A 62,334-nucleotide genomic window follows, 5' to 3' on the forward strand; every position below is an offset into this window, starting at 1 on the left:
CTCGGCAGAGGGAGGTCCCGGGCTCTCAGCTGGGCTGGGCTGCCTTTCCTCCAGCACCCATGCTCGGGGGCAGATGGCCAGAGAATAGGCCCAGGACAAGGAACAAAAGGTTGGACAAGCACGGGGCCTGTGACCGCAGGGGGCTGGCTGGCTCTGAGGTCCTGGCACAGAGGCTGCCACCCCAGGTTGCCAGGGAGGCTCCCAGCCAGGCCATCCCCACCTCCCCGGGTCTTCAGAAGCTCTGGGCAGGGCTGGAGGGAACAGTGGGGTGAGGACGGCCCTCGAGGGGCAGAGGGAGCCTGGAGGCGTATTCAGGAGAAGACACAGGTGTGGATGCCCAGGGAAGGATGGGGAAGCCATGCCTCTCTCATCCCAGTATCCCTGTCCCACCTCGCCTCAGCCCCTTCCCCTCAGGAGCCTTCCACAGGGACAGGAGCCCTCCACGGGGACAGAAGTCCTGCAGTGGGGAAGGCCCCAGGAAAGGGGGAGGGCTGGGGGCCTCAAGGCAGCCCAGCGGGGGTGGGCCGCTGCAGCAGTGCTGGGGGCTAGGGGCAGGGAGGGGCCTGTCTGGAGGATCCCAGCCTTGGAACTGAGGAGTGGCCTCACAGGCCTCTGGCATAGGAAGGGAGCTGTCCCAGGGTACCAGGCACAACCCCGGCCCTCCCACCACGTCTGCCCAGCCCAGTGGATCCTGCAGGGGCTGACCTGAGGTGGGTACCCAAAGCAGGTCCCAGGGACCCAGGGGCTGCGCTGTGCTGCAAGACCCCCATGCCCTCCATCCACCTGTCTGCGGCTCTGGGGTCCCCCCGCAGAGGGCCCTGGGACCCCCGCCTGTGGCCAGTCGAGGAAGGACCAAGTCCAGGCCCACCGTGGGTGACACAGCTGAGCAGCCCCCACCCCACCAGCACTTCCTGCAGCTTCAGCAGCAGCCTCTCTCCATCCCCAAGGGGCCAAGCATCTACCCGAGGCAGGAGGCCAACCCCCCAGGCTGCCCCCGGCCTCAGGCAGGTGACCCCACAGGGCCAACCAAGGGTCTCAAATGCCCCTGGTAAGGGTCCTGGCCCCCCATCCCAGGAGACACACAGACATGCCCAGGGGAAAATACAGCCCTGGGGACAAGCCACTCCCACACACACGCCACCCTGTGCCAGGCAGACAGGCGACCCATGGGTGCCCTGAACCTTCCGTCTCATCCCACCCGCAGAGGACACAGCAGGTCGGCACTGCAGAAGAACCGGCTGCCCTGCCCCGCTGAGGGCCCCACCCACCAGACACCCTACGTCAAGGGCACCGAGGGGAATGGCCACGGGGCCTCAACCCCACTAACCCACAGGAGGCGCCTCCAGCCCCACTAACCAGCCAGCGGGGAGGGTTCTGCCCAGGAGAGCCAGAGGTTTGGGGAAGGAGATGAGGTAAGGCAGGAGGTGAGAGAGGTGGGGAAGCCCTGGGGGAAGGTGGCAAATCCAAGGGTTGCAGGCAGGACCAGAGGCTCCATCAAGGGAAGGGGAGCGTCGGAGGGGTGGGAGGGGGGCTGGTGACTCCACACGTAAACCCCAGCTCACCCCACATCCCCTCGCTCCCATACACCCAGGCCAGGCTCAGAGCTGCTGAGGGGCCCGAGGGCCCTGGGCTGGGGTAGGAGCAGAGTCACTGGTCTCCCTCCTCCTGCCTGTCCTTGAAGGGGACTCAGGTAGGGGGACTTGGCTGGGACCTGTTCCAGACTCCAGGTGACACACTGGACAGATCTCCCAAACTTGGGTCACCATCCAGCGGGAGGGGGCACTGGGTGGACTCAGCCGTGCCCTGGAGAGTGCGTGCAGGGAGGGGGTGAGGCCCCACCTGTCCCCAGGGCATCCAGGCCTGGGTGGGGACCTCGGGGTCCTCTGCAGCCACAGCCACAAGCCCTGCCTCATCTCTGACACCCTCCTCGGCCTGTAGCCGAGGGCCCAGCGGGACCCTGGCAGGCCTGACACCACCACCATGCCAGCCCCACAGCCCCGTCTCCCATTGCTGTCCAGACTGCCGTGTCCTGCAGGCCAGTGGCCGGTGCCCTGGAGGCCACTCCGGCCCCACAGCCAGCCTCTGACCTGAGGGACCCTGCCCTGTACTAAGTCATCTCAGAGCACCACCCACCCCACCCCAAATCCCAACACCTGGATGGTGACCCGACCACGCAGGTGACTGTGGCTTTTGCTAAACTACCCGGAGCTGATCTCCACAAATTTAACCCAAAACACAACTTTCCTGTGCAGTCTGGCAACTGTGTCAAAGCCCAATGCCAGAGGCCCTCCCTTCCCTCCACACGAGGCCAGCGGTGGCTCTGGGGAGCAGGTGACACTCTCTTGAGCCCCTGTTCCATCAGTGCCAGCACAGGAGCCACCCAGGGCCTGCCAAGGACAGGGCGGCTCCTGACCCCGGGCCAGCACAGCAGGACAGTAGGCACTGCCTCAACGGAGGAGGGCAGGGCTTGGCCAGGGACGGGGCTCCCACTTGCTAAGGCCCCAAACTCCCCAGCCCCATGCCCCGTCTTGCAGGGCAAAGGCAGGAGGGTCACCTGAGAGCTGGAACCCCACTTTCACCCAAGCAGCTCGGCCTCAGGAAAGTTGATCCAAAAAAACCACATCACTCACATCACTCGCCACCTTCGCCCACCTTTGATCTGTGGCCCATGTCAGTTAAGAAAGTGGCATTGATTAACTTCAATGATCTTTCATGAATTTTACTGGGGAAAAAAAAATCAAGAAAATTTCAAAAAATTATTAATGATTTCTTTTGCTATCACAAACTCGAAACCTCTACAATTTCATTAAAAGTGCAGGCATGAAAAACAGGAAATCCCTTGCCCTGTCTGGTTCTGAGCCAGAGACCAGAGGCCCGAGGTGCAGCCAGGCCCACTTCAGGTGGTGGAAACGAAAATTAATCAGAAGTCATACACTCAAATAAAACGCCTCGTACTAAACTCACAGAGTGGGTGCTGACGGGAGCTGCCGGCAGGACGGCCTTCCCAGAGGCCTGGCACCGCTCCCTACCTGAAGGCACAAGGGCCCTCCCAGGCCACGGGAAGCATGGACTCACGGCAGCTCGGCCTGCCCCAAAGGCCATCACCGCCACCGGTGGAAAACAGGCAACCACAAGCTGGTGGTTCACTGGCACGTGGGTGACAAGGTTCATGGCCACAGATGCCCATGCACAAGCCCCAAGCACCATGACCCCTCGGGAAGGAGGGGACACACAGGGCCAGTGGGGCCCTGACCACCAGCGCCTGGGGTTTCCTAGCAACTAAAGCACTCAAGGCGCCCTGCACGGCAGACTTTTCATGAGGAACACAGACCCGTGCTAACCTGTTTGCAGATTCATGTTTAATAAAATGCCCTTCTGAAATGCATCCAAAATAGAGAAGCTTTCTCCCGAACTGCAAAAGCCATAAAAATGCAAAATACTTCTTTAGGAAAAACTGAATCAAAATTATGCCTCAATGTTCCAAGTCACATGAAACCTACTCTGTGCCCCAGGGCAGGTGCAGGCGGCAGCAGTGGCCCAAACCAGCCCCCGCCAGCCTCAGTTGTTCTCGATCTGCTCCAGGTCCAGCTCCCCGCGGGCCCGGAGGAAGATACCCTCCTCCCCGGCGCTGTCCCCATCACTGGGGTCCCCGTTGCTCCTGCTCGAGCCATCACCGGTCACCGACTCCCTTGAGGCCCACAGGCTGGGGTGGGCAGGGCTGGTCCTGAGGCCCCTCTGGCTGCAGCCAGGCATGGTGATGCCAGGGAGGCCCCGGGATTCACACGGGGAGGACACAACCATCTTCACTGGGGCGTCATCCTCATCGTCATCTTCGTAATTGAGGGAGCAAAGGCTTTTTGAATTTTTTAAAGTCTGCAATAGAAAAGATATGGGCTTAAAGCATTTCTAGCAGATGACTTGGGAGGCAGCGTCCCACCAACCCATCAAGGGCTCGGTGTGCTGGAGCTCTGGCCATCCCCAAGACCACACAAAGCAGGGGCTTGTCCCCTGTACATCAGTCACAGCTCGCAGAGCCCCTTCCTCAGACCCTGCCCACACGTGCCCTGGCCCCTTAGCTCTCCTCGGCCCCTGCCCAGCTGGTGTGGGCAGAGACGCACAGCCTGGCCCTGCCCAGACCAAATGGACCAGGCTGGTGGGCACCTGACACCTAAGCAAGCCTCAAGACGCCCAGGGGCTCACAGAGGACAGCCTTGTCCCAGTCTTGTCCTCGGCAGGTGGCCTGGCCAGGGAGGGTGCCTCGTGCCTCCACTTCTGACAACAGCCCCACCCAGGGCTGCTCTCAGCAAGCACCTCACAGCCACCTCTGAGGCCCTGCGGTGGCTCCGTCTCTCCTCCACCTGCCCCCATAAGGCCCCTGGAACCCCACCTCGTCGATGTCCTCACGGGCCCGCCAGACGCAGCTCCTACCTTCTCTGTCCTTGCACCTCCTCTCCTAATAGAAACGCATGCAAACCCTTCTCATCTCAAAACACATGCAACAGACAGGTGCACACACAGGGGTCTCCCCTGGGCAAGGCCCACCCTCGTCCCAGGCGGGCAGCTTCCAGTACCTCCATGCCACGCCCAGGCCTGTCCACAGCAGGTCCCTAAGTGCCAGGCTCCGGCCCTCCCTCTGCTCTCCGGAGGTGCCGCCACCAGCCCCTTCTCACTCTGACCCCCAGTCAAATCTCACTCAGTAGCCCCCCTTCCCAAGGCCTGTTAGGGATAAGGGGTTCCCCCAGGCTTCACCCCCGAACCGGAACGCTGAGTGGCAGGCAGTCTCCATCCACCCTGGCGTGCTCTCTTGGGTGTCTCCAGGGCCCTGAGACCCAGCAGGTGTGTCCAGCTGGGGCATGAGTCCACGGCCATGGCCGGGGCATGAGTCCACGGCCATGGCCGGGGCAGCAGCCCCTCAGCACGCCTGGGCCCCCACCCCCTGCCACCTCCCAGTCCTTGCCTCAAGTCCCCTGTCTGTGGTGCCCAGCACCGTCCACGCCACTCGTCCACTGCCACTGGGAGCAGCCTTCCTACCCAGCCCCACCTCCCTGGTCACCTCCAGGCCTCCTCAGGGTCAAGGTTCCCCTCCTGGACCACACCCACACTGGCCTCAGACACCTCACCTCATGGCTCTGGCTTGTGAGGACACGTGGGTGAGGGCACGTGGGTGCCATCAACCACAACTGCAGGGCACAGGGGCACTGTGATGCCGATGATGAGACCGCAATGACACAGCAACCTCGGCCACCTAAAGTTATGACCTAGAGCACAAGCTCACCAATTCCACAGGACCCAAGAAACTCCCCAAACCACCTTCGTCCAGAGCAAGGAAACGCCCCACAGACAGGAACCTCAAATACTTCCTGGAAACACTTCCAGCGACTGATTTTTATAAAAGCACATGGCCCTCGGGGACAGAGCTCCTTTTTTCTAAGGATATTATTGGGCTCTAAAACACAAATGGACGCCGGGCGCGGTGGCTCACGCCTGTAATCCCAGCACTTTGGGAGGCCGACGCAGGTGGATCAGGAGGTCAGGGGATTGAGACCATCCTGGCGAACACGGTGAAACCCCGTCTCTCCTAAAAATACAAAAAATTAGCCGGGCGAGGTGGCAGCGCCTGTAGTCCCAGCTACTCAGGAGGCTGAGGTAGGAGAATGGTGTGAACCCGGGAGGCGGAGGTTGTAGTGAGCTGAGATCGGGTCACTGCACTCCAGCCTGGGCGACAGCCAGACTCCGTCTCAAAAACAAACAAATAAATAAATAAAAGACAAATTGACATATTTTCTGTCTTTGTGGTTCTACTATAAAAAGTGAATCACTGAGAAGTAAAATTCTAAAGAATAATTTTTTTTTTTTGAGACAGAGTCTTGCTCTGTTCCCAGGCTGGAGTGCAGTGGTGCAATCATAGCTCACTGCAGCCTCAACCTCCCAGGCTCAAGCAATTCTCCCACCTCAGCCTCTCAAGTGGCTGAGACAATAGGTACACACCATCATGTCGGTCTAATTTTTGTATTTTTTGTAGCGATGGGGTCTCACTTTGTTGCCCAGGCTGGTCTCAAACTCCTGGGCTCAAACAATCCTCCTGCCTCGGTCTCCCAAAGTGCTTGGATTACAAGCATAAGCCGCCACGCCCAGCCCCACTCAAATGTTTAAAGATACAACTGGCCACATGTTTTGGTCAGAAAATAAGGATGCATAATTTCTTTTTCATTCAAATCAAAGTGAATTTGCCCATCGACATCACTTGTACATACAAGCCCCAGGGCCAGCATGAGGATGTGGCTGGTTTCCTGGGCCCCTGCTGGATGGCATGGAGGTCCAGGTCTCACTGGCTAGGTCTGGTGCCACCCATGACCTTGCAGACTCTGGCTGCCGTGCTGCCCACTCAGGATGGCCTCCAACCCACGGCACCGCCAGGCTGCACTACGCATGCACCAGAGGTGGCTGGGACGCTACACACCTTCGGGGGCCAGGTTTCCTTCCATTTCAAACCACAACATTTTGTTTTGATTCAGGGTCAACCCTCTGGACCGAATGCTCTGACCTGACAGATGGCGCAAGAGCCACGCGAAGCCTCGGACACGGGACTCGCACTCGCGGGCGCAGCTGTGCGGCTAGTGCGTGAAAACAGCAGGCTCTGAACGCCTCTGGATGACAGTCGGTGGAGGAGAAACAACTGCTGCCCACAGACGCGGCAGCTGCAGAACTAAGCGCCCAGCACCGCTAGCGAAGGCCACACGGAGCTGAAGGGGCCACCCACACTGTAGAGACCATGGAAACCGAGGCCCGTGGGGCCGGTGCTGGCCTGGACTGCGCTGCCCGTCCGCCTCACGCCCCCTGTCCCTTGGTACCAGCCCCGGGGCTCCGTCCCAGCTCCTGCTACCATCACGCTGGTTTGATGGTCACCTCCATCTGAGGTTAAACACAAAACAGTTGTCCAAAACATAAAGGTCAAGCCTTCAAGTTCTAAATCAGGCTCCAAAGCGCAGAGGCCTTTCAAACTGTGTGCGAAGCCCTTCAGTCAGTCTGGGGAGTGCAGGGGCCCCAGCTGACAGCTGGAGGGCCTCCAGCATCTGAAGTGGGTTAACTCAGCTACCAGAAGCCGGTGAGACCCTGGAAGGTCAGGGAAGCCTCCTATGAGCTGACCTGATGTCACTCAGTAAACGTCCAGGCCCTGTCTCAGCCACATCTGTACCTACCCCTTGCCAAAGCCTCTGGCTTTTGCCAAACTGAAACACTGGTTTACTCTCGTGAAAGCGCAAGCTCCCTCCACCGTGTGCCGTGTGGGTGGGGCTCACGTGGTCCCCTCACGGCCAAGGCGGCCCTGGCCGCTGGGCCACTCTGCAGCAGGGCCAGGCAGCAGTCAAGGGTGGGGAGGGCTCCCCATGGCCCCGGCAGTGCCTGGAGCACAGCACAGTGCGTGTTGAAACAGGCAGCCAAGCAGAGCCAAGCACCTCCCGCCTGCCAAAGGGAGGAACGGGCCAGCCAAGCCAAGCAACAGAGGCCCACAGGGCGCGGGAATGTCCACGGCAGGGGCAGGGACAGAGATGGCCACAGCAAGCTCCGTGCACGTGTCAGGCGAGGAGGCCAGTGTGAGAAGAACTGACACCCTAGACCCCTTGTTGCCTCTGGTGAGCCCCCTCCCAACCCTGCAGAAGAGAGGTTCATTAGGAAAGTACGGACTGGAGCATTCTAGACAGGGGAGCTGGCCGACGGCACAGGAGAAAACGGGCTGAGTGAGCCCTGCTCAGACATCTTGCTTGGGCTGTGAGGGGTGCACAGCCTTACAAAGCCGGGAAGCTGGAGGCCAAAGATCCTCCCTGTCTCCCCAGCCCTCCACACAGAGGCAGGAGGAGGGGACTCTCCGCCCCGACCGTGCAGCCACTGATGGTGTCGGCTCCTCACCCCAAGGGGGATGGGGCAGCCGGTGCCCGTCAGGAGGTGTGGAGTGAGTGCCCAGCAGTATGTCCCCTGCCCAGCACTCGCTTCCACCACCTCACTCACCACCTCTGACCACCCTGGGCGTGGCTCCTGGAGAGAAGGTCTGAGAAAACGAGCAAGAAAAATCAGCAGCTGCAAATTCCAGATTTTCAGTCTGTGCCGTCTCAGACATTCCGTGTTCTTGATGGTCCCTGCTATAGTTTGAACGTGTCCCTCCAAATCTCTACCATGGTGTTGGGAGGTGATCAGGTCCTGCGGGCCTACACAGGACACGAGTGCCTCATAAAGGGCTGGAGGGAACCAGCCTCAGTCCTCCGCGTCCTCCACCTCCTCCGCCAGGTGAGGACACAGACACAAGGGGCCATTTTGGAAGCAGAGGCCAGGCTCTCACCAGACGCCAGACATGCTGGGGCCTGGCTCTTGGGTTCCCAGCCTCCAGAACTCGGAGAAATACATTTCTCTTATTTATAAGTGACCTCGTCAGTGGTATTTTGTTACAGCAGCACAAACGAACTAAGTCAGTCCTTTTCTTGGTACCAGGAGCTACTCTAAGCTTTTGGTTTTTCAGTTTTCATCCAGGAGGCACAAAAAAAACAGCTCAGCAGGTGCAGGAGAGGCCCCCATGGAGGACAAGCCTCGTGCCCTTGTGACTGAGGCTGTGGAAGGCACCGTCTGCTCACTAAACCCAAGACCTCCAAAAACGCAGCGGGCCTGAAGGTATAAACACGGCCACACGCACCTCCAGCTTGTCCTTAGGTTCTAGCCTGCGAGGTAACCGCTGGCCCCGAAGCTGCCTGCCTGTCTGAAGAACTCCTCAGGCTCCAGGTGACCCGGCTGCAGGGCACACAGGGAGCTCCTTCTTTCTCTGCAGCAGCCTCGGTCTCTCTAGAGGCGGCTGAGCGCCTTCGCTACGTGGCAAAAGCTTTGCAAAGCCCTAAAAGCACACGTTTTACAGAAACCAGCAGCTGCTCCCACATTCTGCTGGAACGATAACTGATGTACATATTGTCAGTCATCATATTTTAATTTCAGCTTTGAAACATAGCTTTGCCAATAAAAACAGAAAACGTAGCTTCTCCAGTAAAAGCCAGGCGTGGTGGCTCACACCTGTAATCCCAGCACTCTGGGAGGCCGAGGTGGGTGGATCACCTGAGGTCTGGAGTTCGAGACCAGCCTGGCCAACATGGTGAAACCCTATCCCTACTAAAAATACAAGAAATTAGCCAGGCATGGTGGCAGGCGCCTGTAATCCCAGCTACTCGGAAGGCTGAGGCAGGAGAATCGCTTGAACCTGGGAGGCAGAGGTTGCAGTGAGCCGAGATGGCGCCATTGCACTCCAGTCTGGGTGAGAGAGCGAGACTCCATCTCGGGCGGAAAAAAAAAGCAGAAAATCCTAAATGTTTTCTGTGAAAACACGCACTGTCTCCAAGGGAAAGGCAGGGAAGGCAGTGCCCCTGCACCCTGCTCAGGAAGAGAGCAGCCCTCTGACACCTGGGGAAGCTGGTGTGAGCCTAGACTCAGAGCAGACGGCAGGGGGTAGTGGGGGGTTGAGGATGACCGCCAGACCGTCCCAGCAGTGCACGCAGACTGCACAACACACGCCAGGGACGCCGGACCAGAGCTGGGCTACACACACCCAGTCCACCAGGTGCAAGCACAGCACAACCGGGGTGCAGGTGTGAGTGAGCACGAGCGTGCAGGGGTGCGCATGAGTGGGGGTGCACACCTGAGTGTGTACATAAGCATGGGGGTGAGTGTGCATGGTGTGTGTGGGTGTGCCACCCAGAGTCAGGACTAATTGTCCGGTAACACACAATTATAAAAGTTGTAGAGAAAAATCAGAGCATTTCTTTTTGGCCCTGAGGTAGATAGGAGCTTGACACAAACAGGAAATGGCAAAGCCTGGGCCTGGTGGCGCACGCCTGTAATCCCAGCACTTTGGGAGGTGAGGCAGGAGGATGGCTTGAGCCCGGGACTTTGAGACTAACTTGGACAACACAGTAAGGCTCTGTCTCTAAAAAATTAAGAATATTAGCTGGGCACAGGAGTGTGCACCTGTGGTCCCAGCTACTCAGGAGGCTGAGGTGGGAGGATCGCCTGGGCCCAGGAGATGGAGCCTGCAGTGAGCTGTGGTTATGCTACTCCACTCCAGCCAGAGCAACAGAGAGAAAGAGACCCTGTCTCCAAAACACCAAAACCAAACCAAGAACTGACAGGTAACCCAGGCTGGGAGCCACCTGTTCACCAAAGGTACCACCTGTTCAGGTGTTATGATGCAGGCAGGGGCAGGTGGGTGGGGGTGAAGACTGGCTGGCTGACAGGGAGGGGGTGCAAGATGGCAGATGTGGGACAAGGAGAAAGGTGGGAGCCAGTTTTTGAATGGGATGAGCAAAGAGCTGGAAAGAGGGAGAGCAGGCAGCGCTGGCCTCGGGAGTCTTGGCGCCGTCCTCCGCAGCCGCGGTCAACAGGGCTCTGGGTTTGCAGACGTGGCCCCTGAAGACACTGCCTGTCTCCTCAGGGGCTTTGCTGACATTTGATGAGGCCTCTCCCCATAAACCTTCTTTTTACCAGAAAGTGATGACTACTGTCACACTGACGACACCGGTGAGCAAGCAGACCGAAGCGGCTGAATTTAAGGCAGCGCACACTCCAGGGCAGGCAGGTATCACCTGGCCCCCACAAGAAGCAAATAAACAAAAAGCTTTTGTTTCACATGGGGTTGAGTCCCAGGAGCAGAATGGGGTGTGCAGCACCCACATTACTGTTCTGGCTCATTAACAAAGTCACTGAAGAAAACGGGGCAAGCCGGGTGTGGTGGCTCACGCCTGTAATCCCAGCACTTTGGGAGACCAAGGCAGGCAGATCACCTGAGGCCAAGAGTTCGAGATCAGCCCGGCCAATATGGTGAAACCCCATCTCTACTAAAAATACAAAAATTAGCCAGGTGTGGTGGTGGGCGCCTATAATCCCAGCCACTTGGGGAGCTGACGCAGGAGAATCTCTGGAACCTGGGAGACAAAGGTTGCACTGAGCTGAGATCATGCCACTGCCCTCCAGCCTGGGCAACAAGAGCAAAACTGAAAGGGAAAGGGAAGGGGAAAGGGAAGGGGAAGAGGAAGGGGAAGGGGAAGGGGAAGAGGAAGGGCAAAGGGAAGGGGAGGGAAGGAAAGAAAAGGAAAGAGAAAGAAAGGAGGAAACAAGGAAAGAAAGAAAGCTCTGCACCTGCGTATCCTCTCTGTAAGCCCCGACCTGTCTGTGGCCAACCAAGCTCCAGCACAAGGAGGGTGGGGGCACCAGAACCAGCACCAGCGCCAACACCATTCCACAAGCACCGTTCCTGACCGGCACTCCTTACGGAGAAGAGAGGTTCTGAAATCACTCCCTTCAAAAAGTGGAGCCCGATCTTCCTCCCACTGAGTAAGGGCTAGACAGAGTCAAGAAGCAGACAAAACCTCAGCTGGTGAGGACCAGGCACACAGGGCTCTTTGGGGCCCACTCACGCTCACTGGGGTCACTCGCTATGGGAAACCAAGTGGCCATATCGTGAACATACTCAGGCTGCCCCTCAGAGAGGCCCATGTGACAAAGCAATGAGGCCTCCTGCCAAAAGCCATGTGGTGAACCTAGAAGCAGGTCCTGTAGCCTTGGTCGAGCCTCCAGGCAACCACAGCCTCCTGACTGAGCTCCAAGGAGGCCTGAGCAGAGCCTCCCCACCGGCCTCCTGGACCCCTGAGGTGGCACAGGCGTGGTGTCTGTGAGGTGGCACAGGCGTGGTGTCTGTGAGGTGGCACAGGCGTGATGTCTGTGAGGTGGCACAGGCGTGGTGTTTGACTGTGAGGTGGCGCAGGCGTGGTGTCTGTGAGGTGGCGCAGGCGTGGTGTGTCTGAGGTAGCACGGGCGTGGTGTCTGTGAGGTGGCGCAGGCGTGGTGTCTGTGAGGTGGCGCGGGCGTGGTGTGTCTGAGGTGGCGCGGGCGTGGTGTCTGTGAGGTGGCGCGGGCGTGGTGTTTGAGGTGACACAGTGTAGTGTTTGAGGTGGCACAGGCGTGGTGTCTGTGAGGTGGCACGGGCGTGGTGTCTGTGAGGTGGCGCGGGCGTGGTGTCTGTGAGGTGGCGCGGGCGTGGTGTGTCTGAGGTGGCACGGGCGTGGTGTCTGTGAGGTGGCGCGGGCGTGGTGTGTCTGAGGTGGCACAGGAGTGGTGTGTCTGAGGTGGCACGGGCGTGGTGTCTGTGAGGTGGCGCGGGCGTGGTGTTTGAGGTGGCACAGTGTAGTGTTTGAGGTGGCACAGGCGTGGTGTCTGTGAGGTGGCGCGGGTGTCGTGGTTTTTGGTTTTGGGTTTTTTTGTTGTTTCTGTTTTTGTTTTGAGACAGAGTCTCACTCTGTCACCCAGACTGGAGTGCAGTGGCGCGATCTCAGTTCACTGCAACCTCCGCCTCCTGGGTTCAAGCGATTCTCCTGCCTCAGCCTCCCAAGTATCTGGGACTATAGGCGCCCACCACCATGCCCAGCTAATTTTTGTATTTTTAGTAGAGATGGGGTTTCACCATGTTGGCCAGGCTGGTCTCAAACACCTGACCTCAAATGAGACCAAGGCAGGTGGATCACAAGGTCAGGAGTTCGAGACCAGCCTGGCCAACATGGTGAAACCCTGTCTCTACTAAAAATACAAAAATTAGCTGGAGTGGTGGCAGGCACCTGTAATCCCAGCTACTTGGGAAGCTGAGGCAGAAGAATCCCTTGGACCCGGGAGGCAGAGGTTGCAGTGAGCCGAGATCATACCATTGCACTCCAGCCTGGGACACAGCGAGACTCCGTCTCTTAAAAAAAAGATTAAGGGAGGGCTGGGCATGGTGGCTCATGCCTGTAATCCCCCCACTTTGGGAGGCCAAGGCAGGCAGATCACCTGAGGTCAGAAGTTCAAGACCAACCTGGACAACATGGTAAAATCTTATCTACTAAAAATACAAAAATTAGCCAAGTGTGGCAGTGTATGCCTGCAACCCCAGTTACTCGGGAGGCTGAGGCAGGAGAATTGCTTGAGCCCGTGAGGTGGAGGTTGCAGTGACCCAAGATCGTGCCACTGTATTCCAGCCTGGGCAAAAAGAGCAAAACTCTGTCTTTAAAAAAAAAAAAAAAGATGGAGATTAGAGGCAACAAAGCCAACTAGGATGAAGTCTCAGTAGCTGAAAAGGGTATCAAGGCCTGAGGCAGAACAACTGGGGTCAAGAGGAAGGAAGATTGAATTGGAGAAACATCCAGAGGACGGGACACCAGCCTGGGCCACCAGCGCTTGCATGGACAGGGACAGGCAGGCTCAGAAAGGGGCCCAAAGCCGGGGCTACATGGATCTGAGGGATGGGACACCCCGTGCAGCCCCAGTCCTGGGGGTCACGGCTCCAGTTCCCAAACAACGGGGGTTTCTCCTCCCAGAGAGAAATCAGGCACCCACTTATGCATCAGACACACACACACACCACACCCACCACACCCACCACACACGTCACACACGCACCATGCACCCACACACACCACACACAGGCCACACATCACACACACCACACCCACCACACACAACACACACAACACACACATCACACACATCACACACACCACACACAGGCCACACATCACACACACCACACACGTCACACACGCATCATGCACTCACACACACCACACACACCAGACACACCACACACACCACGTACACACCACACATGTCACACACACCACACATAGGCCACACATCACACACACCACACACCACACACACACACCACACACACCACACACACACAATACATACCACACATGCCACACAGTCACACACACACCACACGTCACACACATCACACACACCACAGGCCACACATCACACACACCACACACGTCACACACATCACACACACCACAGGCCACACAGTCACACACACACCACACGTCACACACATCACACACACCACAGGCCACACATCACACACACCACATACGTCACACATGCACCATGCACTCACACACACCACACACACCACACACACACCACACACACCACGCACACCACACCACACACACCATGCACACCACACCACACACATCACGCATGAACCACACATCACGCATGAACCATACATCACACATGCCACACATGCCACACACACCACACACACACTGCACACACCACACACACCAGTCACACCATGCACACCACACATGCCACACACACACCAGACACACAACCACACACCACACATGCCACACACACCAGACACCACAGACGTTACATACACACCACAGTCACACACACACCACACACACCATACACACCACACATGCCACACACGCCACAGTGACACACACACCACAGTCACACACACATCACACACACCATACACACCAAACACACACGCCACACACACCACACACATCACACACCACACATACCACACATGCCACACACATCACACACACCACACACACCTCAGTCACACGTACACCACACACACCATACACACCAGACACACACGCCTCATACACCACATACACCACACGCCACACACGTCACACACACACACTACACACGTCACCCACCATACACACACACCAGACACACACACATCACACGCACACCACACACATCACACACACTACACATATCACACACACCACACATCACACGCACACCACACACACCACACACCACACGTCACACACAACACACATCACACACACCACACGTCACAAACACACCACACGTTCCACACACCACTCTACCACACATACAGGACACACCACACACTACCACACACACACCACACACAGGCCACACATCACGCACACCACACAACACATCACACATACCACAGACCACACACCACACACACGCCATACACACTACCAGAGACCACACACTGCATACACACACTACACACAGACTACACACCACAGAGCACACACCAAACATACCACACACGTCACACACACACTACATACTACCCACCACACACCACACATGCTACACACCACACAGCACACACACACCAAACACCACACACATCACAGACGCCACACACTACACACACCACACAGCACTCACCATACACACCCCACATCACACACATACCACACACACCACACAGACCACACATACACTACACCACATACACACAACCCATATCCCACACACACAGCACACACCACACATACCACACACATCACACACCACAGACCACACACAGTACACACACACAACACATAGATCACACACCACACATAGACGTCACACACACCACACACCACATACACCACACATACCACACAGCACACAGCACATGTGACACACACACACACACACACACTCTTCAGCATTTGACGGCAGCCCTGCCCTCCTCCCACCAGTCTCCCCAACACACCACACACCCTGGGTGCCCATAAGCCCTGGTCCTGGGTCTGGCAAGTCCTTGCTGCTACCCACACCTCACACTCTGCCGGGGGTACCCCATCTCCAGACTGAGCCCCATGCAGCCTCTACCAAGGGTCCTTGATCACCAACTCAGCCGACCACCTGGTCTGTCTCCCAAGGCATCTGAGAAACCCAGGGCCACCTCTACAGCAGGACTGTTGTCTGGTCATCAGTAGGTCCCTGGCACCATCATTCCCCACCCCACAACGTGCTGAGCCGGCAGCTCCCTCCTCCACTCCCGTCCCTCCCGGTCCCCGCGGGGACTGACACCCACGCTGTGCACACCGCAAGCCCTGGCAAGCAGGGATGGCCTGCTTATGCTATATCCAAAGCTCACCACCAGCTTTCCAGCATTTACTGGCTTCCCCAGGTCAGCCCATCTCATAGCAAAAGACTAGAGCCTTCTTCTCTAAACCCTGCTCTCTGCAGAAAAGTTTCATAGCAGGGAAGTCCGGGTTTTCAACTCACCTCAAGGCCCCCGGAAGAATCAACTGGAGAACCCACTGATGAGAAGAGGCAAAGCTCACAGTGCCCTCGGTGTGGCCTAGCACCAGCGTCCCGGAGGACCCTAGGGGATCCCACCCAGCACGCCAGTCACACTGCTCTCCAGCCCTGAGCTGTGGCCAGGTCGAGCAGGACATGGGCCATCTGTGCCCCTTCTCCAGTTACTGTCCCCACAGGGTGCCCAGGTCCAGCCCACCCGAGCAAGACAGTGCAGCCGCACTGTGCACAGCTCCACCCACATCCACTCTCCCCAGAGGCAGGGCATGGGCAGGCCTGTGGCCCAGAGGATGGGGCTGGGGGCAAGAGCTCGGCGGGTTGCCAAGGCCACAGGTCATTGAGGAGAGAGGTTGACACTGATCCCACCCCACCCCAGCCACAGCCCCACTCAGTCCTGGCTTGCACTCAGAGTTGGCATCGGGAAGTCCTATTAATTTCTGCCACTGCCCAAAGCTCCCAAACACAGACAACCCAGTGAGTATGCACAGAGCCCACCCTACTCTGTCACGGCTCTGCTATCTCCCTCCCCGCGCGCTGCCAGGGCCCCCAGAGGTCTCTGGTGAACGCACCCCCTTAGTAACACAGAGCAAGACCTGGGAAAGCCTCCTCAGTCCTGTTCCCTTCCTTAACTCTGTGCCAACCACAGCCTGTGACGGCAGGTGGAGAGGTGAGCAGGTGGGCAGCACTGAGAATCTTCAAGTGGGTGCAGGCTCTCTCCTACATCCAGACAGTTTCTGCAGGAGGTGCCTGTAGAGTCCCAAGTGCACAGGCCCTGCTGGGCTCTGAGCTGCAGCATGGACACCCACCAGCTCCCACAAGAGAGGACCCCGGGCTCTGCCTCGAATGGGGCTCCCAGGACAGCCTCTTACTTCCTGAGCCATCACCACGCCAGAAAAAGTCAGGGGGCTCCCCAGCAGCTGAGGCGGGTGGCTTAGCTAGGCCAGAAACCCACAGCTCTGTTCTGCTGCTTCCCCCAGGCCACACCGTGCGAGCCTGGCTAGCCACCCTGGGCCGTGTGTGGGGCTCTGCCTCTGTGGGGGCAGGCAGGGTAAGCTGGGTGTTCTGACACTGGGACAGGCCCCGATCACTCCCACCCACTCCGGACGGCTCTCCTCACTCCTTTCCTCCCAGCCCAGAGGAGACCAGCTGGATGATAGCAGCTGCTTCCCAGAGAATCAGCCAGCCTCACCCCAGCACTGCCACGTCCAGATCTATGCCCCTCTGAGCCCTTGGGAACAAGAAAGCCTCACCCGGGTCATTTTTAGGAAGTCCAAGGATGGGCGTGTCCACCTGGCGTCCTCCTCACGCCTCCGTTTGCGCCGGCTCCTCTTCCCACTGAGCACGCAGGGCTGTGAGCGGCACCGGAGCAGCCCACGGTGCCGGCCCAGCTCAGGCGTGGACGTGGGGCTGCTGCTGGCCGAGGGCAGGGGAGTGCCCACACCTGCAAGTTGCTCCTGTGAGAGGGACAGGCGTCGCCTCACGGAGAGCAAGTAGGGCTCTGCGGAACACCAGGGCAGGCCTGAGCCTGCACTGCCCTCGCTGCTGTCCACGAAGCCGCTGCTGGCCGAGGACGGCCGGGGCGTGGCGGGTGAGGTGGGACCGGTCAACCACGCGGCATTCCTCGGCAGGACGGCGCCGGGGCTTCCCTGCAATGTTGCGCTCCCACCGCTGTTGCACCGCCTCTTGGAGACTGGAGTCCAGACCGTGGAGCTGCCAGGGCGCCAGGGGGACCAGCAGCGCACCAGCTCCTCAGGTTCTGACAGGGACCGGCAATGTCGCTTGGTCGGTGGGGCCGTGGACGAGCCTGTACTTTCACTGGGGTCCACAGTGCTGGCTGCGCCCAGGCCCACACCTGGGCCCGGGGACTCTGGCCGCCACTGAAGACCCATGGTGTGAGCAGCAGCAGACAGGCCTGGCAGGAAGCAGAAATCAGGTCTCGTGGCTGCCTGGCTTCCAACGGGCCGTCCTCCACTTAAGACCTTCCAGGGACTCTGGTCTACCAGAAAAGACACAAAGTGGCAGTGGAAGAGACAGGTGAGCCACAGAGCAGGCCTAGCCTCTTCCCACCATGTGGGGTGACATCTGTCCTGGTAAACAGCCTGGCAAAGCCATCAAGGGCACAGCCCCTTGCCATCACCCCTGGACGTGCTTCTCCGAGATGTCCATGGCGCACAGTGGGCACAAGGCCCGCCTGCCCTTGCCAGGTTAGCTGCAGGGCTCGGCTCGCTTCTTTAAGGGGACGCCGTGTCTGAAGGAGGTGTCAGTCTCCCCACCAGTGCCTCCCTGAGAACTGCATGGCTCTGCTCTCCCAACAGCCTTTGCTAAAACATTCTTCCTGCATCCGCAAAACACTCCCCCCCTCTGTGACCAGGCATCTCAAGGATGTGCAGCTTCCCTGGCCAGGACTCTCCAGAGCCCCTTCTTAAAGCAGCTCAGGTCCCTCGGTAACATGGGCAACACAAGGTCACACATGCTGCCAGGGTCTTCAGGGAGAGTCTGAGCCCCAGGAACTCCTCAAAAACCTCAGAGCCACCAGGTCCAGGCCTGGAGCCCCTCCTCAAGTCTCACTTCCTGTGCAACTGTCCCGGGGCCGCCCGCCTGACCTACTCCCCAGTCCCCCTGCCACCTGGTTTGGAGAAGCCTTGAAAGCAAGGCCAGGTGCATGGGCCTGGCATGGAATCCGCCTGGGCGGGGTCATCTGGACCCCCAGGACTCCCCCAGTGGCTTGTGCAGTCACTATCCAGCTGAGAAACTTGGAGTGGAGACTGTGAGACCTGCCTCACAGGGGGAAAGGCCCTGGGGTGACTCTGGGGCGGCCAGGAGAGAGATGGGGGCTGTGGGGAGGAGGTGTGGAGGTGTAGGCAAGGAGAGCGGCCGACCAGGTGGAGCTCTGAGCCAGGATGGAGGTAGCTGGTTTGGCCCCGTGTGCAGGATGAACCCCAGGAGGCTGATGTGAGAACATCACACCACAGGCTAGGCAGAGGGTGGGGCTCAGGCCATCTGGGGCCTCACACTTCCTACTTCCATCTACTTGTAAAAGAATCTGGTAAAACACCTTCACTTTGGTAATCTGGCGCTCAGCAAGGTGATCCTCCTAATGGGCCTACTCTGTGTGACACAGGGCGCTGGGCGCGTCACAGTCGGGTCAGCAGGGCCAACAGAGATGCCCTGGGACCTTCGCTGGGGGAGGACCTGGGACCCCAGGGTTACCTGGTCCATGAACACCGCCAGCCCCCATATTCGGAGCACCTGCTCCCCATCAATGAAGGGCCCACCTGCAGGTGAGCCAGGCACAGCCACGCCCTCCACGGCACAGACAGCAGGTGGGCTGCCCGGTATGCCACGGCACGCTCCAGCTGACACTACAAGCCCTGCCGGCCACACCATCCTGTTCTTTTAGTGGCCACAGGGTGGGCCTTGCACCTTCCAGAAAGGGCGCAGCAGACCCCTGGGCCCACCAGCTGAGGAGGGAGAGACCTGGTTGGGCCTGCACTCTACACGAGCCGTCCTGCTCACAGACCACTCTTGACCACTGGCCCAGCCGTGCGGGGACAGCAGCAGGGACCACTCCATGCCCCAGTGCAGGGCACACGAACACTTTCCTGGCTTCCGCAGATCAGGCTCATGTTCTGCGTCCAGGACCCTCCCAGCCCAGGAGCCTGGTCCCAGCCCTGCTCAGGCCTCCAGCCACGGCTCCTAAAGCACTCACCATTGAGCTCCAAAGGGAACAGACGACCGCTGCTGTTCAGGGTTTCGGCAGAATACTGCAAGTGACAGGAAAGAGAAGTTTCAATACCGTGACTGACACATGAGAATTTGGCAATAACATCCCTGCATTTTCATCACTGCAGCACATTCTGCCTTTCCCCAGTGTTTTCTTTCTCGTGATTAAAATAAGCACAGTTGTATTAAAACCTAACAAAATTCAACTGAGTAAATGCACATTTTTAAATTTTTTAAAAAATGTTTTATCTTTTTAAAAGAGTTGTTAACACTAAACGGACCTTTTTTTTTTTAGACAGAGTCTCGCTCTGTTGCCCGGGCTGGAGTGCAGTGGCACTATCTCAGCTCACTACAAGCTCCACCTCCTGGGTTCACGCCATTCTCCTGCCTCAGCCTCCCGAGTAGCTGGGACTACAGGTGCCCGCCACCACGCCCGGCTAGTTTATTTATTTATTTTTTTTGTATTTTTAGTAGAGACAGGGTTTCACCATATTGGCCAGGATGGTCTCGATCTCCTGACCTCGTGATCTGCCTGCCTTGGCCTCACAAGTACTTGAAGGCTGGCCTCAGACATTTTTATTCCAAGCCACAGGCATGCATCCTGTCCCTGCTCCTGAAGCTCAGGCCCTCCTGCCTTTCGGCAGCCTCGACTGCAGCCATCTTCGCAAACCTCACCACCACTTACTTTTCAGCAAGAACTTCAGCCAAGACCCAGGGGGCCCTTTCCCATTTGCAACAGCTCAGACACAGGACCGGAGCCCCTAAGCCAAGCTCTGGAGTGTGGCGTGGTCCAGGGCTCAGACACAGGACCGGAGCCCCTAAGCCAAGCTCTGGAGTGTGGCGTGGTCCAGGGCTCAGACACAGGACCGGAGCCCCTAAGCCAAGCTCTGGAGTGTGGCGTGGTCCAGGGCTCAGACACAGGACCGGAGCCCCTAAGCCAAGCTCTGGAGTGTGGCGTGGTCCAGGGCTCAGACACAGGACCGGAGCCCCTAAGCCAAGCTCTGGAGTGTGGCGTGGTCCAGGGCTCAGACACAGGACCGGAGCCCCTAAGCCAAGCTCTGGAGTGTGGCGTGGTCCAGGGCTCAGACACAGGACCGGAGCCCCTAAGCCAAGCTCTGGAGTGTGGCGTGGTCCAGGGCTCAGACACAGGACCGGAGCCCCTAAGCCAAGCTCTGGAGTGTGGCGTGGTCCAGGGCTCAGACACAGGACCGGAGCCCCTAAGCCAAGCTCTGGAGTGTGGCGTGGTCCAGGGCTCAGACACAGGACCGGAGCCCCTAAGCCAAGCTCTGGAGTGTGGCGTGGTCCAGGGCTCAGACACACGACCGGAGCCCCTAAGCCAAGCTCTGGAGTGTGGCGTGGTCCAGGGAGACATCCAGAGGGGGGCCTCCCTCCCTGGAAGCAGGAAAGCCACTGGGCATGGTGGCAACTTGAGGGTCTGTATGGAGGGCACTAAGGGAAATGCCACAGGGCTCTCTTCCCTGCCCCATGAAATGTCAGGGAGCTGCTTGGCAGATAGCGGCTTGGAGGCCATTACGTGTCTGCTTCCACACGCTGGCCGTGCAGGTGGGACACAGGGCCCTGCAGAGGATGGGGCACAGGAGGGGTGTCCTGCCAGGTACCCAGCAAGCTCCCTAACCTCCCAGAGACTCCTGGTCTGTGAGAACACAAAAGGCCACCCTGTGACAAGGACATGGCTGTCCCACAGGGTCCAGGCACAGCAGCCCCTCTGCTTTTCTGCCTTAGAGTTCTAGGGCTCCTCTGCCACACCTCAGAACCTCTCAGTTAACACTTAAGTCCACGGCACTGCATCCTGTGATAACATTCCCAAACATGATAAAATTAAAAGGAAATCCTTCGCTGCTTCCCATAAAGGGATTAAGTTAAAAGTTGGGTTTGTGACCCCAAAAAAAGACACCCATCCACAGACAGGCCACGTACACACGGGGTCCCACCTCAGCCAACACAGCAGTGTCGAGCTGTGAGCACCTGGCCACATCATGAGGACGGGGCCTGGTGCAGGCACGGGAACCACATGACCTCCAGGTTCTCCCACCTCGGAACCCAGGCAGCTCTGCTAGAGGACCTGAAGGCTTTCACGCCACAGGGACCCTTGTCGCTATAGATCCTCCCACCTCTGGGCCTCCCCTAGCAAGCACCAGGACCTCACTCTCTTCCTGTTCCACACAGCACCTGTCTCCAGGGTCACATGAACAGCACCCAGCCTGACACGGCCACAGAAAATGTCTAGCAAGGAAAGGACTTTCCCATCCCAGCCGGCATAGATGGCTCTCATGGGCAGCTTGAAGGAGCCACAAGCCTGCACGGCCCCAGATGTGACCACTTCTGTGCAAAGACATGCCAGGGGCAGCAGCTACTCCCAGTGGTGCTGGCCGTGTGGGATGTGCGCACGGCAGACAAACAGAGCCAGGGTCCCCGGGAGCCAGGAGAGGCCGGGCAGCCAGGTCCCACAGGCTTAGGACGGAGGCTTATCAAAAACATTTATTCCTCACAGTCCTGGAGGCAGAAGTCCAAGATCAAGGGATGGCAGATTCAGTGTCTGGTAAGGCCACCTCCTGGTTCACAGATGGCTCTTCTGGTTGTATCTATGCATGGTCGAAGGGGCTGGCTTCCTCTCTGATACCTCTTTCATAAGGGCACTTAATTCCATTCATGAGGCACTGCCGCCATGACCTAATCACCTCCCAAAGGCCCCACCTCCAAATATTCATCCCATCCCCTTGAGGGTGAGGATTTCAACATCCGGATTTCGGGGAACATGAACATGCACCCCTTAAGCCTCAAGAAATCTGGACTTCAGGGCTGGGCACGGAAGCACACACCTGAATCCCAGCACTGTGGGAGGCCAAGGAGGAAGGATTGCTCGAGCCCAGGAGTTTGAGACCAGCCTGACCAACATGGTGAAACCCTGTCTCTGCTAAAAATACAAAAATTAGCTAGGTGTGATGGTGGGTGCCCATAATCCCAGCTACTTGGGAGGCAGAGGCAGGGGAATCGCTTTAACCCGGGAGGCAGAGACTACAGCGAGCTGAGATCACACCACTGCACTCCAGCCTTGGCAACAAGAGCGAGACTCTGTCTCAGAAAAAGAAGAAAAAAAAGAAAGCTGTACTTCAGGGCTGGACACAGGGGAATCCCAGCACTGTGGGAGGCCAACGTGAGATGATCACTTGAGCCCAGGAGTTTGAGACCAGCCCAGGCAACACACGGAAACCTGGTCTCTACAAAAAAAAAAAAAGAGCTGATGTGATGGCATGAGCCTGTGATTCCAACTACTCAAGACGCTGAGGTGGGAGGATTGCTTGGGCTGGGGAGGTCAAAGCTGCAGTGAGTGACTGAGGTGGGAGCATTGCTTGGGCTGGGGAAATCAAGGCTGCAGTGAGCAACTGAGTGCACTGCACTCCAGCCTGGGCAACACAGCAAGACCCTGTCTTTAAAAAACTAAAAGTTTTTAGGCCAGGCGCGGTGGCTCACGCCTGTAATTCCAGCACTTTGGTAGGCTGAGGCGGGCGGATCACGAGGTCAGGAGATCGAGACCATCCTGGCTAACACGGTGAAACCCCATCTCTGCTAAAAATACAAAAAATTAGGTGGGCGTGGTAACGGGCACCTGTAGTCCCAGCTACTCAGAAGGCGGAGGCAGGAGAATGGTGTGAACCCAGGAGGCAGAGCTTGCAGTGAGCAGAGATCACACCTCTGTACTCCAGCCTGGGTGACAGAGCGAGACTCCGTCTCAAAAACAAAAAACAAACAAACAAACAAAACCTAAAAGTTTTTAAAAACCAACTCTCTACCAATCAATCCCAGCCTGTATCTGCACAGTGGCACAGAGCTGGAGGACACCACAGCCCGCCACCCACCCACACCATGCCCGCCAGGCTGGTGGCACAGTGAGCTTCCCTGCGCCCATGGCCCCCAGCACAGCCCCATCACACCGCCTCCTCTCTCCTCCACCCTGACATTCTCAGCTCTCCCTGCTCTCCGCCCCTCAGCCCGGGAACTGCCGCTCTGGTCCTGGCTGTGGCCCTCTACTCTGCCCTCTGGACTCCTGAGAGTCAGATCCCAGGTGCCTGTGCCCCCAGGCTCCCACTCTCACAGCCTCCCACGGTCATGGGAATCTCCGCCTGGCTAACTCTCCCCAGGTGTCCATACGGCTCACCACCCACTTTCCAGCTCCACCCAGGGGTCACATATAAACACCAGGCGCCCTATATAAACTCCCAGCACCCCTTGGGCTCTACTTTTTTCCTGATGTACCATCACAACTCCTCAGTCACCTGCTTCCCACCCGCCTCCCTGCAGGAAGTGAGCACCATGTTGCTAACCCAGCACAGCCAGTGCAGTGGGGACACCCCAACGCACTGAATGACCTTCACACGCGACGTTCAGGCCCTGCCGTCTCCTGGCTGCTGCCCCGGGCTCTCTGGGGAAGCCCCAGCCAGAGCACAGTGTAATGCTGGCCCCACCCACCCACCATGTCCCCTTCCCTGTGGCCCCCGATGGTCTTTGCCCACCCCAACATTAAGACCCTGCCCATCTTCCAGCACTCAGCTGCCATCACACCTCGAACCTTCTTTGCTGCTCGGGCAGCTCAGCAAGGCACCCGTGCCCACTGCCCTCCCACCGCCTCATGCCTGTGGTCACTGGTCGTCTGTGTAGACCCCCCCTGAGGACAGAACCCTAAAAATCACGTTATGATTTGTATTAGGACTGCGGCATTCCTCCACATGGTTACACACAGTGCACCTCCACGCTATGGAGCACCTGTTGGTGGCGTAGAGGAACCGCTGGAAGGACCTCTAGGGAAGCATGCTGACAGAAAGGCAGAACTCAAATGCTTGCGCACTGTGTCACTCCACTTACAGACCATTCTCGAGATGACAGAATGACAGAGCGGGGGAAGAAACTATAAAAAACTCTTACTGGCCAGGTGTCGTGGCTCACACCTGTAATCCCTGCATTTTGGGAGGCTGAGGTGGGAGGACCCATTGAGTCCAGGAGGTCGAAACTAGCCTGGGCAACACAGTGAGACCCCCTTTCTAAAAGATATAAATTTTTAAAAAATAGCTGGGTGTGGGCTGGGCGTGGTGGCTCTAACCTGTAATCCCAGCACTTTGGGAGGCCGAGGCAGATGGATCACAAAGTCAGGAGTTCAAAACCAGACTGGCCAACATGGTGAAACCCCGTCTCTACTAAAAATATAAAAATTAGTCGGGCGTAGTGGCGGATGCCTGTAATCCCAGCTACTCAGGAGGCTGAGGCAGAAGACTCTCCTGAACCCGGGAGGCTGAGGTTGCAGTGAGCTGAGATTGCATCACTGCACTCCAGCCTGGGCAACAGAGCAAGATTCCATCAAAAAAAAAAAAAAAAGGTTGGGTGTGGTCACACATGTCTGTAGTCCTAGCTACTCAGAAGGCTGAGGCAGGAGGATCACTTGAGCCCAGGAGGTCGAGGCTGCAGTGAGCAGTGATTGAGACCCTGCACTCCAGCCTGGGCAACAGAGCAAGGCCCTGTCTCAAAAAAAAAAAAAAAAAAGTTCTTACAACTCATAACTAAAAAGAGAAATAACCCAATTTTAAAGTAAAAATGGGATTTCATTAGCTATTTCTCAAAAGAAGAGATACAAATGGCCAATGAGCACGTGAAAACATGCTCGACATAGCTAACCATAGGGAAATGAAAATCAGAACCACAATGAGATACCACCCCACACCCATGAAGGTGGCCTTTATCAAAAAAATGGACAATAACACGCGTTGACGAGAGTGAGAGAAATTACAACTCTCATGTATTGCTGTGTAACAGAACATGGTACAGACACTGTGGAAAACGGCTTGGCAGTTCCTCAAAATGTTAAACATAGAATTTCCATATGATCCAGCAATCCCACAACTAGGTTTGCACCCAAAAGAAATGAAGACATACTTTCACACAGAAACTCACACATGAAACCTCCACACAGAAACTCACACATGAAACCTCCACACAGAAACTCACACATGAAACCTCCACACAGAAACTCACACATGAAACCTCCACACAGAAACTCACACATGAAACCTCCACACAAACTCACACATGAAACCTCCACACAGAAACTCACACATGAAACCTCCACACAGAAACTCACACATGAAACCTCCACACAGAAACTCACACATGAAACCTCCACACAGAAACTCACACATGAAACCTCCACACAGAAACTCACACATGAAACTTCCACACAGAAACTCACACACGAAACTTCCACACAGAAACTCACACATGAAACTTCCACACAGAAACTCACACATGAATGTTCACAGCTGCATTATCCCTAATAGCTAAAATATGGAAACCACCCAAAGGTCCAAAAACAGAGAAACGGATGAGCAAATGGTGGTCTCTCAAACACAAACCTGATTAGGCTTCGAGCCTCACAGCACCACCTGCGAGAACATTCTGTGGTGAGGGACAGCCGACAGGCTGTCCATACTGGTGCTGTCCACCACGGCAGCCACCAGCCACCCAGAGACAGTGAGCACTAGCAGTGTGTCTGGTCCAAGAGGGAAACAGCATTATGTGGGTTCTACTTTAACGAACCGTAGGCTGGGCGCAGTGGCTCACGCCTGCAATCTCAGCACTTTGGGAGGCCGCATCAGGAGGGTCACTTGAGGCCAGGAGTTAGAGACTAGCCTGGGCAACACAGCAAGACCCTGTTTCTACCAAATACGTTCACAAATTAGTGACACCCTGTCTTTAAAAAAAAAAAAAAGGCTGGGCACGGTGGCTCACACCTGTAATCCCATCACTTTGGGAGGCTGAGGCGGGTGGATCACAAGGTCAGGAGATTGAGACCATCCTGGCTAACATGGTGAAACCCCATCTCTACTAAAAATACAAAAAAAAAAAAATTAGCCGGGCGTGGTGGCGGGCGCCTGTAGTCCCAGCTACTCAGAATGGCATGAACCCAGGAGGTGGAGCTTGCAGTGAGCCGAGATCGTGCCACTGCACTCCAGCCTGGGCGACAGAGCGAGACTCCATCTCAAAAAAAAAAAAAAAAAGCTAAATCACTAAATCAACTTTAATTTCAGTTTAAAAATCCATGTGCGGCCAGGTGCGGTGGCTCAAGCCTGTAATCCCAGCACTTTGGGAGGCCGAGACGGGCGGATCACAAGGTCAGGAGATCGAGACCATCCTGGCTAACACGGTGAAATCCCGTCTCTACTAAAAAAATACAAAAACCTAGCTGGGCGAGGTGGCGGGCGTCTGTAGTCCCAGTTACTCGGGAGGCTGAGGCAGGAGAATGGCGTGAACCCGGGAGGCGGAGCTTGCGGTGAGCTGAGATCCAGCCACTGCACTCCAGTCTGGGCGACAAAGCGAGACTCTGTCTCAACAACAAAAAAAAAAAAAAAAAAAAAAAAAATTCCATGTGCAACTAGAGGGAACCATAGGAGGCAGGGCAGCACTGGCTCCAACCAGCAACTCCGGAACAAACATGGGAGGGGAGCGCGTGAGGTGCCAGCCAGGGCATGCAGCCTAGACACTCCAGGACAAGTAGCTGCGTCCTCAACACACAAGCTCCAAGGGGGACCCCACGGGGAAAAGGGACAAGAGACACCCTGAATCTGGACTCCCTGAACAAATTCATAAACTCAGACAATTGGGGAAGTTTGAACGCTGACAGGATATTTAGAGATATTAAGGAATCTCTGAGGGTTTTAGGTGTGAAAATGACATTCTGGTCATGTGTCTTAAAGTTTTTATCTTTTGGAGATACAGAATGAGATATTTGCAGAGAAAGTATGTCTAGAATGCACTATGAAATCATGGCAGGAGGGGACTGGGTGAAGGTACAGATCAAACAAGGAGCCCTGAGCTAACGGCGCCCGCTTTGCTTGCTCACTGAGGCCAGGCCGTGGGTATGTACGAAGACATACTTCCACACAGAAACTCACACATGAATGTATGAGTTTCTACTCTGTACAATTGTCTACACTTATTTTTCATAAAAATACTATTTTAAGTCACCTTTGAAAACATCAATTTCTATTTTTATGCAACGAATTGGCTACTTAAAATACTGACTTGTTTCCGTGAATGTTAGAAGTAACTTGTGTTTAGATATTCACAAGTTACGTGGGAGAGCTGGTCTCACGTGTAAACAGTCTATCACTGAGTAACTGGGTTTCTTCAACACAGGCAATCACACTGTCCTCATCACAAAGATCAAAAAACCCGGCCGGGTGCAGTGGCTCAGGCCTGTAATCCCAGCACTTTGGGAGCCCAACGGGGGTGGATCACCTGAGGTCAGGAGTTCGAGACCAGCCTGACCAACAAGGTGAAACCCCGTCTCTACTAAAAATACAAAAATTAGCTGGGCTTGGTGGCATGTGCCTGTAATCCCAACTACTCAGGAGGCTGAGGCAGGGGAATCGCTTGAACCTGGGAGGCAGGGGTTGCAGTGAGCCGAGATCGTACCACTGCATTCCAGCCTGGGCAACAGAGCGAGACTCCATCTAAAAAATGAAAATAAATACATAAAATTTTAAAATCCTGATAAAGGCTGGGCACAGTGGCTCATGCCTGTAATCCCAGCACTTTGGGAGGCTGAGGTGGGTGGATCACTTGAGGTCAGGAGTTCAAGACCAGCCTGGCCAATATGGTGAAACCACATCTCTACTAAAAATACAAAAAAAAAAAAATTAACTGGGCATGGTGGCGGTGCCTGTAATTCCAGCTACTCGGGAGGCTAAGGCAAGAGAATCGCTTGAACCCGGGAGGCAGAGCTTGCAGTGAGCCAAGACTGCACCACTGTACTCCAGCCTGGGCGACAGAGCAAGACTCCATCCCTTTCAAAAAAAATTAAAAATTAAAAAATAGGTTGGGCATGGTGGCACACCCCTGTAGTCCCAGCTACTCAGGAAGCTGAGGCGGGAGAATCGCTTGAGCCCTGGAAGCAGAGGTTGCAGTGACATGCTAGTACTCCACTGCACTCCAGCCTGGGCAACAGGGCAAGGACTCCATCTCAAAAAAAAAAAAAAAAAAAAAGTAAAAAGGTTTACACTTAGGGATAAAAAGGTTTGTCCTCCCATTTCAGAAAGAAACCACCGCCATATTCACAGGCCGTGTTTTAAGAAAACAGGAGTCACTGGGAAAAACCATCTTTGACAGCAGAAGACGCAACAGTGGGCCTGGCTGGCCACTAATAGAGCCGGGTCAGCAGGAGCAGGAGCAGGAGCAGGCTGTGATGGAACCCTCATGACCACTCACCCTGCAGGGCCCCCAGGGCTCCTGTCCCAAGGCTGAGGCTGACCGAGGAACTGCCCACGCTGCCTTCTCTCTGTCAACAGACAAGTGCTCCGTAAAGAGATGAAGAACGGGAGGGAGGAAGGAGGCAGGGGCCTGAAGAGCTACCTACTGGGTACTATGCTCACAACCCGAATGCAATACACCCAAGGGGCAAACCTGCACATATACCCCCGTATCTAAAATCAAAGCTGAAAACAAGAGGTGAAGAGCGGCCACCTAAAGCACAGAGGATGTGGGGGCCTGTGGGTCACTCCAAACCAGGACATCTGTCCAGACACCTCCCAGGCCCGGCAGACACGCTGTGTAGCCACCTCCCTGGAAAGCTGCCCACGCCCTGGCTGACATCCACTTGCCAAAAATGTCCTCGGAGGCACACAGCCATCTGACAGGCATATGCCACTCTGTATCCTTTGGTCTTGGTTAGAGATTCCTTAAAAACGTTTTCTCCATTTAATCAAAAGGAAAAATAGGGCCAGGCGTGGTGGCTCACGCCTGTAATTCCAACACTTCGGGAGGCTAAGGTGGGCAGATCACTTACCAGCCTCGCCAACATGGCCAACATGGTGAAACTCCGTCTCTACTAAAAATACAAAATTTAGGCCAGGCACAGTGGCTCACACCTGTAATCCCAGCACTTTGGGAGGCCGAGGCAGGCAGGTTATGAGGTCAGGAGCTCGAGACCAGCCTGACCAACATGGTGAAACCCCATCTACTAAAAATACAAAAATTAGCCTTGCCTGGTGGCACACACCTGTAATCCCAGCTACTCAGGAGGCTGAGGCAGGAGAATTGCTTGAACCTGGGAAGCAGAGGTTGCAGTGAGCCAAGATTGTGCCATTGCACTCCAGCCTAGGCAACAGAGCAAGACTCCATCTCAAAAAAAAAAAAAAAAAAAAAACATTTAGCCGGGTGTGGTGGCGTGTGCCTGTAACCCTAGCTACTCGGGAGGCTGAGGTACAAGAATCACTTGAACCCAGGAAGCAGAGGTTGCAGTGAGCCGAGATGGTGCCACTGCACTCCAGCGTGGATGACAAAGCAAGACTCTGTCTCCAGAAAAAGAAAAGAAAAAATGGGAACTGGCCACGGTGTCTGGAAAGAACACGGTTCTGCAGCCAGCAAGGCACTGAGACATCAGGCAAGCACTGCCTTCCCCGCCTCAGCCACCCCTACCCATGGGCTGACAGCCAGAAACGTACTGACTACAGGACACAGCCAGCACTGACTGCCATGGTCACCTCGGTCATCGTGGCCCTGAGCGCCAGGCCCCATAAGCAGTGCTTGCAAAGGTTCAGGCCGCACGCCACCTCCCACAGCCCAACGCCCATGCTCGCCAGCTCTTGGGAGGAGAGGCTTCAGCTTGGACCCGCAGACCCTTGCTGGAACCCCCTGCGGTGAAGATGGGTCACACGTGTCCAGCCCAAAGGCCTGAGACCCACAGCTTTCCCTTCACCCTCTCATTTCCATAACATGCACGGGGCTACAAATGCAGCGTGCTCACGCCTCCAGAGCCACGGCCAAGCCGGGCCCAGGACAGGCAGGTGTTCCAAGCACCTCTGCTGGCTCTGAGGGCCTGGCAAGACCCTCCAGGCTAGACATCAGCCACCTCCTTCTAGATATGCCTTCTAACCAGGGCGGGGGGTGGGTCCTGAAGGTGGCACATCCAAAGTTCACTTCACCATGACTGTAGGAAAATCAATCTGCCTGTGGGAAGCTAATGTGGTGATCAAATCCAAGACAGAGGCTCCCTTGGGAGGTGGAGCTAGGAGGGGAGGGACAGGGAGGCCAGTGGGGCACATGCTGCTGCTCGATTGGATGCTAACAGGCACACCTGTGCTTGGGGCTCCAGCTTCCGTGTGTAAGTCAGCCTTTCAGTAAAACCCTATCTTTTTAAATAGCAACTCAAGGCATTTTTTTTTTTTTTGAGACGGAGTCTCGCTGTGTTGCCCAGGCTGGAGTGCAGTGGCGCCATCTCAGCTCTCTGCAAGCTCCGCCTCCCAGGTTCACACCATTCTCCTGCCTCAGTCTCCCGAGTAGCTGGGACTACAGGCGCCTGCCACCACGCCCGGCTAGTTTTTGTATTTTTAGTAGAGATGCGATCTCACCATGTTGGCCAGGCTGGTTACAAACTCCTGACCTCAATTGATCTGCGCGCTCAGCCTCCCAAAGTGCTGGCACTACAGGCGTGAGCCACTGTGCCCCGCTGGCATTTTTAATAAGTCTGTTTTTTTAAATGATGCTGAAAATCCACTGTGATGACACTGATGGGCTCTGGGACCCACTTGTGTACCAGACACCACCATGCCTGGCCTAGCAGTGCCTCCCAGGCCTCTGAGAACTTAGCCCTCACCTCCACTTCCCAGTGTGGCCATTCCCCTGTGACAGCACGGGGGAGGGGCACCCAGCCTTGTGCCACCTGCAGCTGCTTACCGGACCAGCCTCGGTCTTGCAGGTGAGGTCGTCCAGGCTTTGGCTCTGTAGCTTCTCAGTGATGAGTGTGACCATGGTTGGGGCCCCGTGTCCTCCGTCCACACCAACCGGCACTAGAGTGCTGGAACATCAGACTCTCGAAGGCCCCGGCATTGCTAGTTCTGAGCTAAATCTCAAAGTCATGTCTCCACTTTCCTTACAGATGAGCAGTCCGTGCCACAGGCTCTTCAGGATTTGTGCCTGTTTCTCAGAAGAGATAAATCACCATGTGATTATACCCAAAATCATTTTGTTGGTGTTTATGTTACATGCCAGGTCCCCTGTGTATGAAGTATTTCTGATATCCTGCCTCACAAACACCCTCCCATTTTCAAAACTACCATGCAAGTTCTTTTCTGGAAAATCTGATCACGGTGGTCTTCTGGCTAAAGGCAAAGGCACATGTTAGACCCATCTCGCCCCCTGGAAGCCTCAACTGAAAGAAAAAGATAGGCCATCCCAGTCTCCTGCTCCAAAAAAGGGGAAATAGGATGGAAGATGATGGCAAGGACATTCTGGAAGCTGGGAAGCTGCTGGAAAGCCAGTATCAAGCCAGGAATGCAGAAACCCTGACTACCCACCCCCTTCTGCTCCAAGTGGCCAAACACCCCTCCCACTCCCGCCAGCCGGCTGGGCAAGCGCTCTCCACTGAAGCTGGGGCAGAGGAAGCCTACCAGGGTCCGCACCTGGTCTGCTGACAGCAAGGGGCCGGCAGAGGAAGGGCGAGGGCTCGGGGGGTCTTTCAGGCCCTGAGCTCTCCAGCCCCAGGAATGGGCAGCTCTGTCTGTACTGTCGGCAGAGGCTGCGGGGCTGCCCCAGGGCTGCTCCCAACAGACACCAACGGGCCGAGGTGCCCAGCAAGGTGGCCCTGCGCCCAGCGTGTCCCCAACCTGCCCCAGCTTTGACCCTTCTCAGGCTCCCACTGTTGGGTGTGAGGAGCTGCCAAGGCCACCTAGTTCAGACCCAACAGAGGCCAAAACAGACAAGAGGCAAACAAGCAAAACCAGCAACTTGGAGAAGAGCCCTAGGTGGGAGGGTAAGGACTTCCTCAGCAGCAGCCCTCTGCGCTCGGAGTGACACGGCACCTCCATGAAGACCAGGACACCCTTAAAAAGGAACTTCCAGAGAAAAAGAAGAGTGCCTGGGAATTAAGACAGCAGTGATGGAACCTCCACACAACCTCCAAGGTGCGCGTCCTCAGCTGCCGCCCAGCTCCAGCTTCTGGCCAGTCTTCTGGGGCCCACAGACTGCTCCTAGGCAAGGATTAAGGGTGGACAGGACGCCAAAGCTGAGGCCTCACCTCCACCAATGAAGGCAACCCATAGGCAGCAGCGTTCACAAGCATCTGCCCTAAAAGCCTGGCACGTGGGAGGCACGTGGGCCGCCCCATTGGAAGGACCGCCGGCCACTCGGGCCATGCCACCTGCCAGTAAAGTAGAGGGCAAAGGAGACTCACACGCACACTTCTGCCAATGCTGGAAAGGTTTCAACACGGTTCAATACCTGCGTTCCACACTTAAAATGTGCATATACAACTGCTCTCAACAGAAACCAATAGACACTTCCCTAGAGCCCAAAAGCCAGCATCTTCCCAAACGAGGGCCAGGGCAAAGGCGCCACCAACACAGCAGCTACGCGCACAGTGGGCCACCCGGCCTGGCTCGGAGCCTTCCCGTCACCAGGCACAGCCCTGTTGCTGTCAGGTCCAGGAGACTGGGCAGACCAAATCCAGGCAGGGTCTGTGCACAGGTCCTGATAGGTGCCACCCACCCATAGGGCTGTTCCAGGCCAGGGGACACAACACACCAGCTAAAGGCTGTGCCCACCTGCCTCACTGGGTCTGAAATCAGGCTGTGACCACCTGGCTCACTGGGTCTGAAATCACGCGCTCGGCGCTGCCCACTCCCACCACCCTCGGCAGCCACCACTGTCATCTCCAGCCCACAGCCAAGAGCCCCAGACTCCAAGAGGGGTGTCCTGCGCTGGGTCAGGGTCAGCCGGGCCCACTGTGATGCTTCAGAAGGAGGTCTCTCTGCAGCAGTGGCTCCATTCAAATAGTCTCAAACTAAGCAGCACAAATCAGAGCCAGTCACACTGCACACCCAATGCTGGTCAATGTCAGCTGGGGAAAGCCACCAGCAACTGGGGTGCCAGCTCACACCACGGCCCAGACTCACCTCTGTCCCAGCCTCAGAGCCCCCAGTTCACAGCCACGGCCCAGACTCACCTCTGTACCAGCTCAGAGCCCCCAGCTCATACCACGGCCCAGACTCACCTCTGTACCAGCCTCAGAGCCCCTACTTCACAGCCACAGCCCGGAATCACCTCTGTACCAGCCTCAGAGCCCCCAGCTCACAGCCACGGCCCAGACTCACCTCTGTCCCAGCTCAGAGCCCCCAGTTCACAGCCACGGCCCAGACTCACCTCTGTACCAGCCTCAGAGCCCCCAGTTCACACCACGGCCCAGACTCACCTCTGTCCCAGCCTCAGAGCCCCCAGTTCACACCACGGCCCAGACTCACCTCTGTCCCAGCCTCAGAGCCCCCAGTTCACACCACGGCCCAGACTCACCTCTGTCCCAGCTCAGAGCCCCCAGTTCACACCACGGCCCAGACTCACCTCTGTCCCAGCCTCAGAGCCCCCAGTTCACACCACGGCCCAGACTCACCTCTGTACCAGCCTCAGAGCCCCCAGTTCACAGCCACAGCCCGGACCCACCTCTGTCCCAGCTCAGAGCCCCTACTTCACACCACGGCCCAGACTCACCTCTGTCCCAGCTCAGAGCCCCCAGTTCACAGCCACGGCCCGGACTCACCTCTGTCCCAGCTCAGAGCCCCCAGTTCACAGCCATGGCCCAGACTCACCTCTGTCCCAGCTCAGAGCCCCCAGTTCACACCACGGCCCAGACTCACCTCTGTCCCAGCTCAGAGCCCCCAGTTCACAGCCACGGCCCGGACTCACCTCTGTCCCAGCCTCAGTGCCCCCAGCTCACGCCACGGCCCAGACTCACCTCTGTCCCAGCCTCAGAGCCCCCAGTTCACACCACGGCCCAGACTCACCTCTCTCCCAGCTCAGAGCCCCCAGTTCACAGCCACGGCCCAGACTCACCTCTGTCCCAGCTCAGAGCCCCCAGTTCACAGCCACGGCCCAGACTCACCTCTGTCCCAGCTCAGAGCCCCCAGCTGACAGCCACGGCCCGGCCTCACCTCTGTCTCAGCGTCAGAGCCCTCACAGGACGGGGCTCTATGGCTGACAAGCCAGCCTCCCTCCCTAATTCCACCAACCATTCCTGCATGGTGAGGGCCAGCTCCCTTCACACCATGCACCATGAGGGGCTGCACACCCACATTCTGAACCCTCCTGGTTGCACAAAGCACACACAAAACCTTAGAAAGGGGACAGCAGCCACACTATAACTTGAAAAAATAATAACTAGGATTTTATTTTAAAAACAGTCTTCACAGTCTGTGTAGAAATGGCTGATTTCAGGGCTGGGGCAGGGAAAAGAGTTGGAACCTGTCGAGGTGCAGGAAGTGAGGATGGCTCCCCAGTAGCCTGCCGGTAACACAGAGCAAAGCAAGCGGCAGTGAACACAGGAACCCAGGAACCCACGAACATAGGAACCCAGGAACCCATGAACCCAGATACCCAGGAACCCATGAACCTAGGAATCCACAAACCCAGGAACCCACAGACCCACAGACCCAGGAACCTACAGACCCAGGAACCCACAGACCCAGGAACCCACAGACCCAGGAACCCACAGACCCACAGACCCAGGAACCCACAGACCCAGGAACCCACAGACCCAGGAACCCACAGACCCACAGACCCAGGAACCCACAGACCCACAGACCCAGGAACCTACAGACCCAGGAACCCACAGACCCAGGAACCCACAGACCCAGGAACCCACAGACCCACAGACCCAGGAACCTACAGATCCAGGAACCTACGGACCCAGGAACCCACAGACCCACAGACCCAGGAACCCACAGACCCAGGAACCCACAGACCCAGGAACCTACAGACCCAGGAACCCACAGACCCAGGAACCTACAGACCCAGGAACCCACAGACCCACAGACCCAGGAACCCACAGACCCAGGAACCTACAGACCCAGGAACCCACAGACCCATGGATGCAGAACCCACAAACCTAGGAATCCACAAACCCAGGAACCCACAGACCCACAGACCCAGGAACCCACAGACCCACGAACCCAGGAATCAGGAACGCAGGAACCCACGGACCCAGGTGAGGTGGGGGTGGCGGGAAAGCACCTCCTCACGGGGCGGTGGGGAGCCACGAGTGAGTGCAGAGAGAATGAGGGAAGTGCTTTAAAACCATCACTCGACCAACATCCCAACACAACAGTCTCAGGCAAGATGCATCCATGATGCTGGACCCGCAGAGAACATATGGTGAGAAACAGAGCTCACAGCCTCAAAGTGACCCCCAAAAGATGCTCGGCAGTCACCAAGGAAAAACAGTAACAGCAGGGGTACCCAGCAGGCACCTGAACCCAGCAATCAATGTGAACACCCCAAGAGCCTCCTGCGGGGCACCCAGGACGCAAACACAGGAACCTGAATTTCCCCTTTTTTTTTTTTTTTTGAGACAGAGTCTTTCTCTGTCGCCCAGGCTGGAGTGCAGTGGTGCGATCTCAGCTCACTGCAGCCTCCGCCTCCCGAGTTCAAGCGATTCTCCTGCCTCAGCCACCCAAGTAGCTGGGATTACAGGCACACGCCACCACACCCGGCTAGTTTTTGTATTTGTAGTACAGATAGGGTTTCGCTATGTTGGCCAGGCTGGTCTCAAACTCCTGATCTCAGGTGATCTGCCCACTTCAGCCTCCCACAGTGCTGGGATTACAGGCATGTATCACCACCACCCCTGGCCTGGAACCTGATTATTTGATTCTGAAGAAATGTCAGACAATCTCAAAACAGACCAACCCTACAAAATGATCAGCCAGAAACCTTCAGAAGCATCGGGTCAGGAAAGAGATCGGCGAGGCCCGGCCCAGACTGGAGGGGGTCCCAATGCAGCACGTGACACTGGGTCAGAAAAAGGGCAGGGAGGACGTGTCCCAAATCTGCCTGAGCACCGTCAGATGCCAGCACCACGCCACACTGACGCTGCACTACTGGCTATGACTACTGCCTGTGGTCACGTGAGATGTGAATGCCTGGAGGGTCTGCACGCCCTCCATAGAGAAACGATGACATGTGTGCACAAGAGTCACACTCTCAGCCAGGCGCAGTGGCTCACGCCTGGAATCCCAGCACTTTCGGAGGCCAAGGTGGGCGGATCACGAGGTCAGGAGATCGAGACCACGGTGAAACCCCGTCTCTACTAGAAATAAAAAAAAAAAAACTAGCCAGGTGCGGTGGTAGACGCCTGTAGTCCCAGCTACTCGGGAGGCTGAGGCAGGAGAATGGCGTAAGCCTGGGAGGCGGAGCTTGCAGTGAGCTGAGATCGCGCCACTACATTCCAGCCTGGGCGACAGAGCAAGACTCTGTCTCAAAAAAAAAAAAAAAAAAAGAGTCACAAAGAGTCACACTCTCATAACTCACAGACTTTAATACATCAGACAGGCTGGGCGCGGTAGCTCACACCTGTAATCCCAGCACTTTGGGAGGCCAAGGCGGGTGGATTATGAGGTCAGGAGATTGAGACCATCCTGGCCCAACGTGGTGAAACCCCATCTCTACTAAAAATATAAAAATTAGCTGGGCGTGGCCGGGCACAGTGGCTCATGCCTGCAATCCCAGCACCTTGGGAGGCCAAGGCGGGTGGATCACGAGGTCAGGAGATCAAGACCATCCTGGCTAACAAGGTGAAACCCTGTCTCTACTAAAAATACAAAAAACTAGCCGGGCGTGGTGGCGGGCGCCTGTAGCCCCAGCTACTCCGGAGGCTGAGGCGTGAGAATGGCATTAACTCAGGAGGCGGAGCTTGCAGTGAGCCAAGATCGTGCCACTCACTCCAGCCTGGGCAACAGAGTGAGACTCCATCTCAAAAAAAAATAAAAACAAAACAATTAGCTGGGTGTGATGACACGTACCTGTAGTCCCAGCTACTCAGGAAGATGAGGCAGGAGAATCACTTGAACCCGGGGGGCGGAGGTTGCAGTGAGCCGAAATCACACTACTGCACTCCAGCGTGGTGACAGAGTGAGACTCCGTTTAAAAAAAAAAAAAAAAAAATCAGATAAAGTGTGCTCGCAAAGCAGCAGCCAGGGCAAGTGTCCAGCAGCGCCAATGCGGAGCACCTAGCGGTGTCCAAGCAGCAGCTCTGACACGCGAGAGGCGCATGCAGCACAGGAGGGACCACGTCTGCTGCCAACGGCAGCTCCCTGCTGGGAGCCCAGGAGACGGGGATTGTGAGTGCTGCGCAGGGAGGGGAGGAGACCCTCCTGTGGAACACGCATTTCCCGCAGGAAGGAAGGCGTTACTCAGGTCGTCACCGACACGTGTGTTGGCTTCCAAGATGCCAGCAGGGCCATTATACCAATCTCCCGTAACTGAGGGGCTTCAAATACCAAAAGGTTACTCTGAGTTCTGGAGGCCAGAAGCCCAAACCGGAGGTATCGACAGCTGCCTCCTTCTGGAGGCTGAGGGGAACCGGTTCCAGCCTCTCTCCACTTTCCAGCGGCTCCAGGAGTCCTCGGCATTTCCTGGCTTGTAGCTGTACCACTGCAATCTCTGCCTCTGTCACCACGCGGCCTTCTTCCCATTGCCATAGAGTCTCTGTGTCACTATCTCTTCTTATAAGGACACCAATAATTGGGTGAGAGCCCACTCTAATTACAATAGCATCTGGCCGGGCACAGTGGCTCACGCCTGTAATCCCAGCACTTTGGGAGGCCGAGGCAGGCAAATCACGAAGTCAGGAGATCGAGACCATCCTGGCTAACACGGTGAAATCCTGTCTTTACTAAAAATACAAAAAATTAGCTGGGCATGGTGGCACATGCCCGTGGTCCCAGCTACTTGGGAGGCTGAGGTAGGAGGATTGTTTGAACCCAGGAGGTGGAAGTTGCAGTGAGCTGAGATCATGCCACTGCACTCCAGCTTGGGCAACAGAGTGAGACTCCATCTCAAAAAAAAAAAAAAAATTACAATAGCATCTGCAAAGACTGTATTTCTAAATAAAGTCACATTTGCAGGTATTGGGGGTGCAGACTTGAACATAACCTCCTGGGGGATGCAATTCCACACACACAATGCCAGGCCCGTCTCCCCTTACAATAAACTGAGCCATGAGGATGCAGCACCAGTCATGAGGCATGATGGACAGCAAGTCCCTCCCCCTTGGCAGTTCTCAGAGACCAGTCTGCATGAGGGAAGTCTGGGGAAGGAGGAGTTCAGGACCAGAGGAAGCCCCTGCCGGAGCTGGGAAAGCCCAGAGATATGGAAATTGTGACGGATGGTGGCGGTGAAGATGCCGCAGGACCCCACCACGGCAGGACAGCCTTTTCGAGGGGCGATCAGAGAGGTCCCTCTAAGGCAGTGATATTGAAGCCAGGACTGAAAGCTAAACAAGAGGGGCCCGGAAAAGGAGACAAAGGCCAGGACAAGTGGGAAAAGAGACCTCTGGGTTCGAGGTAGATGTAGAAGAGACGTGGGAAGTGAGAGAAACCTGGCTCCAGCTGCTAGAACTCACTGTCCCTGCCACCAACAGGTGAGGAGTGGGAGCCAGCGGAGAGGACCACAACCTGAGCTCCGGGAGGCACAGCTGGCATCGGGCATCCCTCGCCCCTACTCCAGGACCTCTCAGCACCGGCCCCTCTGAACAGGAAGCGGTCCCTCCCAAGCCCACGAGCACCGCCCTGAGCCCAGGCTATGCCTTCTCCCCACACTAAGTGGGCTCACTTCAGAGGACGGCTACAACGAACTCACTTCCACTTTTCCTGCATTAAGTCGCCATCCTCACTCCCAAAGGCTCCTTGTAACTGCACTGTAACTCCCTTCCTTGTAACTGCACTGGTGACTCAGCCGACAACCCCAGGGGCTTTCCCTGCCTCTCCTTCCACCTCTGCACCCAGCTTAAGCCTGATCCTCAAGGTCTGGAGGGCCGCAGCAGCCTACACCCGTTCCCATCCACTGGGCAACGCTTGGCTCGACCTCAACGGAAAGCAGATCATGGCACTCTGGCCCCCAGAAACAGCCTCCTCAGCCCTTAGGACAGAGGCCAAAATCCTCACCCTGGTCCCCCAACTATCCCATCGTCTCCTCTCGCCCCCTGGGTTCTGGCCACACCAGTGCCCTGCAGACCCCTAGGAGGGTCAAACGCAGAGCTGGAGTTCCATGGGGGCAGCAGGGACGAGTCCCCACCACAGGCAATGCCTCCGCTCATATGGCCGCCTCACGGGACAGTGGCAAAATGCCCTCGGCTGGCGGCTCTGGCCACTCTCATTCTCCAGGACTCCATCCTCCAAAACGCACCAAAGCAGTTTCTATTTTTCTGTGTTTTAACTTGATCCACATGGAGTCAGATACAGCATTCGTAGAGCCATGAATTAGTTTCCTACAACCAACTATCACAAAGTGGTGGCTTAGGACAGAAATGAACTAGCCAGCTGTCCTTGGAGGCTGGGAGTCCAAGACCAAGATGCTAGCAGGGCCACGCCCCTCTGAAGGCTCTGGGGAGGGATGTGCTCAGGCCTCCCTCCGGCTCTGGCGTCACTCCAATCTTCCCACCGCATTCTCCCTGTGTGTGCCTGTGTCCAAGTCTCCCGATTTTATAATGACATCAGTCATTTTGGGGCAGGACTCACCATGCTCCAGTGTGATCCCATCTTAACTAATTACATCTCCAACAACCCTATTTCCAAGTAAGTGCACATTCTGAAGTACTGGGGGGTCAGGACTTCGATGTGTGACTTTGGGGGCGGACGTCATTCAGCCCATAACCAGCTGTATTTTATTTCCCCATGGCAACACACACAGGGTGCTGGCTCACAAACCAACACTGAGCGACTCCCAAGCGTGCAGAGGCCTCACCCCTGCCACTCTGCAGTGGGCACTTCCATCCCTCAGCCCTGTCCTCGGGTACTTACTACCCCTACGCACACAGCCCGCAGGCACCGCTGCTCCTGGACTGTGCCCCAGCGCACCCCTCAGAGCATCATCTGCTGGCTGGAAGGCACGTCAGGGTGTATCTCTTTGCCAACACAGCCCCACTCCACACCTCCCAATAGGGCTGTGTGAACCTTCTGTCAAGTCATCGCTGACATTATCATGTCACTATAAATAGTGTTTCCAGTTAGGCCACACAGTGGGGTCTGTTCTCCAAAGTTCATAATTCCATCCTTTTTACGAATGCAAAGTTTCTGCCCAGTATAAACTCTTGCCCCAAACTCCCCAGCAGATTTACAAACCTCCTAGGAACGAGCCCTTTGGTCAAAGACGTCAGGACACCTTCAGCCCTTCTGCTCCTAGTCCCGCCTTGTGCTCAGGGCTGGCAGGGGTGTGCTCTAGCCCACTCAGGGCACCCCTCACCCTCATCTTGCAGCTTCCTGAGAAGGGGGGCACGTGAAGACCACACCTCTTCTCTCCTCCACTTCTGTAAGGAGCCCACTCCCAGGATGCCTGCTCAGCTTTCAGGGTCTTCCCTCGCCCCAGCTTTAGAAAATGCTTAAGGCACCTTCCTTGGTCCAGAGACCACATCCTTCCGGCCTGGCTCATGGCACACTCTCTGCTCCACCCTGGTCTGCATCTCCGTCTGTTCCTGGACTCCGTGTCCAACGCTTGCTGCTGTTGCCGCTGTTCTAGGATTTGTCCTCTGCTCCTCCAACCCTTCCAATGACGTGTGTATGCTTCACATGCAAGGGCTCCCTCCTCTTCTCCAAATGCCCAAGTCGGGACCCATCTTCACACTTATCTCTAAGCCTATATATACAGGGCTGCTTTTCACGGGGGGTTTAAATTACTTTTTCTGGTCCCTGCACTCTGTATCTCAGCTCCCTCGGTCTTCCCTGCTTTTCCTGGCTTCTGCTTTCAGACTGGAAGTTTCCTCTGATGTTGCTCATTCTGGCTCCCCATTCACACACAGAGGGAAGGGCAGTGCTGCCTCACTGCAGAGGGATGCAGTGGCTGCGTCCTCCCTTCAGATGCCAAGAGAACTCACCCTGAGACCAGCCTGGCCAACATGGTGAAACCCCATCTCTACTAAAAATACAAAAATTAGCTGAGCATGGTCGCAGGTGCCTATAATCCCAGCTACTCAGGAGGCTGAGGCAGGAGAATTGCTTGAATCCAGGAGGTAAAGGTTGCAGTGAGCTGAGATTGCACTACTGCACTTCAGCCTGGGTGACAGAGTGAGACTCCATCTCAAAATAAATAAATAAATAAATAAATAAAGTTTATAGAGAGAGGCAAAAGACCCAGAATAGCCAACATGGTATTAAAGGAGAACAAAGTTGGAGGATTGACACCATCCAACTCAGACTTATCATAAAGTTGCTGTAATCAAGACAGTGTGTGGCCAGGCACAGTGGCTCACGCCTGTAATCCCTGTGCTTTGGCAGGCTGAGAGAGGAGGATCGCTCGGACCCAGGAGTTCAAGACCAGCCTGGGAAACATAGCGAGACTCCATCTCTATATAAAATTTTAAATTTACCTGCGTGCCTATAATCCTAGCTACTTAGAAGGCAGAGGTGGGAGGATTGCTTCAGCCGGAGAGGTGGAGGATGCAGTGATCCATGATTGCACTGCTGCACTCCAACCTGGGTGACACAGCAAGACCCTGTCTCAAAAAAAAAAAGATAGTGTGGGACGGGCAAAAGAATAGGCAATTGGATCAATGGAACAGGCAGAATAGAGAGCCCAGATATAGAACCACATAGTCACTGATCTTTGACAAAGGAGCAATGGCAATATAATAGAGAACAGACAGTCTTTTCAACAAATGCTGCTGAAAAACTAGACATCCACAAGAAAAAAAGACATGAGACCAGGTGTGGTGGCCCATGCCTGTAATCCCAGCACTTTGGAAGCCCGAGGCGGGTGGATCACTTGAGGTCAAGAGTTCGAGATCAGCCTGGCCAAAATAGTGAAACCCCATCTCTACTAAAAATATAAAAATTAGCTGGGTGTGGTGGCGTGCACCTGTAACCCCAGCTACTCAGGAGGCTGAGGCAGGAGGAGAATCACCTGAACCCGGGAGGCGAAGGTTGCAGTGAGCTGAGATCACACCCCTGCACTACAGCCTGGGCCACAGAGCAAGATTCCATTTCAAAAAAAAAAAAAAGACATGGAGTGTATGGACACCCTTCACGAAAACTAACTCAGAATGGATCACAGACCTAAAGTAAAAGGCAAAACTATAAAAATCCTAGAAGATAGATAACACAGGAGAAAAATATAGATGACTTTGGGTTTGGCGATGACTTTTCAGATACAACACTGAAAGCACGACCCATGAAAGAAAGAATTGTTAAGTTGAACTTCATTAAAATTAAAAATATCTGCTCTGCAAAAGACACTGTCAAGAGAATACAAAACAAGTTCCAGACTGAAAGAAAATATTTGCAAAACACTTATCTGACAAAGAACCATTATCCAAAATATAGAAAGATATTTTAAAACTCAACAATAAGAAAACAACCCCAGCCTGGTCAACATGGTGAAACCCCATCTCTACAAAAAAACTACAAAAATTAGCCGGGCGTGGTGGCACACGGGAGGTCGAAGTAGAAGAATCACTTGAACCCAGAACCTGAGGTTGCAGTGAGCCGAGATCATGCCACTGCACTCCAGCCTGGGTGACAGAGTCAAACCATGTCTCCACAAAAAAAAAAAAAAAAAAAAAAAAAAGAGGCCAGGAGCAGTGGTTCATGCCTGTAATTCCACTTTGGGAGGCCAAGGCAGGTGGAACAACTGAGGTCAGGAGTTCGAGACCAGCTGGCAAATGTGGTGAAACCCTGTTTCTACTAAAACTACAAAAATTAGTTGGGCATGGTGGCAGGTGCCTGTAATCCTAGCTACACGGGAGGCTGAGGCAGGAGAATCCCTTGAACCTGGGAGGCGCAGGTTGCAGTGAGCCAAGATAGCACCACTGCACTCCAGCCGGGGCAACAAGAGCGAAACTCCATCTCAAAAAAAAAAAAGAAAAAAGAAAGAAAGAAACCAACCCAACTAAAATAGTGGAGCAAACACTTTAACAGACACCTCAACCAACTGGGGCCGGGTGTGGTGCTCATGCCTGTAATCCCAGCACTTTGGGAGACCAAGGCAGATGGATCACCTGAGATCAGGAGTTCGAGACCAGGCTGGCCAACATAGCGAAACCCCATCTCTATTAAAAATACAAAAATTAGCTGGGCGTGATGGCAGGCGCCTGTAATCACAGCTCCTCGGGAGGATGAGGCGGAGGTTGCAGTGAGCCGAGATCGCACCAGTGCACTCCAGCCTGGGCAACAAGAGTGAAACTCTGTCTCAAAACAAAACAAAACAAAAAAAAGCCCACTACACACAAGGTACCACTCCACACCCATCAGAATGTCCAAAATCCAGAACACTGACCACACCAAGTGCTGAGGAGGATGTGGAGCAACTGTGTACACGACCCAGCAATCCTGCTCCTTGGTATTTACCCAAAGGAACCAAAAACTTACGTCCACACAAAACCTGCACACAGACGCCCATAGCAGCTGTAAGTGCCAAAACTTAAAAACAACCAGATTTCCTGTAGGTGAGTGGATAAAGTGTGATACATTCAGACAGTATAATATTATTTGGCACTAAAAAGAAATGAGCTATCAAACCACCAAAAAATATAGAAGATATTTAAATGCATATCACTAAGTGAAAGAAATTCCCCTAGTCTAAAATGGCTACATATTGTATGATTCCAACTGTACGGCATTCTGGAAAAGGTTAACTGTAGAGACTACTAAAAAGACAAAAACAAAAAAACAGTGGCTGCCAGGGGCCAGGGGTAGACAGAGGTGAGGCAGGGCACAGATTTTTAAGGCAGTGAAACTATCCTGCATGATACTATGATACTATAATGGTTGACAAAGGTCATTACACATTTGTCTAAATCCATAGACTATAACACCAAGAGTGAACCTGATGTCAACTATGGACTCTGGGTAACAAGCATGTGTCCATACAGGTTCATCAACTGTAGCAATGCACCACTCCGGTGGGGGACGCTAGTCATGCAGGAGGCCCTGCATGTGTGGGGGCAGAAGGTATAGTGTCTAGGAACTCCATTTTTTTTTTTGAGATGGAGTTTTGCTGTTGCTGCCCAGGCTGAAGTGCAATGGTGTGATCTCAGCTCACTGCAACTTCAGCCTCCCAGGTTCAAGTGATTCTCCCACCTCAGCCTCCCAAGCAGCTGGGATTGCAGGTGCCCATTACCACCACGTCCAGCTATTTTTTGTATTTTTTAGTAGACACGGGGTTTCACCATGTTGGCCAAGCTGCTCTTGAACTCCTGACCTCAGGTGGCCTGCCTGCCTCTGCCTCCCAAAGTGCCTGGATTACAGGTGTGAGCCACCGTGCCCTGCTGAACTCGCTATTTTTAAGTGCACTGAAACCACATTTGAAGTATTCCTTTTGCAACCCAACAAAGGAGAAGAAACTCAAATCTTTTTTTTTTTTTTCTTTTGAGATGAAGCCTCACTCTGTTGCCTAGGCTCACTGCAGCCTCCACCTTCCTGGCTGAAGCAATCCTCCCATCTCAGTCTCCCAAGTAGCCAGGACTACAGGTGCACACCACCATATCCGGTTAATTTTTTGTTTATTTTTTGTAGAAAAGGGGGTCTCACTATATTGCCCAGGCTAGTCTCCAACTCTTGGGCTCAAGTGATCCTCCTGCCTCAGCCTTCCAAAATGCTGGGGTTACAGGTGTAAGCCACCAAGCCTGGCCAAGTAATTCAAACTGTAAAATGAAGATTATCATTGTAACCACTCCACTAGTGAGAACAGGCTGCACCATATCACCACATGGAAAAAGACAAACTGTGCCAAGTAATTTGTGAGGTAAAGAACACAGGTGAGCTCTGGACAGCTGCACAAAGCCCCGGGTTCAGACACCAGTTGGACCCACTCACTAGCCAGGCCAAGTAACCTCACCTGGACAAGTAACCTCACCTCTCTGGGCATGGGTTCCTTGGAAACTGAAAATGAGAAGAAACCACCCACTTCATGAGGCTTCAAGGAATCAAATTAAACTAAATAACACATGTGACAGTTCCTGAGTCCCTGGCACACATTTTTAAATTATGACCACTTATAACAAATGCTTAAAAGACTGAAGTTCGATTTTTCTTTAATATCTTTGTGGAAAACGCCAAAAGGGTTTATATAAAAATTTTTAATTTCCTTTTTTTTTTTTTTTTGAGACGGAGTCTCATTCTGTTACCAGGGTGGAGTGCAGTGCCGCAATCTCAGCTCACAGCAACCTCCGCCTCCTGGGTTCAAGTGATTCTCCCACCTCCGCCTCCCAAGCAGCTGGGATTGCAGGCGCCCATCACCCCCACGTCCAGCTATTTTTTGTATTTTTAGTAGAGACGGGGTTTCACCGTGTTGGCCACGATGGTCTCGATCTCCTGACCTCATGATCTGCCCGCCTCAGCCTCCCAAAGTGCTGGGATGACAGGTGTGAGCCACCGCACCCAGCCTTAATTTCCTTTTTTAAAACAAAACATTTTCCCTGTTCCCAATACACCGGTTTAAAATACCTAAGTGGGCCGGGCACGGTGGCTCAAGCCTGTAATCCCAGCACTTTGGGAGACCGAGACGGGCAGATCACGAGGTCAGGAGATCGAGACCATCCTGGCTAACACGGTGAAACCCTGTCTCTACTAAAAAACACAAAAAAATTAGCCAGGCGTGGTGGCGGGCGCCTGTAGTCCCAGCTACGCGGGAGGCTGAGGCAGGAGAATGGCGTGAACCCGGGAGGCAGAGCTTGCAGTGAGCCGAGATCCAGCCACTGCACTCCAGCCTGGACGACAGAGCGAGACTCCGTCTCAAAAAAAATAATAATAAAATAAAATAAAATACCTAAGTGTTTCCTTCGTGTTTTTTTTTTTCTTTTTTTTTTTTGTTTGTGAGACGGAGTCTCGCTCTGTCGCCCAGGCTGGAGTGCAATGTCATGATCTCAGCTCACTGCAAGCTCCCCCTCCCGGGTTCACGCCATTCTTCTGCCTCAGCCTCCGGAGTAGCTGGCACTACAGGCGCCCGCCACCACGCCCGGCTAGTTTTTTGTATTTTTAGTAGAGACGGGGTTTCACCGTATTAGCCAGGATGGTCTCGATCTCCTGACCTCGTGATCTGCCCGCCTCGGCCTCCTAAAGTGCTGGGATTACAGGCGTGAGCCAACGCGCTCGGCCTTCTTCGTTCTTCTATCTACCAGTTAAAAATGTGTACTCTCGCAGATTAGAGCCTCTTCCTATTTCTGTTTCCTGTGCAGAGCACTGCATGTGAGCAACTACCTCTATAACTAGAAAGACCTCAAAAGCATGCACAAAAAAAAAAAATTGCTTTGGCATTTTCTCTTATATACTCCAAATAGTAACAAAAACGTTCTGTGGTCCTCACGTCCAACCTAAGTCAGGAAACATAAGGAGCCATCCAAAGGGGCGGAACCATTACCAAGGCCTCAGTGAGTGTGACCCTCAAAGTCGCAACACAGAACACAACAGAGGGACGAAGCTGCAGAACCAGGCTCTAAGTTCACGGGACAGCACGGGGAATCATCTATCAAGCCACAGGAGGGGATCAGGACTGCCAGTGCCCAGCGCACAAGGAGGACTCAAGGAGGGGGACAATGGCACCGGACGAGGGAAAACTACAACTGTCTGAAAGAAGTACCACCTAGTTTTCCTGCGCTAACTAACCCAATTTAAAGAAAAGCCACTGTTTCTAAACAATGCCAATTTCCATTTTGGGGTAACATTCAAGAGCTTCGAATAAATGAAAAACATTTCCCAGCCTTCTACCTTCGGGGAGCAAGGCTGCACTTCCCTTCTAGCACCCACTCTGATGAGGGACAAGCTCAGGCGACAGGAGAGTGTTTAAATCAGCATCAATATGCTCAGGTCAAATTTCTTAAATATTGTGAAACGGAAGCCCATTATTTTCCTTTTTTGTTTTAAGACTAGTCAAGTGTAGTCGTGAGAAGGGGGAAAGAGTGGAACAAGGAGTTCGATCTGTAACGGACTGAACAAGCAACAGAGACAACTCACTCCCTTGGCACCAGCCACAAGCACATTCTTGAAGCCAAACTCATCCATCTTACAAAGTTCTTCGTACTGGGAGATCATCATAGAAACATTAAGTGTGAGTCTGGTTTGAGTTTAAAACGAAAAGTGCTTTAAAGTTATGGAAGCTTAGCTTCAAAGAAGAGGCACCAAGGATGGCGTGCGAAAACTCACGAGGCCACTTAACACAGGCTGCGTGGGAAACAGGGGCTCCGCGACTGCGCTCAGATTAAGGGAAAAAGACGCCCCTCTAGAGTCGGGCAGCAGCGGGCGGGCACCGGCGCCTTCTCCACACGGGAGAATGTCGGCGATTTACACCCTCCAGGCTACGCAGAAAAAGCGGCTTTGGAATCCGCCGCAAGTCCCCTCCTCGGGTCGTCGGGTAAGTCTGGCCTCCCGCGTCCGGGTCCCCTTCGGGACGCCCCAAGGCCCCGTTTACCGCAGCGACTCCCCGCCTCTCGCGCCACCGAACCACGGCGCGGAGCTACCAGGCCGGGCCTCGCCTCGTGCGGGGAAGTCGCTCCGACGGGCGGCGCGGACGGCTGGGGCTCGGAGCGCAGGGCCGCGCGCCCACGACCGCCCGCGCCCTCCACGTGCTGCGGGCAACGGTCGGAGCCGGTGCGCCGAGGCACGGACGGCGTGGACAAGAGGGGAGGTGACGGCGGCGCGCTCCGCCCGGGCTCGGTACCTGAGCGCGGCCGCCGGGCGGCGGAGCGAGAGGACAGCCGGCCGCCCAGGCCCCACTCGCTCAGGGCGACGCGCCTCAGCCGCGGCGGAACAAAACCGCGGCCGCCGCCCCGCCCCCTCCGGCCGCCCTCATTGGCCGCCCGCGCCCCGCCGCCGCCGCTAACCCGTCAGCCACCGCCTTCTCCACGCCGGCCCTCAGCCGCGCCGCGCTGCGCCGACGGAGGGGGCGGGGCCTCCAGGCGTCCAGCCTCCGCACCGCCCACCGAGGCCGGAGCGCGCCCTGTGCGCCGGTTTGGCCCCGCCCCCTAGTCGACGCCCCGCCCCTTGCGCGCGTGCGTGCCCGGCGCTCGGCTGCGTTCTGCAGGCCGGGAAGGGAAGACTGGTGGCGGCGGCGACCTGAGGCGGCGGGGAGGGATGCGCAGCGGGGAGGGCCCGGCCGGCACTAGCAGTGGCTCAGGCGGTGGCCCAGCCCGGGGCGCGCAGTCTCGGAGCCCGAGGCTCGCCGCCGCCGCCTTCCCGCCTGCCGTCTGCCCGCTGTGTAGCCGTGGGCAGGTCACTCGCGCTCTCGGGTCGCACTTTTCTGCACCGGCACAGTGTGAATTAGGCCTTCGCTCATGGGCGCCCGGGGGGACCGTGCTGCAGGGCGCCTTCTGGCGATAGGCGGGGTTGGGGCCTGGTTCCGTCTGAGCACAGCAGGCCCAGGGAGACCGGGCTCTTGGGGGTCCCTGGTGATGAGCACCCTGCAGAGGAGAGGGTAGCGGGCAGCGGAAGGAGGCCGTGCCCCGCTCTCGGGGTCTCCAGCAAACTCCCAGGAAGGGGTCCCTGCCTCCCTCTCCAGCCTCTTTTGCTGGGGGTCGGGTGTGTCCTGGGTGAGATGAGCCACCTGACCCAGGGCGGGCCTCTGACGGCCAGGTGTGATGGCCCTGGGCCGTGTGGATATCCGCCGACTCTGGAGATTCCACTGAGGGAGGGTGGGATTTGTTTCGGACCAGATGGTTTCTCAAAGGTGCAGGAGAAAAATGCTCCCCACCCTTGGAGAGGGGTCCCTGGGGTGGGAGGGGCCTGAGGGACCCTGCAGTCCAGTGCCTCCCCATGTGTATCCCCAAGCCCTGAGGGTTTGGTGGGGGTGGTGAGAAGGGGTAGTCTGACGGGAGAAAGAGCTACCTGTGTCCTTTGGCTACCGTGGGGCTCGATGGCCGGGTCCCACAGTGGACACTGAGACAGATGCATGGAGGTCGGCTGGTTCTGGGAATAGGCTTGGGTGAGGCCACGCAGCACCCCTGGGGCTGGATGTTGGGGAAGGCATCGGGGCTCCCGGGGGTCAGGCTGGGGCCTCCAACACGTTCTGGGCCTGGTAAGGCTAGTCCTGTGCAGGCTGTGAAGCCAGGCCAGCTGACACCAGGATGGGCTGGAAAGAGCCTCACTTGACTGGAAGAGCGGGAGTCCCAGCGGGGCTGGGGAGGGGAGAAGGGCTGGAGCAGGCGTCCAGGCCGTTCTCTCTGCTGGGGTCCGGTGATCGCCACCTGCAACAGTTAGGTTGTGCTGACCAGGTTACCCAAGGACAAGTGTCTTTGTGACCTGGACCAGAGCAGAAAGTGGCCAGAACAGGATGAGGGCAACTGTGCCCAGGGCGAGGCTCTGCCCATAGCAGCCCCTCCTGAGCTTGGTTTCCGTCCTGACCCCTCTGGACCGGAGTCAGCCACCTCAAATCACAAAGGTCAAAGCTGTGTGACTGATTCAGTTATATTACCCACCCCTCTCAGCCCTTATTTGGGTAATTATTAAGGGCTTTTAGTAGATTAAGAAATAGAGTCGACTGATAGAGTCGACTGGACGCGATGACTCATGCCTGTAATCCTAGCACTTTGGGAGGCTGAGACCAGCCTGGCCAACATGGGGAAACCCGGTCTCTACTAAAAATACAAAAATTAGCCAGGTGTGGTGGCAGACACCTGTAATCCCAGCTACTTGAGAGGCTGAGGCAGAAGAATCGCTTGAACCTGGGGGGCGGAGGTTGCAGTGAGCCGAGATCGCGCCACTCCAGCCTGGGCAAAAGAGTGAAACTGTCTCAAAAAAAAAAAAAAAAAAAAAAGAAATAGAGTCTGTGCCCCTTTAAAGTAATGTCCCATTTGACTTGATGATCTCCAGTAAAATCGAAAAGCATTTCAAAGCCTTCCTACAGGGCAGGTTGCAGGGAAACACTTGCAGGCCAGAGATAGTTGCTGGGTCTCAGAGCTCAGACCACTCCCTCATGTGGGAGGAGTCAGATCAGGGCCATGTTTTAGGCGCTGTGGGGCAGTCATCACAGTGCCCTGTTATCTAGCCCTTGCTGTGGACTAGCCCGTGGGAAGATGTTGGAATCCTCCCCATTTTACAGATAAGGAAGCTGAGCCTCAGAACAAAGGCATTTGTCCCACCATAGTGACAGTCTGTGGCTTTGCCACCACCCTCTCTCCTGACGGCCCTCTGAGAATGCTCCCATCCAGGAGAAGCCACCTTGTCTTGGGTCCATGGTGGCCTGGCGCTGATGAAGCCCTGAAGGGAAGGGCGGGGCTGGCCTGGTGCCCACACCTTTCTGGTGCTGCAGGGCTCTTCTGGGCAGGTTCCCTGGAGCCACTGGGATGGGGCTGGCTTGGGTAGCAGGGACCCTAGGACGGGCCTGACCAAGTCTCCCTTGCCTGACTGTTGGACTGAAGAAACACTGTCACAAAAGGTCACATGCTGGATGATTCCATTTATATGCAATGTCCGGAATAGGCAAATAACAAGTGGATTAGCGGGTCTGCGGGGAATGAGGAGCAACTGCCTACTGGGTACTGGGTCTCCTTTTGAGGTGATGAAAATGTTTTGAAACTAGATAGAGGGAGTGGTCGCACAACATTGTGAATGTATTAATGCCACTAAGTTGTATGCTTTAAGTACTTTATTTTATATGAATTTCACCTCCATAAAAACTAACAAGGGTGGCTCACGCCTGTAATCCCAGCACTTTGGGAGACTGAGGCAGGTGGATCATGAGGTCAGGAGTTCGAGGCCAGCCTGGCCAAGATGGTGAAACCCTGTCTCTACTAAAAATACAATAATTAGCCGGGCATGGTGGTGGGCGCCTGTAATCCCAGCTACTCCAGAGGCTGAGGCAGGAAAATCTCTTGAACCCAGGAGGCAGAGGTTGCAGTGAGCGGAAATGGTGCCACTACACTCTAGCCTGGGTGACAGAGCAAGATTCCATCTCAAAAAAAAAAAAAAAAAAAAAACTAACAAAAGGATCTGGAAGCCATCTTGGCAAAGATTTGACAAAACTGGTTATGTGTGCATAGGCTTTATGTTATTTTCCATACTCTTCTGTACACCTCATGTATCTTTCACAATTTAAAAAAATTAAAGGCAAGGTGGCTCACACTTATATCCTTTTTTTTTTTTTTTTTTTTTGAAATGGAGTCTTGCTGTGTCGCCCAGACTGGAGTGGAGTGCAGTGGCACGATCTCGGCTCACTGCAAGCTCTGCCTCCCAGGTTCACACCATTCTCCCGCCTCAGCCTCCCGAGTAGCTGGGACTACAGGCGCCCACCACCACGCCCGGCTAATTTTTTGTATTTTTGGTAGAGATGGGGTTTCACCGTATTAACCAGGATGGTCTCGATCTCCTGACCTCGTGATCCGCCAGCCTCGGCCTCCCAAAGTGCTGGGATTACAGGCATGAGCCACCATGCCCGGACCTTATTGATTTTTTTAATCTACTTGTTCTATCAACACTGAGGGAGCAGTGTTGAAATCTCCAAATATAATTCTGGATTTGTCTATTTTTCATTTGACTTATATCAGCCTTTTATTTTGTGTGTTATTAACCTGTGTTATCAAGTGTGTACCCATTTTGGATTGCTAATCTTTCTGCAGAAATGACCCCTTTATCACTAGGAAATTGCTTTCTCCCTACTAGCATTTCTTGTTCTGAAACCTACTTTGTCTAATATTAATATACCATACACCCACTCAAGCTTTCTTTTCATTGTGTTAATGCAGTGTATCTTTTTCTAGCCTTTTACTTTGAACCTATATATGCCTTTATATTGAAAATGGGTTTCATGTAGGCAGCATGGGTCTTACTTTTTTTTTTTTTTTGAGACGGAGTCTCACTCTGTCACCCAGGCTGGAGTGCAGTGGCGCGATCTCGGCTCACTGCAAGCTCCGCCTCCTGGGTTCATGCCATTCTCTTGCCTCAGCCTCCCAAGTAGCTGGGACTACAGGTGCCTGCCACCACACCTGGCTATTTTGTATTTTTAGTAGAGACGAGGTTTCACCATGTTAGCCAGGATGGTCTGGATCTCCTGACCTTGTGATCCGCCCACCTCGGCCTCCCAAAGTGCTGGGATTACAGGCGTGAGCCACTGCACCCGGCCGGTCTTACTTTTTTATCCAGTCTGACGGTCTCTGACTCTTATTATTTAGACCCTCTATATTTAATGTGGTTATCAGTATAGTTGATTATTTGCCACCTTGCTTTTTTCTATTTTTCTGTGTATCATATCTGTTCTTTCTCCCTTGTTTACTTGTTTCCACTGTTCTGGAGTAATCGTTGTGGTTTGGTTTTTTTGAGACATGGTCTCACTCTGTCACCCAGGCTGGAGTGCAGTGGTGCAATCTCGGCTCACTGCAACCTCTGCCTCCCAGGTTCAAATGATTCTTGTGCCTCAGCCTCCTGAGTAGCTGGGATTACAGGTGTGTGCCACCATGGCTGGCCTTTTTTTTTTTTTTTTTCCTGGAACTCCTGGCCTCAAGCAGTCAGCCCACCTCAGCCTCCCGAAGTGCTGGGATCACAGGTGTGAGCCACTGTACCAGGCCTAATGTTATTTTTTATTATTATAAAAAGTTTAAGGTCGGGCGCACTGGCTCACGCCTATGATCGCAGCACTTTGGGAGGCCAAGGCGGGTAGATGAGGAGGTCAGGAGATTGAGACTATCTTGGCTAACATGGTGAAACCGCATCTCTACTAAAAATACAAAAAAAATTAGCTGGGCATGGTGGTGGGTGCCTATAGTCCCAGCTACTCGGGAGGCTGAGGCAGGAGAATGGTGTGAACCCGGGAGGCGGAGCTTGCAATGAGCCGAGATCGCGCCACCGCACTCCAGCCTGGGCGACAGAGCAAGACTCCATCTCAAAAAAAAAAAAAAGTACTGGAGATAGGTAGTGATAATGGTTATACAACAATGTGAGTGTACATAATGCCACTGAACTGTGCACTTTAAAATTATAAGATAGCTGGGTGCAGTGGCACGTGCCTGTAGTCAGTGAGACCTGTCTCAAAAAAAAAAAAATTATTATCATAAAGATACAAGTCCTCGGTTGGATATGTGGTTTACACCAGCGGTCCCCAACTTTTTTGGCACCAGAGACTGGTTTCATGGGAGACAGTTTTTCCACGGACAGAGTGGGGATGGATTCAGGATGACACTGTTCCACCTCAGATCATCAAACATTAGCTGGGTTCTCATAAGGACCAGATCCCTCACATGCGCAGTTCACAGTGGGGCTCACGCTGCTGTGAGAATCTCATGCTGCTGATGATCTGACAGGAGGCGGAGCTCAGACGGTAACGCTGTCTCACCTCCTGCTGTGTGACCTGGTTCCTAACAGGCCGCGGACTGGTACCAGTCCCCAGCCCAAGGGTTGGGTACCTGTGGCTTTACATTTTTGTCCCCTAATCTGTAACTTGTCTTTTCATTTTTTATTTATTTATTTTGAGACGGAGTGTCGTTCTGTCCACAGGCTGGAGTGCAGTGGCGTGACCTCGGCTCACTGCAAGCTCCGCCTCCCAGATTAAAGCCATTCTCCTGCCTCAGCCTCCCCAACAGCTGGGACTACAGGCACCCGCCACCACGCCTGGCTAATTTTTTTGTATTTTTAGTAGAGACGGGGTTTCACCGTGTTAGCCAGGATGGTCTCAATCTCCTGACCTCGTGATCCACCCTCCTCGGCCTCCCAAAGTGCTGGGATTACAGGCGTGAGCCACTGCGCCCGGCCCTTTTCATTCTTTTAACAGGGTATTTGGTAGAACAAAAGTTTTTATTTTTATTTTATTTTATTTTATTTTTTGAGACAGGGTCTCACTCTGTCACCCAGGATGGGTTGCACTGGTGTGATCATAGTTCACTGTAGCCTCAAACTCCTGAGCTCAAGGGATCCTCCCACCTCAGCCTCCGGAGTAGCTGGGACTACAAGTCTGTGCCACCATGCCCAGCTAATTTTTATTTTATTTATTTATTTATTTGTTTTTGAGAATGACTTTCGCTTTTGTTGCCCAGGGTGGAGTGCAATGGCGTGATCTCGGCTCACCACAACCCCTGCCTCCCAGCTTCAAGCAATTCTCCTGCCTCAGCCTCCCAAGTAGCTGGGATTACAGGCATGCGCCACCACGCCCGGCTAATTTTGCGTACAGACAGGGTTTCTCCATGTTGGTCAGGCTGGTCTCAAACTCCCGACCTCAGGTGATATACCCTCCTCAGCCTCCCAAAGTCCTAGGATTACAGGTGTGAGCCACCATGCCCAACCAGGCTAATTTTATTTTTATTTTTTATTTTTGTTTTTAGATGGAGTTTCGGTCTTGTTATCCAGGCTGGAGTGCAATGGCACGATCTTGGCTCACTGCAACCTCTACCTCCCGGGTTCAAGCAATTCTCCTGCCTCAGCCTCCCAAGTAGTGGGGATTACAAGCATGCACCACCACACCCAGCTAATTTTGTATTTTTAGTAGACGGGGTTTCTCCATGTTGGTCAGGCTGGTCTCAAACTCTGACTTCAGGTGATCTGCCCACCTCAGCCTCCCACCAAAGTGCTGGGATTACAGGTGTGAGCCACTGTGCCTGGCCCAAGAATTGACATCTTTATTGAGTCTTCCAATCCATGAACATGTTACGTTTCTCCACGTATTAGATCTTTATTTCATCAGTGTTGTGCAGTTTTCAGCATACAGATCCCATACATGTTTTGTTAGATTTGAAACTAAGTATTCTAGTTTAAATAAATAAATATATATATATAAATATATATATAAAATTTGTTTTGAGGTGGAGTCTCACTTTGTTGCCAAGGCTGGAGTGTAGTGGCATAATCTAGGCTCACCACAACCTCCACCTCCCGGGTTCAAGCAATTCTCGTGCCTCGGCCTCCCGAGTAGCTGGGACTACAGGCACCTGCCACCACACCCAGCTAATTTTTTGTATTTTTAGTAGAGATGGGGTTTCACTGCATTCAGGATGCTCTCAATCTCCTGACCTAGTGATCTGCCCACCTCGGCCTCCCAAAGTGCTGGGATTACAGGCGTGAGCCACCGCACCCGGCCTTTTGTTTTTGTGTTTTGAGGCAGAGTCTCACTTTGTTGCCCAGGCTGGAGTGTAGTGGCACAATCTAGGCTCATTGCAACCTCCACCTCCCAGGTTCAAGCAATTCTCATGCCTCAGCCTCCTGAGTAGCTGGGATGGGACTACAGGTGCACGCCACCACACCCGGATAATTTTTGTATTTTTAGTAGAGGTGGGGTTTCACCATGTTGGCTAGGCTGGTCTCAAACTCCTGACCTCAAGTGATCCATCTGCCTCGGCCTCCCAAAGTGCTGGGATTAAGGTGTGAGCTACTGCACCCGACCTAAAAAAAAATATTTTTAGGCATGGCATCCTGCTCTGCAGTCTCTTTTCTTTTATAGTCATGCTGCATGGGATTTGACCAGGACATTTTTCTACTCATGTTTCTTAACCTTTAGGACCATATGCGTCTCAGGAAAGTGTCCACCTTCCCCGAGTTCCCTCTCCTTTGTGTTTGTAAAGCTTCTTAGAGACTGGGCTGTCTGTCCCTCTTGCCCCTTTGGTTCCACTTAGCACTGAAGCCACTTAGGCCAGCAGCCACATGCTGAAGCTTGAAAGTGGATCCTCCTGGTGGTCATTTTGGGGACCTCCCAGGATTTGGATGGCTCTAGCCCGTGTGTCTTCCTCCCATGGCCCTCACTCACCCTATGGAGAGGGCAAAGGCATGGCTGCTCCTCCCACACCAGCCTGAGGGGCTTCCAGGGACGTGGACAGCTCCTCTGGGCTCCCCTGTTCTTAGGGCCTCAGCCTCTGGGTCACCGCCTCCCTCTTCCCCACCAGTTTCTGCTGCCACACAGGCCATGGGGCTGTCAAGGGTTTGCTCTACCACTTGCATCTGGGTTTTGTGAAAATATCTTGTCACATGGCTTGGTCATAACTGTTGTCCATGAGAGCCTGGGCTTGCCACCCTGCCTGTTTTTCTGTGGGGATTTGGAGAGAGCTAGAAGCTGGTGCCCCACCCAGATCCCGGGGTTTGGGTGAGCTTTGGAGGTCAGGCTGAGAGCAGCACGGTTAGACTGGATGGAGCCGGGCACGGAGCAGGCGCACTCTGTGCATTCCTAGTACCTGCCCGCCCCTAAGCAGGGCTGTCCGCTTGCAGCTGGATTGACAAGTTTGAGACCAAGGAGAGGATTAGGCGAGGGCATATCTTGGAGTTTCTGGGGTGAGGAGTCCTGGCAGGAGAGATCAGCAGCGCCCCAGCCCCCAGCCAGAATAAGACGGGCCCTCCCCGGCTCCAGGCTCGATGGCAGAGAAGGCCCACCCTGTCCCACGGAGTCAAGGGCTGCTGTCCCCCTCCCCTCAAGGAGCTCGAGGGGCCCTCCAAAGGCTGGAATCAGGAAGCAGGGAGATTTCAGGAGGCCAAGGTGCTGGGCAGCAGCACGAGGGCCTCTGTGGGAGGCAGGCTTCTAAGAGGCCCTCCAGCAATCCACCTCCTAGGATTGACGCCCTGGTGTAATCCCCTCCCCCAACAGCAGCCTGACTTGGTTCTAACCGACAGCAGAGACAGGCCATCGCCACCAAATCAGGCCGTACAAGGCCAGGACTCCATCACGCTCACACCCTCCTGTGCCCCCTGCGCAGGATGATGACACAGCTGCCAAGTGGAGAAGCCCACCTAGCCAGAAACCGAGGGCCCACTTAGGCTAACAGCCACATGCGCAAGCTTGAAAGTGGGTCCTCCTGGCCCAGCCTTGAGATGAGGGCTTGGCCTCAGCCAGCAGCTTGAGTGCAGCCTGTGGGAGTCGGAAGGAGGACCCTCCTAACCCACGCCCAGGTTCCTGGCCCCCAGAAACTGAGATAGTAAAGACCGTTTCATATGCCACTAGGCTTTGGGGTGATTTGTTACGCAGCGTTAATGACTCACCTGGGCTCACGCTGCCTGCCGGCGTCTGTGGCAGGCCCCTGCCTCGGCACTTCTGCCCAAGGGGTGGGGGTGCCTCTGGAAACTCCGTCTGCCTTTTCTCTGAAGCCCATAGCCAGTGCTGTCAGCCGTCACACCTGGAAACCCCTCTCAAAACCGCATCTGGGGCCACCACCAGGGGATGCTGCACGCCCCCATGTTCATGTTCACAACGAGGACTGGGTTCCAGAGGCCTGGCAGGGGGTGACCGGGATCCCCTTGGGCAGAGCCGTCCCCTCTCAGCCTCCACGAAGCAGTGTGGATGCCCCCGTGAACGTCACACTTCCTCAGTGCCTGCTGTTGTTATCCTTGCCTGAAGACCTTAGCCTATTAGTGCAGCCTGAGGAATTAAGGGATGAGTGGGGCCCTCAGCAACAACAGCTACCATTGTCTTGCATTATTATTATTATGCAGTTGACACCCCACCCCAGCTTGTTTAGCCCCTACAGCCATCCTCTGCAGTAGATGCTATACACATTTCACAGACAGGAACATGAAGGCCAAGTAATGCAGCTATGAAGCAGCAGAACTGGGATGAGATGACAGGTCTGCATTCCACACCCCACCACAGGGAAAGTGCCAGGCCAGGCAGCAGGTGCCACGAATATCCTACACAGCATCTTTGTTGGAACCTCAGCTATTGAGTCTGAGAGTGGCTTTTCCTGAAAACTTTACGCAGTGTGTTTGTTGCCAACTGGCTTGGGTTGCATCTGCACATTAAAATGCAAACAAAGCAAAGCACAAAGAAAAACAAACCAAGTTTTTTGGGTTTTTGTTTGTTTTTTTTTTTTTTTTTAAGGCAGGGTCACCCTGGCTGGAGTTCAGTGATGCAATCCCGGCTCACTACAACCTCTGCTTCCCAGGTTCAAGTGACTCTCACGCCTCAGCCTCCTGAGTAGCTAGGACTACAGGCATGCATCACCATATCCGGCTAATTTTTGTATTTTTAGTAGAGATGAGGTTTCCCCATGTTGGCCAAGCTGAATGCCTCAGCTTCCCAGAGTGTTGGGATTACAGGTGTGAGCCACCGCACCCAGCCAAGATCCTTAAATGTACAATTATATGCTGACAGGTGATCAAATAGGCATGCCTCTCCCCGCAAACCAACCAAGGTTCAAAGTAGAAGCCAACACGCCAACGTGCCAGGCACTTTGTTTGCCAGGCCCTGAAACGTGACTTCACTTAGCGGACTTTTCAAATTTGCCTCTGTGGAAAACAAAACATCCTGCAACCCAGCCAGGCGCGGTGGCTCACGCCTGTAACTCCAGCACTTTGGGAGGCTGAGACGGGTGGATCACTTGAGGTCAGGAGTTCGAGACCAGCCTGGCCAACATGGTGAAACCCTGTCTCTACGAAAAATACAAAGTTAGCCAGGTGTGGCGGGCCCCTATAATACCAGCTACTCAGGAGGCTGAGGCAGGAGAACTGCTTGAAGCCAGGAGGCGGAGACTGCAGTGAGCTGAGATCGAGTGACTGCACTTGAGCCTGGGTGACAGAGCAAGACTCCGTCTCAAAAAATAAATTAGGCCAGGCTCGGTGGCTCATGCCTGTAATCCCAGCACTTTGGGAAGCCGAGGCAGGTGGATCATGAGGTCAGGAGTTCAAGACCAGCCTGGCCAACGTGGTGAAACCCTGTCTCTCCAAAAAAAAAAATACAAAAATTACCCGGGCGTGGTAACGTGCACCTGTAATCCCAGCTACTTGGGAAGTTAAGGCAGGAGAATCACTTGAAACCAGAAGGCAGAAGTTGCTTGCAGTGAGCCAAGATTGCGCCATTGCACTCCAGCCTGGGCGAAAGAGTGAAATTCTGTATCAAAAATAATAATAATTAATTAAATCAAATAAAAGATCCTGAAACCCAGTTAATCATAAGAGCCATCCCCATGGGTCCAGAAAGCCAAAAGTGGCTGGACCTTGGGCTCGGCAGAGGCTGCTGACTCCTGGGAGACTCCACTGACATCTTCCTCCCACAGGGACGGAGGAGTCAGCAACTTGGTGGCAGAATTGCTAAAAAAGAGAACCCAAAGGACAGGTTCCTGACAGGCCAGCAGGAAATAAGAACAGCTTCATAATACATGGAAAAAAGTCAGTCAGGGGATGTGGGATGACAGCCCTGATAAGCTGACCCCAGCTGTGTGTGGAAAGACAAGAAAATGACTGACTGATGGGGATGAGATAGCAAGCAATCAGTGTGGGATTGTGAAGAATTAATCATGCTGGGCAAACTTAATTTAGTTCTGACGCTTGGTTCGATGTAGAAGAGTCAAGAATAAAGACAACTCAATCCAAGCCCACTGGTTATTTGTAACACTCATACAGAAAATACTAGATATGTTGGCTGGGCACGGTGGCCCACACCCACAATCCCAGCACTTTGGGAGGCTGAGGCAGGCAGATCACAAAGTCAGGAGTTCGAGACCAGCCTGGCCAATGTGGTGAAACCCCATCTCTACTAAAGATACAAAAATTAGCCGGGCGTGGTGGCGGGCACCTGTAGTCCCAGCTACTCAGGAGGCTGAGGCAGGAGAATCACTTGAACCCAGGAGGCGGAGGTTGCAGTGAGCCGAAATTGCACAATGTACTCCTGCCTGGGCGAGAGAGTGAGACTCTGTCTCCAAAAAAAAAAAAAAAAAAATACTAGATTATGTTAACAGCAGTTAAGAGAGGCAAGAACTAAAGTCTGAAAATTTATTTCCTCAGTGCTTAAGAGCATTCCAAGAATTTTGGCCGGGCGCGGTGGCTCACGCCTGTAATCCAAGCACTTTGGGAGGCCAAGGTGGGTGGATCACCTGAGGTCTGGAGTTTGAGACCAGCCTGACCAACATGGTGAAACCCTGTTTTGTATTTTGTCTCTACTAAAATACAAAACTAGCCAGGCATGGTGGTGGGTGCCTGTAATCCCAGCTACTCGGGAGGCTGAGGCAAGAGAATCGCTTGAACCCGGGAGGTAGAGGTGCAGTGAGCCGAGATCACACTCCAGCCTGGGCAACAAGAGCAAAACTCCATCTCAAAAAACAAAATAACAAAAAGAGCATTCCAAAAATGTAAATGTGAAGCAAAACCTAGCAGTCCAGGCTATTCTTCTACAACGGGAATCACACCCTTGCCCAAGGCCCCTGGCTGCCCACTGTACTTAAGCACAGCTGCTGCCTTTCTCACAGCACCCTCCCCTGACCCTATCCCTCTCCCCTGCTCCAGCAGTCAGATCACTACAGTCCACCCTCTGGCCACAACTCATTTACAGTCCTCCAAAACCAAGATATGCTCATCCCCTGCCAAGGCCTCCAAGTTTCACCCCACCACAGCATCAACCCAAAGCCCAGAATCTCATCTGAATCCGCTCCCTTGTGGAGGAGGCTCCTGACAGCTCCTGTGTTGAGCCCTTTTCCATGTAAAGACTGTCCCTGGCCCCCACCACACACACACACACACACACACACACACACACACCCCAATGAACAGTGGGGACAGACCTACGACACCTGCTGCAGATGCTCCCAGGAGTCCCTGGCCCACAGCAAGTCTGAAATCCCGCTAGGCACACATCACCTGGCAGTCCCCTGACGAGAGGCCAGCCTCGGTCCTCCAGGCTCCTGGCTCCACCCACTTCCTTTTCACGAAACGCAGCCTGTTTGCACAGCTGGAGAGTTTGATCCTCCTACTTCCCGCTGGCAGAACTAGAGGGTTCAAGGCCTCTTGTATTGCCTGGCCCTTTCAGTCCAGCCTGGCAGCAGCTTCCGCCCATGTAATTCTGTCACTCTAGAGTTCATTCCATTAGAAGCCACACCCGCAGGGCTTTTCAGAATAGCACCATCTTGGGCTCCTGCAGAGGAGCAAGAAGCCTTATTGCGGGAAAGAAAGGTTCTTTTTTTTTTTTTTTTTTTTTTTGTTGAGACGGAGTCTCACTCTGTCGCCCGGGCTGGAGTGCAGTGGCCGGATCTCAGCTCACTGCAAGCTCCGCCTCCCGGGTTTACGCCATTCTCCTGCCTCAGCCTCCCGAGTAGCTGGGACTACAGGCGCCCGCCACCTCGCCCGGCTAATTTTTTGTATTTTTAGTAGAGACGGGGTTTCACCGTGTTAGCCAGGATGGTCTTGATCTCCTGACCTCGTGATCCACCCGTCTCGGCCTCCCAAAGTGCTAGGATTACAGGCTTGAGCCACCGCGCCCGGCCAAGAAAGGTTCTAACAGCTGGGCACAGTGGCTCACACCTGTAAGCCTAGCACCTTGGGAGGCCGAGGAGGGCAGATCACCCGAGGTCAGTTCAAGACCAGCCTGGCCAACGTGGCAAAACCCCGTCTCTACTAAAACTACAATTAGCCAGGTGTGGTGGCTCACGCCTGTAATCCCAGTTACTCAAGAGGTGGAGGCAGAACTGCTTGAGCCGAGGAGGTGGAGGTTGCAGTGAGCTGATACTGTGCCACTGCACTCGTGTGAGACAAAGCAAGACTCCATCTCAAAAAAAAGGAGAGAAAGGTTCCACTTTCTAAGGTTGTAACAGAGGATTTCATGCCACACCCTCAGCTTTAGCTTAGATCACCTTTCCGGCTGTCTTCTGGATGTCCGATTTGCTTGGAAGTCACTGAATTTTAGCCGTTAAGAGCACCGAATGCCGCTCGTCGCTAAGGACCTGCTCACAGCTTAGGGGAAGCAGGTCCTTAGCGACAAATCCGGGAGAGTTTCTTTCCATCGCAGTCATGATGGAGGCCACAGTGCCACTAACTGTCACCACATAACGAGGACCTTCACCTTTGCCTCCTCTAGGCTGAG

The 62,334-nt window shown here is 54.7% G+C and overlaps 2 protein-coding genes across 16 annotated transcripts; both read right to left on the reverse strand.

The window, feature by feature from the left end:
* Positions 1 to 3,339: 3,339 nt before the first annotated feature.
* On the reverse strand, positions 3,340 to 48,563 carry FAM53A (family with sequence similarity 53 member A). 15 transcript variants are annotated; one of them, XM_078002978.1, is made up of 6 exons: positions 42,032 to 42,161; positions 41,540 to 41,741; positions 31,363 to 31,602; positions 19,610 to 19,664; positions 17,151 to 17,896; positions 3,340 to 3,873 (listed from the first exon to the last, which is right to left on the reverse strand). In XM_078002978.1, the coding sequence occupies exons 3-6, from the start codon at positions 31,435 to 31,437 to the stop codon at positions 3,559 to 3,561; spliced, it is 1,191 nt and encodes a 396-aa protein (XP_077859104.1). In that variant the 5' UTR covers positions 31,438 to 31,602; positions 41,540 to 41,741; positions 42,032 to 42,161; the 3' UTR covers positions 3,340 to 3,558. The 15 variants fall into 15 exon arrangements, with proteins under 15 accessions (XP_077859104.1, XP_077859107.1, XP_014993300.3 ...); XM_078002981.1 differs by lacking the exons at positions 41,540 to 41,741; positions 42,032 to 42,161 and adding an exon at positions 48,476 to 48,563 and having other exon boundaries at positions 17,151 to 17,891; XM_015137814.3 differs by lacking the exons at positions 41,540 to 41,741; positions 42,032 to 42,161 and adding an exon at positions 48,476 to 48,563.
* Positions 48,476 to 53,011, reverse strand: LOC144341077 (uncharacterized). Its single transcript, XM_078002996.1, has 2 exons — positions 52,657 to 53,011; positions 48,476 to 50,153 (listed from the first exon to the last, which is right to left on the reverse strand). The coding sequence occupies exon 2, from the start codon at positions 49,403 to 49,405 to the stop codon at positions 48,617 to 48,619; it is 789 nt and encodes a 262-aa protein (XP_077859122.1). The 5' UTR covers positions 49,406 to 50,153; positions 52,657 to 53,011; the 3' UTR covers positions 48,476 to 48,616.
* Between the last annotated feature and the right edge of the window lie 9,323 nt (positions 53,012 to 62,334).

This window comes from Macaca mulatta, chromosome 5 (genome assembly GCF_049350105.2).
Source record: "Macaca mulatta isolate MMU2019108-1 chromosome 5, T2T-MMU8v2.0, whole genome shotgun sequence".
In the NCBI taxonomy this organism is placed as follows: Eukaryota; Metazoa; Chordata; class Mammalia; order Primates; family Cercopithecidae; genus Macaca; species Macaca mulatta.

What these genes read in the sequence shown, in the direction of transcription:
- FAM53A (XM_015137814.3), bottom strand. Translation starts at nt 31,437, where the DNA reads ATGGTCACACTCATCACTGAGAAGCTACAGAGCCAAAGCCTGGACGAC. An exon ending in GCAAGACCGAGGCTGGTCCG is followed by an intron (nt 19,665 to 31,362) that starts GTAAGCAGCTGC and finishes TGTCACTTGCAG; the next exon opens with TATTCTGCCGAAACCCTGAA. An exon ending in ACTTCCTAAAAATGACCCGG is followed by an intron (nt 3,874 to 17,150) that starts GTGAGGCTTTCT and finishes TTTCTATTGCAG; the next exon opens with ACTTTAAAAAATTCAAAAAG.
- LOC144341077 (XM_078002996.1), bottom strand. Translation starts at nt 49,405, where the DNA reads ATGGGGAGGCACTGGACTGCAGGGTCCCTCAGGCCCCTCCCACCCCAG.